The sequence below is a fragment of the Akebia trifoliata genome, chromosome 4, assembly GCF_017979445.1.
Source record: "Akebia trifoliata isolate Shusen 1 chromosome 4, ASM1797944v1, whole genome shotgun sequence".
Classification (NCBI taxonomy): domain Eukaryota; kingdom Viridiplantae; phylum Streptophyta; class Magnoliopsida; order Ranunculales; family Lardizabalaceae; genus Akebia; species Akebia trifoliata.
This window is the reverse complement of record NC_141378.1, coordinates 44,980,782-45,051,477: the sequence shown is the minus strand read 5'-3', so window position 1 is coordinate 45,051,477 and position 70,696 is coordinate 44,980,782. Positions and strand designations below refer to the sequence as shown.

General features: G+C 35.5%; 9 protein-coding genes across 13 annotated transcripts in view; 3 read left to right on the top strand and 6 right to left on the bottom strand.

The window, feature by feature from the left end:
• LOC147405240 (26S proteasome non-ATPase regulatory subunit 4 homolog) overlaps positions 1–7,886 on the top strand; it is an 11,350-nt gene extending 3,464 nt beyond the window's left edge. The window contains exons 7-11 of the mRNA XM_086441480.1: positions 3,535–3,670; positions 4,878–4,981; positions 5,071–5,139; positions 7,498–7,584; positions 7,703–7,886. Of these exons, the coding sequence (XP_086297606.1) occupies positions 3,535–3,670; positions 4,878–4,981; positions 5,071–5,139; positions 7,498–7,539 (351 nt within the window). The 3' untranslated portion in view covers positions 7,540–7,584; positions 7,703–7,886. The remainder of the gene's footprint in view (positions 1–3,534; positions 3,671–4,877; positions 4,982–5,070; positions 5,140–7,497; positions 7,585–7,702) is intronic.
• Positions 7,887–10,520: 2,634 nt separating this feature from the next.
• Positions 10,521–12,315, top strand: LOC147405239 (uncharacterized). Its single transcript, XM_086441471.1, has one exon. It carries the CDS (start codon positions 10,690–10,692, stop codon positions 11,029–11,031), a length of 342 nt encoding a protein of 113 aa, XP_086297597.1. The 5' UTR covers positions 10,521–10,689; the 3' UTR covers positions 11,032–12,315.
• Positions 12,316–13,028: 713 nt separating this feature from the next.
• Positions 13,029–19,297, bottom strand: LOC147405238 (Plasma-membrane choline transporter family protein). The gene is made up of 3 exons (XM_086441469.1): positions 18,077–19,297; positions 13,799–14,147; positions 13,029–13,423 (listed from the first exon to the last, which is right to left on the bottom strand). The coding sequence occupies exons 1-3, from the start codon at positions 19,165–19,167 to the stop codon at positions 13,160–13,162; spliced, it is 1,704 nt and encodes a 567-aa protein (XP_086297595.1). The 5' UTR covers positions 19,168–19,297; the 3' UTR covers positions 13,029–13,159.
• Positions 19,298–20,184: 887 nt separating this feature from the next.
• LOC147405237 (peptidyl-prolyl cis-trans isomerase CYP21-1-like) lies at positions 20,185–24,762 on the bottom strand. Its single transcript, XM_086441470.1, has 7 exons — positions 24,576–24,762; positions 23,296–23,374; positions 22,391–22,438; positions 21,945–21,968; positions 21,615–21,797; positions 21,401–21,476; positions 20,185–20,673 (listed from the first exon to the last, which is right to left on the bottom strand). Exons 1-7 carry the CDS (start codon positions 24,672–24,674, stop codon positions 20,511–20,513), a joined length of 672 nt encoding a protein of 223 aa, XP_086297596.1. The 5' UTR covers positions 24,675–24,762; the 3' UTR covers positions 20,185–20,510.
• A 1,933-nt stretch (positions 24,763–26,695) lies between these two features.
• LOC147405235 (S-adenosyl-L-methionine-dependent methyltransferases superfamily protein) lies at positions 26,696–44,870 on the top strand. The gene is made up of 7 exons (XM_086441468.1): positions 26,696–26,852; positions 35,022–35,226; positions 35,412–35,491; positions 36,416–36,476; positions 37,112–37,227; positions 38,571–38,703; positions 44,224–44,870. The coding sequence occupies exons 1-7, from the start codon at positions 26,711–26,713 to the stop codon at positions 44,501–44,503; spliced, it is 1,017 nt and encodes a 338-aa protein (XP_086297594.1). The 5' UTR covers positions 26,696–26,710; the 3' UTR covers positions 44,504–44,870.
• On the bottom strand, positions 28,127–30,562 carry LOC147405236 (peptidyl-prolyl cis-trans isomerase CYP21-1-like). The gene is made up of 3 exons (XM_086441467.1): positions 30,359–30,562; positions 29,077–29,155; positions 28,127–28,221 (listed from the first exon to the last, which is right to left on the bottom strand). Exons 1-3 carry the CDS (start codon positions 30,455–30,457, stop codon positions 28,142–28,144), a joined length of 258 nt encoding a protein of 85 aa, XP_086297593.1. The 5' UTR covers positions 30,458–30,562; the 3' UTR covers positions 28,127–28,141.
• A 6,848-nt stretch (positions 44,871–51,718) lies between the features above and the next one.
• On the bottom strand, positions 51,719–63,797 carry FNR2 (ferredoxin-NADP[+]-oxidoreductase 2). 5 transcript variants are annotated; one of them, XR_015178100.1, is made up of 11 exons: positions 63,595–63,797; positions 63,276–63,510; positions 63,047–63,180; positions 62,802–62,880; positions 62,186–62,277; positions 61,966–62,043; positions 60,849–60,911; positions 60,525–60,759; positions 60,329–60,432; positions 59,690–59,901; positions 51,719–54,852 (listed from the first exon to the last, which is right to left on the bottom strand). XR_015178100.1 is itself a non-coding variant. In XM_086441465.1 (10 exons), the coding sequence occupies exons 1-9, from the start codon at positions 63,697–63,699 to the stop codon at positions 60,365–60,367; spliced, it is 1,089 nt and encodes a 362-aa protein (XP_086297591.1). In that variant the 5' UTR covers positions 63,700–63,797; the 3' UTR covers positions 51,719–54,852; positions 60,329–60,364. The 5 variants fall into 5 exon arrangements, 3 of the variants coding, with proteins under 3 accessions (XP_086297591.1, XP_086297590.1, XP_086297589.1); XR_015178101.1 differs by lacking the exon at positions 51,719–54,852 and adding an exon at positions 59,537–59,610; XM_086441465.1 differs by lacking the exon at positions 59,690–59,901.
• LOC147405234 (uncharacterized) lies at positions 54,907–56,329 on the bottom strand. The gene is made up of 2 exons (XM_086441466.1): positions 55,519–56,329; positions 54,907–55,126 (listed from the first exon to the last, which is right to left on the bottom strand). The coding sequence occupies exon 1, from the start codon at positions 56,246–56,248 to the stop codon at positions 55,526–55,528; it is 723 nt and encodes a 240-aa protein (XP_086297592.1). The 5' UTR covers positions 56,249–56,329; the 3' UTR covers positions 54,907–55,126; positions 55,519–55,525.
• Positions 63,798–64,861: 1,064 nt separating the features above from the next.
• LOC147405232 (Pentatricopeptide repeat (PPR-like) superfamily protein) lies at positions 64,862–67,181 on the bottom strand. The gene has a single exon (XM_086441462.1). The coding sequence runs from the start codon at positions 67,084–67,086 to the stop codon at positions 65,233–65,235; it is 1,854 nt and encodes a 617-aa protein (XP_086297588.1). The 5' UTR covers positions 67,087–67,181; the 3' UTR covers positions 64,862–65,232.
• Between the last annotated feature and the right edge of the window lie 3,515 nt (positions 67,182–70,696).

The following is a 70,696-nucleotide window of genomic DNA, read 5'->3' as shown; positions in this document are numbered from 1 at the left end:
AGAAAAGACAAAAGCAAATCAAGAGAACCCAAACTAACTCACACTCCTTATAAACAAGCTCCCATCTAAAAGAAAGTCTTTGGAACAACACTAACTAGCTCCATAAATGGTACAACAAAAGACCAAGAGACCTAAAATGGTAATGATTGTCTCCTAAGGAGAATGTTGCTTTCCTTCAAAGACCAGGTTCTTTGTTTTTTCCCAGATTCCCAATTCAAAGTAAACTTCAAAGGATCCTTTCTCTGGAATTAGTGGCCATGGTCTGCCACCCATCAAAGAAGAAATTGATAAAGTTAGGGAAACCCCATGACAATTGAAAAAGTGGATGAAATGATACCAACAGCATTTATGTTCATCTCATAATCTTTTATTGGCCATTAAGATCTTGTGATTTCTTTTTTATCATTTTGACATTTGTACAATTCGTATTCTCTTTTAGTTGATGGTCCTCTAGGTCCCTTGCACTTGATCAGTTCTATGCACATTTTCGTGTAATATTGTTACATTCCTTTATTTTGGTGTCTTGATTCTTATATGTCATTCTTTTCTCCCTTTTACGTAAAGTTTCGTTGTATCCAGAGATCCATTTCTCTAGCATATTGATGGTTAAAATTTTCAGATTTGAGTTTTTTTTCTATAATTTTTGGATCTTACATGTTATCCTTGGTGGCTTAGAGCTCTTATGGTTTCGCATCTTCTTCCAATATGGTGTAGGATGATGCAAGTTAACCTGAGATGATGATTATGGGATCAAGAATAATTTCCAAAAGTAATAAAATAAAATAAAATGAAAAATTCGACCAGAGGTTTTTAAAGAAAATTATTGAGTAACTAAAATGATTCCTAGGCTAAGTTACAAACCTACAAGACTACTTTCCTACTCCCAAATATTAAAGCGAGGGATTCTAAGAAAGATAGAACTTTGAAACTAACTTGGGTTCTCAATCTAAAATTGATTTGAATACTCTTTATCCTGTCAAGGATTTCAAGAATTAGTTTAGGCCCAAACGATTTTATTAGCTATTGTGGAGGTTTCAACAATTCCAATGGGCTATATGTTAGAAGGCTAAATGCAAGTTTTGCAATTATGATTATGTTGTGATAAGGTTCATATGGGTTTAAATTTGGTGGGGAAACAAGGTAGGAAGGTGGGCTAGAGAATTTTTGATGGGTTAGGAGGGTTTGGATAAATGAGCAACAAGAATTAAAAAGAGAAGTAAGGTCATAGGGTATGTGTATAAATCGACGAGCCCAATGTGCACTGTAGATTAAGGGGCAGCAAAGTTCTTGATGATGGAATTAGGGTTTAGAAAGGGTTTGACCAAGAAAATGGTGTTTGTAAATTTCTGGACAACAAATTCTATTGACAAAAAACAAATCAAAGGAAGGAAAAAAGGAATTTAGAGAATAAGATTAAGAGGAGAGAGAATGTGAAGATAAATGATTTCCTTGGAATCACATCAAGAATGGTTATCCTACTTTGGAATCAATCCAAATAAGAATCATGGCTTCACATCACCCATCCAATCTTTAGAAAAACCTGTAGCTTTTACTAAATCTTTGGTAATAAGTTTAGAATAATTTCTTTATAACTATTTATATAAGAGTCAAAATCATAATCTAATCTCAACCATCCAACTGGCATAACAAGATCTATTGGTTGTGAATAAAACTTAAAACAACTTAAACATAACAAAATCAAAACTACCATCCATGTCCCAGTCCCATAACTTTATTTCCCTTGAATTTTCAGCCCATGGCAACTCTCACTAGAAATACATGAAATTATTACCAATTTACGCCCTAACATTTATACTAAGACCATGGATTAATGAAACATAAAAATAAGCCTAAATACTAATCCTAATCACCAAAATAAACCCTCCTAAACATAAAATCTAACCAATGACCAACTAGGAAAGGCCCATAATCTCAGATGGCCTCATCACAATATCTTAGTAGTCAGTGTAAAAGAATTTCCACTGCCTAACATGAATCTTGATATCTCTATTTATTTAGTTCATGCTAGAACATTCTTCTTTAGGCAAACACAACGCACATATTGGGTCATTGCTTGTCGCCCTGCTTCTATTGTCTAGATCAATACAAGTGGTTTCAAATGCCTGAAGAGTATATCTATCGGAACAATTACGATTTCCTCGATAAAGATATTCCCTTCATTCTTCCTCTATGTTGTTTAAGGAATCTGGTCCTTTTGGGGTTATAGTTGATGGTTGTTTATCAATGCCATCCCTACTTTAGAACCAGACATGAGATTTTCTTCTCATCTAGCTCCTCGCGAAAGAAACGATTCAATAATATTAAGATATACATGTATTTAATGAATAATACACCAGATCATGGGAGTTTTGAGATTTAATCCTTATCGTATTGCTTCTCCTCTCCTTCCCCTCGTTCAATCCCACGAACTCTTTTGTCTCTACCTGTTTCTCAATTTCCCCGATCCAAGGTATTTGCTACATCCCTTCCTTGATTTTGGGGCCTCCCTTGTTTGCTAGCATGCAACCTCTCCTACCACGGCTGCCCCATTTTTACTAAATTTGATAGATACAAGCTCACTGAGAATTTGATATAAATAAGGAGCAACGAATTGTAATAGGAGGAATCAAAATACAACATGCATTTGATACTATCCATGATCCATCCAATGAGAAGTCTAGATACATCTATAGAATGGAGATGATTCGGTGTGATTACTTTCCTTTTCCTTTCAGTTTGGCACATCGTTTAAGTCTCCATCAGTCATTTTGCAAAAGCTTCTCAACCTGATCTCCCATTTTTTGAGACATAGGTCCCTATTTGATGCTTGCTTTGCCTGTCTTCCTTTTCCAAGATTGTACCCTCCTCCCCATTCACTGCAAGCTTGAACTGGCCCACATATCCTCCATGAGCCAGTGAAAAGCATTATCAACCGGAGTTCATACCTCTCTTTCGTTTCTCCTTCCAACAACTCTGTGCTATCCCTTCCCACTGCTTTGCCCCTTTCTGGGATGTCTTATTGCATTAAAACTCTTTCATCATTCTTCAACATCAGTTGTATTACGGCTGAGGTTTCATGCTCAGCTTTGTAAAACCTACGCCACCTGCGACTTGTTTCTGATTTTAAATTAAAGTTAACACATTTTGGATCTTTCCCTTGCAGTCACCCACCTACCCTCTGTCAAAGCTGCTTGTAGAGCGCCGTACATCGCCTCTTTAGATCTAACAGAACTTTTATGTACTGTCTTTCTCACTCATTTTGACATGGAAAATTATAATTGCAGAACACTTCTTTTTTTTTTTTTCAATTTTGTTCCTGGTGACCTTGATTTGGTTTGTTACTAATGGTGCTAAATTTTGCTAAAAAAAATTCTTTAGGAGTCCTGTGAACAATTCTCATGTCTTAGGGCTGTTATCTACTTTGTTACCTTAGAATCTTGAATTGAATCGAACTATCATTGCATATCATAGACTGGATAGCATCAGGTAAGGTTAGAAGTCCATTCCACTTAAACCGAGATTGAAATTTTACAGGATGAGGAGACTGCACTGCTAGAGCAGGCCCTTGCAATGTCAATGGATGATCCAAAGTCTAGTCGATCTGGTGGTAACTCATTGGGAGATACAGACATGTCAGATTCGATTAAAGAGGATGAAGAGTTGGCTTTGGGTGAGTTATTATATTCTGTTGAGGCATTTCCATCCGTGTGGATGTGTAATAAGTTTACCGTTTATATATCAAATCACTTATCTATTGAAGGCTCATCCAGCATTTTGTTCAATATACGTTCAGTTTCTGCTTTATAATTCAGATACCTTTTTATAATAAATTATCCCGTATAATGGATATGTCATCATCATTATCAACTCAACCTTTTGATATAGGTGAGAATCCTGTTCCTCTTTTCAATTCTATCTAAATCAATGTCTTTCAAATTCTGTTTTTTTCTGGTGAAAAAACTGCATATATCTATATATATATATGGGAAGCGTTCAGAGGCCCTAAAGAGAGCCAAACATTGTGCCAAAAAATCATAGAGATCATCCTCACAAAAAACCAGCCCATTCCGAAACTTCTAGGCCCATCAAAAGTGGTTTACAAATAACAGACGGTCCAGGGTTCTTTAACTTGTAAACTGAAGAGATCATCTTCACAAAAAATCAGCCCATTCCAATACTTATAACCCCTATTTTGAAAAATGTTTGGCTCTCTTTAGGGCCTCCGAACGCTTCCCTAGATATATATATATATAGGGAGCTATATATATATATATAGGGAGCGGTTCAGCAGCCCCAAAGTTTGCCAAACATTATTCAAAACATGAGTTAGAAGCTTTGGAATTAGCTGATTTTTTTGTGAGGATGATCTCTACTGTGAAGAGATCATCCTCTCCAAAAATCAGCTCATTTTGAAAATTTTAACCCTAGTTTACAAATTGAAGAATCGTGGACCGTCCAATTTTCGTAAATCACTTTTGATGGGGTTAGAAGTTTTGGAATAGGCTGAGGATGATCTCCTCATCATAGAGATCATCCTCACAAAAAATCAGCTCATTCCAAAACTTCTAACCCATGTTTTGAAAAATGTTTGGCAAACTTTGGGGCTGCTGAACCGCTCCCATATATATATATATATTTAGCTGGATAGTAGTTGCTATTGACATAATGGAATCAAGTCTTGGTATTAGTTGACAACTTTGCTATTGATTGTCCTCTGGTGTGGCCATACCCATCAGCTTTATATGAATTTGTTTTACCAGCTTGGTTTAATAACAGAGTTGGCATTAACTTAGTCAACATTTTTGAACTTTGAATCAGTGGCATCTAGTTTCCATCCTCTCATTGACTGATTTACTGACCACATATTCTGCATGCAGCCCTTCAGATGTCTGTGCAGGACGCTGCAGAAAATCAAACGGAGCAGACTGACATGAGCAAGGTGCTCGGGGATCAGTCTTTTATGTCATCTATCCTTGCTTCGGTATATATTTAAGTTGCAGTTAGTGATTCCTTTCATAATTGGCTTTGAACTTTCTCTGCACATATGGTTATATGTCTCTGCTTTTGCAGCTTCCAGGAGTTGACCCTAATGACCCCTCAGTGAAAGATTTGCTTGCATCTCTTCAAAGCCAAGGAGAGGTGAGTTCATGGAACTTTTAAAGCATAGGGACTTGAATAATACATTAAATATCTGGTTATAGATTTATGTAATACCTTACCTGCTGCTTCATCTTTACAAATGCATGAATGATGTGATTATTCCTGTCATTTCTAGATGGTAAACTATCGTATTTTATTAACATATAGTTGACAAATTTTATTAACATATATATATATATATATATATATATATATATATATATATATATATATATATATATATCTTTTTTGGTTGAGATGCGCTGTTTAACAAAAATTCAGATACACGTGTCGATGTCTGGTGCCAACACAGAATGTTAACTATGCAGACCCTTGTAAACTTGATATGTCAACACATCCATTCAATTTATTCTGTAGTAGATAAAAGGTATCTTTTAACATATTTTGAGTTCCCCTTATGTGGACACTATAGAAGGAATGCAATTGTAAGTTGACATACATTAGAATCTTTTGAAATATATATAATCTTAGTTGTGAATCTTATATCCCTCCCGATGTGGAATCTTGCTTCTGCTCTCTCTCTTAAAATTGTTAATTTTTGTCTGCAACAATTTCTTCCTCTCTGTTGCACCTGCACCTGACCACTCCTCCTTCCCACTTCCCCCCAACACTTACCTGCTCCCTCATCGTGCAACTAAGATATAATTAATAGCTGAAAACAAAATATTTGAATAAATTTATGTTCATTTGAAAGCCCAACCTAGATATCTGGGAGATAAGGATTTGATCATAGTGATGATATGAGGTAATCTGAAAAACAAAATCTGTACTTGTGTCTGACACAATGTCTAACAAGATAATCCTTATGAAGTAGTTTCCTTGTTACATAACCTGTTCAGCATTCATAATGTCCTGCATTTTAGATGTTCAATCTTTCTAATAAAAAATTTAGTGTTACATTTGACGCCTTTTGTTTGTAATCCGCAATATCACATGGGCTCAAATGTGGTAGTCGGGTGTCCTTCGACGTATATTGGAAGTGACTCATTTAGCAATAAAAATGTTGGACTCATTGATTCCCCTGTACAACACAAGCACACACATGCAAGAACATTACATTATAATGGTCTCTTAAGAGTCACTTGGGATTTCAAGCGACTTGGGAGTTTCATTTTATCCTTGTGCAACTCAGGTGTTCAGTTCATTGCAAAACAAGATTGAAATTTAGAGCCGAAAACCTTGGCTCCAGATTTTATTTATTTTTGGGTAAGCAAAGAAATTTATTGAGAAAGGAAAAGAAAAGGGTGATTGGGATGACCAACCCAAACACAAGACATCGAACCACGCAAAGCAATCTACAAAATAGCCAAATTACAAACGCTATCCTATCTTACAGGGAAATCTTCAAAGAAGAAACACCCCCCCCCCCCCCCCCCCCTAAAAAAAATAATAATAATAATAATAATATAAATAAATAAATAAATAAATAAAAATTATGTCATGGATGGGAAGCTCTTTCCTTTCAAAGATACCAATGTTTCTCTCCTTCCATAAACCCCAGCAAATGGCAAAAGGGGTTGAACTCCACAAGATCTATTTATCCTCAGCAATAGAAGAACCCCAATGAAGCCAAGACCCGAAAAGGGAGTGAATCATACGAGGCAAACCACCCGACAAATTAAACAAAGAAAGAAAATGATCCCAGATCTGCTTCGCCACCTGGTAATGGGAGCACATGAATAGTTGATTCCCCGTCCTCTTTGCATATACAACAAGAGTTTGGCCCCACCCCTTCTGATGTTTTGACCCAATGTGAGAGTTCTCTCTAAAGGCCCTTACCAAATAAACACCAAGATCTTGGAGGGAACTCTTGGATCCAGATCCCTTTTTTGTCATACCATCAAGAGCTTGGTCTTAAAGGGAACTGAAAATGAACCGATTAAGTTCTATCTGGTGGGTACTCGGAATCAATTTATTTTATCGTTTCTTTATGTATTATAGATGGTTTAAAGTTTCACTACATTTTTAAATTAATAGACTATGGACGTGTAATCAGTTGACAACACTTCACGTAAAAAACTACTTGGCCCATGTAGGTTGGATTTCCCTGTCTAAATGAGTGGACGAGGATAATTCAAACCATTTTTGTTTTGGTTGTTTTTTAAGAAAAAATAATGAGGTATTAAACATGTCATTTGTATTGTAGCTTTGGATTTGACCCTGGATTTAGGGAAGAAATTATGCTTCAAGTCTGAATTACATATCTCATAGCAATATAGCATCATTATTTATGTTTCTGAAATTACCAATATAATGTTAATTTCTCTGCCATGTTTTCTCATTGAATCATCATTACTTCTAAGTTGTTGACGCATCGATTCTAACTATTGGTCTCAGCAAAAGAAGGACGAAGATAAGCAACCAAATGAAGAGAAGTGATGCTATGGAGGGCAACTCTGACTGCTCCAGCTCTTGCTCTTTAAGGTCGGGTTCTATATCCTGAACATAAGCTTGAAACCCTCTAAAGCATGTATTAGTTCTCCTTGGTTGACGGACGTACACAACCATTTTAACACACCTATATCTCTTTCCTCTTCTGCAGGTCCTATAGCTCCGGTTGTGTTAATGATGATAGGTACAGGGGCAGCTTCTGTGTCTTGATAGAATTACATATGAGAATAGACAATTATTCTTGTAAGTATGAATCCATAGGAGAGAGCCCCATTTGATTGAAATTTCAAAATTTGCAATGTTGCTATAAAACTTGGCTTGCCATTTAATTTCCACATTTCATGTTTATTTTGTAAATTGTTTTTTTCTTGGGGGTGGGGGGATGCGCCCACATGATCAAGTACAAAATTGAGTTATGGCGGAAGACATCTTCCGAAAGTACTCCAGGAGAGTTAGGCTGCTTACTTGTCCTTTAATTGAGTGATTCAATAGAAATAAGTAACAAACAATCAAGGAGGATGTGATTAATTGAATGGTTCAAATGGATTGGACCATTAGAAATTTAGGAAGACGTCGTCATCTAAATACAGAGTAGGTTTTGATGTCATTTGATGACTGGTTCTTTGCCCAGTTATATGGTGGGGATTGTTTTAGTAAGAAACTTGTGGCCAAGTAAAAAACTCAGGTCTTCTTTGTGGGTGGTCAAATTGTTAGACTAGAAATTGTATCTCATCTGGTTAGAATATAATATCAGGTCTACAAGAAATAATAGTTGCAAGTTAAAAAAAAATAAAATATATATATATCTTAGTTATTCTCTACGAGAAATGATAATCGCAACTAAAAAAAATTATAATTAACTATTATGGATGGATTAAATATATTTTAGAGGTTGTATTCCCCAGATTTGTTTGAATGGGACCTCTTATGATGTATGAGTGCATTTTTAGAGATTTATTTAATCTGTATCTTGTGACCAATATATTTGATAAATTGACCACAAAAAAAAAAAAAAAAATCAATTTTATCGTATCCAGCATTTCAGCTAATAAAAGAATAGATTTTTGATTGGAAAGGCCCTCTAATTGATGCAACATTGCTATATGTTATTATTTTATTCTTTAATTATAGGAATCGATTATATTCTTACACAAGAGGCTTCTACTTGATTTAACATAATTATATTGTTATTCTTTAATTATATTATTACTGAAGAGGCTTCTAATTGATGTAACATTACTATATTTTATTCTTTAATTATGGGGATTGATTATATTCTTACTAAAGTTATAAATTTTAATTTTTTTTATTGGATAATGCTAAACTGACTTACTGAGCTAACGTGGCAGTGAGCAGAGAGCCATACATTTTTATTTTCTTTCTATCTCGAGGAAAAATTTATGATTATCTGCCCACTACCACATCAACACAGTATTGAAGGAAGTCAGTGTAGAACGACTCTTTTATTTAACAAATCTATTGTTGTTGTTCTTGTTTCTCTCTTTATTAGTTGTACATATTTTCTATAATGTGCAAAAATACCTAAAATAATAGTTGTTTACTAAGAAGAGTACGTTCGGTACCCAGTATCAGTACGAGCTTTAATTCCTTACGGGCCACATGCGAGGACACACCCTCACTACTTGGTGCGAGTAAAGTGCAGTGAGGGTGTTGCGCATGCCCCGGGATCAGACTTTGGACAAGACTATGGACTGTGCAAAGCCCAGATATGGTACCTGGTTGTCTAAAAAAACATATACAATAATACTTCGGCATCATGTATAAGACTTTTGATGAATGAATAGAAACAAATACAAAGAAACTTGACGCAACAACAACTCAATACATGGCGTAAAATTTTGTTTTACCTGCACCCTACGCCAAGGGGACGTAACAACAGCATTAACTTTAGTTTGGTAGAAAAGATTCAACTCTTACGTTTTCAATATCATATGATGACAAAAAAAAAAAAAAAAAATTACCATACAAGACATGGCCCCACCTATATTTCACTCCCTATCTATTATGACTGCTTCACCATCATTGCATAGGATAATAATACTGAATCCCATATCCCTAATTTTTTTTTCGAATTTGGATTTGATCCTGAAAATGAAAACTTATCTTGATTGATATTCGATCGTTCGAGCCATGCATCCTTGATTATGTGGCACGTGTTGTCATTTACTTTAATACTGATTTTACCCATCCCACCACAAATACCACATTGGTGCCTGAGATGGATGGAAGGAAGGAAGTAAACATGGTGAAGGATGGGAGCATTATGATGTATTGGATGATCTCTATTATTTCTTGTGTCTTTTATCTTAACATTGGATTATAATTTAATATAACGGTTAAGATAGATTCTTGTTTTCTACCCCTATAAATAATAATATTGAAAGGTTTTTTGAATAAGATTATGAGAAATTTCGAGAGAGGCAAGATAAAGACGTATAAGGGTTTTTTATGAAAATCTTGAATGATTATTTCTCGTATTATTCTCCTTTAATTACTTAGTGAAGAAGATTAAGTTTATTAATTTTGTTAAATAACGTAAATTTTGATATTTTTTATTTTCTTCTTGATCCTATTTAAACAAGTATCTCCAAATTCACAGTAATCTCAAGGTATTAATAATTAAAGTTAAAAAAATAAATAAAATAAACACTACAATCATCCATCCCAATTTTTCACAATAATCTATTTGATGTCAAAAAGACAAACAAACAAGATTCAATAACTTAACTTGTAGTACTGACGGACCTACCTCAGTAGGTGGAGGGATTCATTCTACTTCCTATTCAAATAATTAAATTAAATACAGAAAAGAAAAAAAGAATAAAAAAAGAGAAGATAAGCATTAAAGCCCACCGGATTTTGGTCTCTTAGACACTGTATATATATATGATATAAGGACATTTTGGTAAATTACAACATTTCATCTCTTTCTTTTAATAAGAAGAAATCATGATTCCCGACATTCCCAAGAAACAAGAGAACAAATAAAGAGCATCTGCCCACCCCCCCATATTGTGATTTCGGCTTTACTGACTTTACTTTGCTTTCTTATCAGATTTCTATCACTAAGAGGCTAAGAGCACTAAGAGATAGAGATAGAGATAGAGAGAGAGAGAGATGGGGATCACTGATGCTGTTGTTTCAAACATAACGACTCTTTTCTTGGTTGTGATCGCTGCAATCAAAGCTTTTGGAGTCATTAAAGGACTCAGCTTCTCTGAAGTTTTCATTTTGGTTGTTTCCACAACTGTTGTTTTGTTCATAGTTGTAGCTACCCTTACGTGGGACCTATCACGTAAGGCCACCTATGACTTATCTCGTGATGATCATCACCACACACATCCCGAGGAAAGATGTCGAGGAGGAATCTGTTGGCACAGCGTTTCTGTCTCATCTACTGTTTCTCAGGTCCGTTTTCGCCTCCCTTCTCATCAACCCCTATCCGTTCCCCGTTTATAATTTTATTATTACAACAACTCTCTCAAGTCTCAAGTCTCAAGTCTCAAGTCTCAAGTCTCCAAGTCTCTCTCTAAGTCTCCAAGTCTCAAGAGAGAGTGATACGGTGTATTATGTGTGATAAATAACGAGTGTCCAACGAAGCCCCTGAGATGATAGGTGGTTCAAATTTTCTTACAATTATGTATGTATATACGGTCTTGATATTAACTGTTAAATACTTTTGATCATCAATCGACAAAAGATCATAATTTAATAATTCTTGGCCAAAAAAATAGAAAACGTGGATTCATGTAATGTGGCCCAACTGGTAGGATCAAATACTGACAGGGCTGGGCCAGTGGACCCAAAAACAATACCTTGGAGGTTTGGAGTGGCATTGTTAGAGAACATCTGGAGTACAGGATCCAGATTTCCAAACGCATGCGTAAGAAATGGTCAAATGTGTGGTCCCATCGATGGAGGGAAGTAGGCAACGTGGCGAATTATCAACGGCTAACGTCACGTGGCTGGTCAAGATTGCCAGTTGTCAGCATTCCACGTGACAAGTAAAATTCAACTTGTAAATTAGAGTAAGATTAAATTAGATTAGTGGGTGGTGAGCTGGCGCTCACTTATCTAACATCATCACTTCCCTTTCGCAGGTCGCAGGCCAGTTTTACCATTTATTTCTTCATCACGTGTCATCCACGTGAGGAGTAGCTTGACCCATCCTTACCTTACAGATAAGTGGGCCCCACCAAAGGGAATAACATTTATATATATAAGAGATAGTACGGATCCTGAAAACGTTCCCGCACAAAACAAATCACAAATACTTGGTATCACTGAATTGGGTCAAGATATCACCTTCGCCATCATGATTGTTCCTACCATATGATCAAGACCCCACTTGTGTGGGTCCAATGCAAATATAATAGAGCCGTGATTTTATGACTCACCGAGCATTTTCACTTGATCTAACGTGGTAAGGGTATACAACTGTTGATCGGTTTCTTCACAATATACCAAAAACCGATCAACAGTTCTGTGCCCTTATCACGTTAGACCAAGTGAAAGTACTCGAGTAAGTAAATTATTAACCTTGATATATAACAACATCAAAAGATCCAAGCAAATTCAAGTATTCTCGGGATTTAAAATTTATCACTGTTTTATTTATTGTCTGAGTTCACTTGACAATAAATAAAAAGTGGTGAACTCGACACTGGTAAGAAAAAAAAAATTTACTTATTTTCGATTTTTCAAATTTTTTCAGCTAAAATATATGAAAAAGATCAATTTGTTTAGATGATTTCAAATCAAAAGGATCATTCTTGATCGATTTTCATTCAAAAAAAAAAAAGTGAAAAAAATCCTTAAAAATGGCTTCTTCTTCCTTCTTAAATCATTTTCGACAAAATAGTCTCCGAAACTCGATTGAGATGCCAAAAATTTAATTTTTTGGATAAAAATGATAAGTTTCAACGGTTAGGACATCTAATCGTGATAAATGTAGGAACGGTTAAGAAAAAAAAAGTTTAAATAAACTATTAAGAGACTTAACATGCTCTGATTTAATAATTCAGAAATTTCACCAAACTTCAATTAAATCATGTAAGCTTTACCATTTGGCCCTTTTCATCCAAATGGAATTGGGTTGAAGTTGATCGAATCTTCTCGCCATGCATCAGGTGAAGGAAAGTGAAAAGTCTCTTTAATATTCACGGAATGGTGTCTCCTTCAAAATGGGAAAATGGCTTTTGGCCAGGCAGCCAAAATCCTCTTCTCTGAACAGCCCTGCCCTGCTAGTTTGTGCCACTTGGAGGGGTGATGTGGCCAATCCATGTCGATTCTCTCATAGAAGATAGAGGACCCCTTTAACTGCCCATGTATGTAGGCAGCAGTACCATACAAGTAACTTTACCGTTGAATTTGTGAAAATGCTTTCAATAGAGGGAGGAAAAAAATTAAAAAAAAAAAAAAAGAAACTAATATTGCTGAGTAAACAAAGGCTAATCTTGGAGATAGTTAACTTGTTTATTGAACCACCAGACCTCATAAATATTATACAATGAAGCTCTTGAAGATATGAAAAATTAGTTAAACCTTCGAAGAATACAGAGAGAAAAAGAGGATACAATAAGATAAGTTACACAATATGTTGAGTTCTGGTGCTAAGAGAGGGTCTATGATTCCTGGTAATGGGAAGATGGACATATACCTCATGAACCTCCTGTTTACATACCTCCCCCTTGTCCCTATCAATTGCAAAGCACACATACACTGTTTCAATCACATTGTCCAGCACATGCACAAAGAATCCAAGCACCACAAAGAGTAACAACCATGCAAGAACTGCCACCAAATATGTATCTGCCTCGAGATCAGTTGCTGCATTTAGGATTGCACACACCTGTTTTGCACAAACACACGCATTGGTTATTTACACATTTTTTTCTTTGAAACCAATACAAGCCCAACTGCCCAAGTAGTTAAACTTGGAAAACCTTTTATGGGTTGATGTTAACCATCAATCTGAAAACTTTCTCTGGACAATTTACCATTTGTTTTTCCCCAAAGGACCAAAGAACGTGTAAGCTTTTTTTATTTTTGTTTGATAAATCATAGAATGTTTAAGATCTGATGGTTACAATCACCTAATTGGTTTGAAATTATCCAGGAGATCACCATTGAAGGCAGGTACTGACCATCCACATGTGTGACACAATATAATAAGTATCCATGCTTCCATTATGATAGAAATATTACTTGAAAGGGTACTACTCACCGCAACTGCATAAATTGCTGATAGAACAAAAATAATTGCTGCCAAGATACGAGTGGAAACGGTCTCCACAAAAACGGTGGAGAGAAGATTGCGTTTCAGAAGCTCATATGTCATCTTAGCAGAAGAGCAGTAACCTTCACCAGTTATTGCTGCAAAGTTGATTGTGAACTTATTGAGAAAATCAATAGCTGAAAGAAAGGAGTTAACACAGCACCGAAGTATAAGGTTCACAATCCCAGGAGCACCATCTTCTCGTCTTGCACTATCAACAGCAGCACGCACAACGCGAACAACACAAATTAATAAGCCTGAGAAGCATACTGTGCCGAAGGATGGACCAAAAGCACTTCTGCAATGTTTAAGAGAGGAAACATGAGAACAATGAACAGATCCATTAACAATCATCTGGTTGCACCCAAAGCAGAATCAGTTTACTCTGTTGCACCCTTTTTAGTAAAATTATGACTTTTCCCTTCTGGGAAGTTCTAAGCCGACCACTGTCATAGAATTTTACTGCAAGGACAAGTAATGGATTGATATAATCGACATTGAAGCAACATGTGAAGTTTGCACAGTACTTGCAATTGCAAATTTTATAGAGGTTATCCACATTGAAAAGTAAAAAATACAAATTTTCAAAGACATGTTTTTATTGGAGAATAATTATTACTTTCGTAAACAATGATGAATAAATGAGTACAAGTTATATCCATTAAATTTTTAACATTACAATATATAGGATTTCATGAATCTATAGAGGCTTATCCGGGGGCAAGGACGCATCCTTCTCAATGACACCACCAAGCCAACGTATCTCTTCATCTAAACATTCGAGAGCTACAATCCCACGCCTGACTATCTCAACAATCTGAGTTCCTTTTTGGTTCTTGATCCAACAAGACTTCGGCTCAAATACCTTCCAGTCCACCTGCCCCAATCTGTTGGACCCAGAAACCATCACCACCTCCTATAATTTCTTATTGATAAAATGACAAAGAATCTTATTTTGAATCTTCTTTTAGCATTTGGCAATGTGATGAAACAATCTAATGTTTCCGACCCCTTCTTTAAGCCATCTAACCAAGGACTTCTGTTTTCAAATGCAATCTTCTGTGTTTGCAATCTTGAGTATCCTGTATCCCCCTTTTCGTCCACCACTCTTCAATCCTCTTTTGAAAATAAAGACCCCACCTCCTCCCTCATATAAATAGAGGCAACATCCTCCAAAACAATCCCCAGTTCGTGATACACACTCCCAAAAACATCTTTATTTCACTAACTCTAATTCGCCTTTAGAGCCATCAGTTTCCTGCATAATTAATTGAGTACCACCAACCTTCAATTTTTTCAAAGAAGTTGGGAGCTTCTAACTACACATCCACAAACAAAACAGTGACGGGTGCCTAGGTAGCCACTTGGTGTTTGGTTCTTGTACAATCAAGGTGTTTGATCACAAGCTAGTCTCAAGATAGCCACTTGGTGGTCATTGTGTCTGTGTGACCCCGACTACTAGACACTAAAAATGGATTGGATTACAAAGATTTGGGTTTCCATATGATTCATCCAAGGAAAATTCCCACCATCGATAGGCAAGTCCATGAGCAAGTCTATTTTTCACAAATTCGCCAAAGCCCTCATACTTTCATTCTACCCTTACTGCAAACTCCTTTGTTTTCCATAAGAACACCCCCCCCCCCCTCTTCGACACCGCAGAAGATCCCAATACAATAACCAGAACATCATCTTGTCACACATAGACCTTTCACTTGGCCATCAATGTCAATACAAATATATACAAAGCCACAAATGCATTAGCTCAAAGAGATTTGTCGGGAAATCTTCAAGCATTTCTAATGTAAATATCTAATCAAAATCAGATTCTCACAAGATTGGAGTCTGGGATGAGCTAGACAGCATACAGTGTTCCGGGAGAATCCATCAGATTGATTGTTAGTTAAAGTGAATTTCACATTCAATGGGACTATCAATTAGATTGTGCATATTAATCAAATCTAAAATTATTCTTCTACCTCGTTCTTCTTGTGTGCAAATCTAATTACGTTAAAATCTCATATACACCGCCAAAGCTGCCAAGACCCCAATTACACTTATTTCCCCAAGTCTCTGTTACTACTTTCTCTTCAAAGGATTCTAAAATTATTAATTGCAAGATGAGGATATCCACCTTCCACGTTGACACCAACTTTCCAAATCAACCATCTCTATTTACTTCCCAAACCTCTTATGTTTCCAAAATGAAACCTTAATAATTGTATAGGCACATACGTTCTGCAATGGAATTGATTTTTCACTTCTATTGCATTGAATGATCCATTTACCATTTTCTTTATTACGCTGAGCTTACCTAGTCCTTTCCTTATCTTCCTAGTATGCAAATTCTCAAGCCCTTCTGTCATTATTTCTGGTGGGAGTTGTTGTTAACTGCAGCAGAGATGTCTTTGATACTAATCTCCATGCTTATGCCCTGCACGACCACCAATAAGTTTTTAGTTGCAGCCCATTACTTCTTCCAATAACCTCAAATAAGTTCCAACTAGTACCTCATTGGGATTGTTATCAGCTGTTGTTGAACGCACCCAAACCATCTCAGTCAACTTTATCTTAGTTTGTCCCCACACTAGTCATAGCCCTCTCATACATGTCCTCAATTATGCAATATGTCCATTCTGACTCCTTTCTTTCCTAGTACCTACCAAATTAACTCTATAGGTTACTTTGATATATACTTCTCCAGGTTAGTAAAAAATCACATTGAGATTCTTCTTCTTTTCTTTATTATACTTTTAGATGTTCTGTCATATGCATACCCAATCTTATTATTTCTTTTCATTTTTTTTCAGTTGTAGTTTATCTTATTTCTTTCATGTAAAATTTTCTCTTTCATTTGATATATGCACATTGGTTGCAATTGGAAAATATCTCTACTTGAGCAACCACCCAACATAATTTTCATGCACTGCACCCTCACCAATGCCTCTATATTTATGTATAATTGAACATAAATAATGTATATCATCACTTTAAGGTATTTCTTGCACATATATATTATATAATGACAACACCCATCCTTCTAAAAAGTCCCTCCATTCAAATCAAAGTTTTTCACTGTTACAGGCATTCTTTCTTCCTACCCAAGTTTTCACAATCACTTGGTCATCTAAGTCTCTAAGACTCCTTATAACTGGAAAAAACTGTTCTATCCATTAAAGATTGGAGTAGAATAATAAAATGCCAAAATGTAATCGATAATGACCTTATTTGAACAGATTCCTGATTATATCAAGCTCAAGAATGTTTCTTATCAATTTGAAGTTAACAAGGAGGACCGAAGAGAGTGGTGGGTAAGCAAGGACAAAAGATTTTCTTTCCATTCTTTCCATCAAATTCTCCTGCCTTCTTCCTACTCATATTTCCCTTCAGCAAAAGTATGGTTATCCCTTATTCCCTCAAAGGTTTTTTTTTTTGCATTTGGATGGCTTCTCTTGATAGAATTCTCACCCTTGATAATTTGATTAAAAGGGGTTTCTCAACTCCAAATTTGTGCTTCCTTTGCAAATGAATGGGGAATTGGGGAATCACATTCTAATTCATTGCCCCTTCTCAACTTGTGTTTGGCATTACTTTCTTTCACTTTTCCAAGTTGATTGGGTGTTACCTATGGAGGTCCTTTCTTTGTTCACTGCGTGGACGCACAATGTTTTTTCCAACAAGAAAAGATACCTACGGGCTATTCTCCCTTTAGCAGTGTGTTGGGGATGGATAGAGAGGAATAGAATAGTTTTCCAGGGAGAGGAACAGACCCTCCATGAGGTAATCCTAGATATCTTGGATTGTTTATACTTGTGGAGCAAATTGAGCAAGGAGTAGTCAGGCTGTTCTTTGAGGATTTTTTATTTTAGGGGGGAGACGTGTCATGATTAGCTTGTGTGTGGGCTGGCTTTGAGCCATTTCTTTTTCTTTTTCATTTTCATTTTTCCTCTAGCCATCTTGTACAGTAGCCACCTTGACCACTGCTTTTCTCCTCTCAAATAAATTTTTTACACTCATCAAAAAAAAAAAAAAAATTGTTTCTTACCACATAAAACCTACCATAACATAAACTCAAACAGGCCGCATTCAGGAGCTTTCGTGATCAGCTACAGTGGAATTAAACATTCCAAATTCCATGTGATCCACTCTTATAAACTTCAAATTACAATTGGAAAAATATGAAATTGAATAGCTCAACTTCAAATAAAGATAAGGGCACTAACATACCTGAGAGAACTCCTCATACTTCTGCTTGGAGTTGAATCCTCCTTTGAGAAGTACCACTGTGCAATAGTCCCACTGATCACAAAAACCTGAGCTTCCACCATTACGGACGCAGACCACAGCATAGTAACAATGGCCAAAGCATAATATGCTGGCACCCACCCATCTTGCTTCCAAACACAAGAATACCCACTCTCTGATCCTTTACTCAAATGAGGCACGATCTTCCCATTCATTCGTGCAAACACCAAAAATACAACAATCGGCACAAAATAAACTAAGAGCCCGAGTGTCAAACATGGAAGAACACCAAACAATCCCAAATTATTCGCAAGCGCATCAGATGCAACCCCGACAATGCCCACTGTTAACTCGATCCGATGCCAATTAGCCACAATTATCACAACAATCACAGAGATAATTAAGAAAACAAACACAAGTAAAATAATCCTGTAAACGAGCGGGAAAGCATCACTACAATTGGAGCTAATGGTACACGCCACAAACCAATACACATTGATGAATATGGGAATTACAACAAAAAATGGAATCGAAGCGTAGACGATCTGTTTGGCGTAATTCCTTAGTACCCAAAGAAGCCCCAATGCAATGGGTCCACTAAGAATCAAGGTAATCACAAGGGTCCAGATCAAATTCTTCAAAAGATGAGAAGAAGAAAACGACGAAATTGAAAACGATGGAAAACCAAGGATTCGAATCGAGGAGGATAGTTTAACACAAGAAGTGGTGTTAGAATCGTAGATGAAAGAGGAAAGATTGGAAGCATTAGGGTTTTGATGAACTACAGAGAAGATACCGAAAGCGAAGGTGCAGAGAACGAAGATGATGAAGAGGAACAAAAAGGTGAGATCTTGAAAATGTCGGTGGTTATGGTTGAAGGTGATTTGAGGGTATTGGTTTGGTTCATCTGATTCGATCGAATCGTTTAGGGTTTCTTGAAATGGAGATGATGGTGGTGGCGGTGGAGAATGGGCTTTGGAGGAAAGAAGAGGTTGAGATAGTGAGGAAGAGTCGTACAGAGAGGATGAAGAAGAAGAAGAGTTGTTTGGATCATGATCTGTGCTGCCCATCATAGAGAAATCAATCAGATTCAGAGATGGATTGATTGATTAATAATAATGGAGAGAGAAATGAGGTTTTGTTTCCTTCATTATCTTTTTTGACTGTAAGTGATGGTGGAGAAGATGACGTAGAAGAGTGAAGCCTGACCACGTTTTTCTAAACACAGTATTTTATCTCGTCTCGGTACCCGTCATAACCGAGTTGACTCTTCCGAGTTATCACATTTTGGACGAGTCCACTCCCTTAAATTTAGAGATATTCTATTTGCCATACCAACTTTTACTAAGCGAACCTCAATCCGTATGACTCATGTTCAAAGTCCAATTTTGGTTCATTGTTCGTTTTAATTTTCAAAACATGCATTTCGAGTGAATTCATCACTTTTATAATTAATGAATTTGCTAGTATACCTACGAGTTCGTAAGTTATAAAAATGACGAATGCACCACGAAATTTAATAATGAACCACACTCATTGCCCCATTTTCTCAAACTGCACCCAATTGACTAGAGGTTTCTTGAAAAAAGAACTCACTCGACAACTTATTACAATTGGGTTTGAATGGGTTCAGTAATAAACTATCGAATGGGCAATCCCAAGGGGTTGGCTGAGTGGCAAGTAGAGCCTTGATAAACTCCTTAGAAAGGGTAGGTCAAGTTTTCGAAACCTCACAAAGCACTAAGTCCTTGGACCACCCTCTAGGGTTTGGTTGGCCCTCGACTCGATCAATTGCACGTAGGACTTTCTAAGGGAGTTAAATTACATATAAACCCTTATTGATACATTTGCACATGCCACCACCTAATCTTTTTAATGACCAAACACGATACATTTAAAAATAATATAATTACTCTATCCAAAGTATTAAAATAGTGAAGTAGGTGCAATAATGCATATCAAATTCAATCATTTTTTTTTCATTTATAATAGATTTTATGAGTTGTGCTGACTTTTGCATGAAATGTTCTTTCATTCAAAATTTTTTCTACATAAACAACAATTTCTATAATCACAAACACATCACTCCATACTTCACATCTATTTACAGATTCCCCCTTAAAATATCCCAATTTTCACCCATTGTAACAAAATGTACATAATGTTATCACAAGGATGACAAATGTAAAAGGATGATCAAAGACAGAATCATTTAGAAAATACGCCTCGCCCCGTGTTATAACAATACCCATACAAAAATACTCCCTAATTGTTCTCAAACGAACCGAAACAGATGACAAACCAATCATCCCAAAAAAACTTCTATGATCACCATACATAACAGACACAATGCCACTCACTCACTCATACTGCAGGATTTGAGCTGTTAATGTTATAAGCCGGTAGGTGAGATTGGTCAGCTTTCTTCGTCCCACTTGTTCTTAGGTATCTCTCCTGAGTCGGCAATAACAACCTTCTTCCTGGGTTTCCCATTATAGGTCCCAGCTCCCCCTTCTATTGTGTACACTATATCCATACCTTCAATGACTTTCCCAAAGGCGACATGCTCCCCATCCAGCCTACAAAATAGTTACAGTCAGTTAGTTATGGCGCACAAGCAAATATTGAAATGGCTTTCCTGGCAGCTCTGGCCAAGTTACTGCAGAACAACATACACGTTAGATTAGCCTGATATGGGGCTTAGACCCCCCATAGCTCAGTTGGTTTGACACATTGCAAACTAACTTTGACGCCGGAGGTATAGTCCAGCTTGCCCATAGAAAAAAGGCTTATATCACGTATTGGTACTTCCCTCGTAATTTTTAGGTATGTACATCACATATTTGGTCAAGACCCACTAGGATTATGTATTGGGTCAAAATACATAAATGATACAATTGCGGATAAGGTCTTTATTCTCTCGAAATCCGTCCTTGTAACAGTATTCTCTAGTGGTATTTATAGGCTCTCAAATGACCCTTTCAATGTACGAACAACCCCTTGATTCGTCCACGTGTCTCAAATGGGATTGTCTCTGAATGAGTGCCATGTAGTGCTACTCCACCTGGATCCCATTCCTCTATTTGGATGACACCCTGGAGGTGCACATCACCCTCGACACCATCCATATGCACCATCCGAGTCACGTGATCTTGTTCCTCCAGATGGAAGCCTCGATGTGTGCAATGTGGCACCCTATTTCCAAGTCATCATTGCCACATTGCCCTAGTGAATTAACGTCATCCACAAATTATACTTGAAATATGGAGATAGACTCCAACAATCTCACTCAAAGTTATAACTTACCAGCTGGCCTTGACAGTGGTTATAAAGAACTGCGAGCCATTGGAATCAGGTCCGGAATTCACCATGGAAACAACACCTAAACACAGTAATATATAGTTTAGAGATCCAAGGATCACTTGACAGAATGCAACTTCAAGTATTGGAAGCAAAAAAGAAGATGATAATCATCCACAAATGAATGCAGTATACTTTGCAATACAGAAAAATCATATACCTGCATGTGAATTTTGTATCTTAAAATTCTCATCAGGGAAGGTACCACCATAAATAGAGTTATTTCCCCTTCCATCCCCATAAATAGTGTCTCCACCTTGGATCATGAACCCAGAAATTATACGATGGAATGGAGTTCCCTTATAATGGAGAGCTTTTCCACTGACACCCTCTCCCTTCTCCCCTGCAATTGAAAATGGGTGAGCCATAACTATCATCTAGACACTAAGGCCCTCCCAGAGGTATTTAACAACAACATATAACGTCATGTTCTCAAACAATTTAAACATTAAAAAATAGAAGAAGGAACCAGCAAGATACGCTTAAGTACCTGTGCATAGAGCCCTGAAATTTTCTGCAAAACCAGAAATTATTAATATTAGGCATTTATATAGTACATAAGTAAATAAAAACAAAACTTCAATTGTTTAGCTTTTAAGAGGCCTTGCTTAACAATATGGTGTCCCATTCCTATAAAATAGGAACTGTGTCTACATGGCACGCTTTGGTTGGAGTTTAAGTCACCTCGGGCTCACACAGCCCAATGTGTTTAGTCTCCAACCAAAGAGTGCCATGTAGACACCGTTCCTATGTATAGGAACAGGACAATGTACTGGATCGTGACTCTTTCATAAACCAAGTAAGAGAAATTGATGAAGTACAGTATTAAAAGATAAGAATAACATATTCATCTTAAACAAATGTTAAAATTAAATCATATTGAAATCCCATTGGTATCCCAGTATCAAAGTAGTAGGTTAGAAGATAAAACCATACCAACAGTTTTTGGTACAACCTGGCCGTACAATCCAATAATAATTTTACCTGCAGAAATTGGACGGGTTAGTTTGAAATTAAAAATAAAAACAACAAAATAGAATGTCATAGTAAGCATATTTGCAATACTGCAATAGTAGCAATGAAAATGAAATTATGGTGCATCTTGAAATGAAGATGAAGTTATGGTGGTTGTCAGTGATTAGCATTCAATGTATTTTTCTGCAATTTCACATTTTGACGCTGAAAATTAAATTTGAATAACACGGAAAGTAATATGTTCAAATATTTGAGAAATTTTTTTACAATAGAAAATGAAAATAACATGCGACTAAGAGTATGAAGTTGGGAAAAAGAGGAACAACCCCAACACCAGAAAATGCACCAAAAAACAACCAAACGAAATCAGCAAACATGAGTTCTATGCCACTATACATGAAACCCTACAGCTCAAACAATGCAACCATAAAAAATATCATCTACAGACCCCACATAGGTACCTCAAACTCAATTTTCTAAAGATAGGACATTTCTAAGGCGAGTCAGACCCATAAACACAAGATAGCAATGGTTGAGAAATAGGGCACTTTCACTCAAAATGATGGTCTCCCAGGATGGAGAATGCCAAGGCCTTGGAACTCGTGGAACCACCCAAGAAGGGACCGGGTAAGCACAATATACCATAATGCGATGGCAGCACTATACATATAAAAAGTTGAAACATAATACAAAATTGAAAAGAGAAAAAAAAAAGTAGCACTCATGAAAAAATGAGATTTGAAAATCATAGACCAAGTTATATTCAATATAAAGAGAGAGAGAGAGAGAGAGAGAGAGAGAGAGAGAGAGAAATAGTTCTACAATTTTGTTTTATTTGCAAATTTAAAATAGCATGAAAACCATACCTACACGTTGTCCATCAATATCAACATCCAAGAATACTCTGTGTGTAATTTCAGGCACCTTTTCAACCTCATCTTCCTCCTAAAAATTCATTTAAAGCAGTAATTGAGATATCCGGAAAGACCACATAGAGAGCCACAAATTATATCTCTATAATATGAAAGCAGAACATTGAATGGCTTCTTCTTTTTTTAACTGAGAAACTCTAAAATTATCATGAAATAATAAACAAAAAGGGATGGTAAATCATTCCAAAAAAAAACAAGGCCAAAGAGGTGTGACTACAACTCACAAAAATGTGAGTATACAAGACTGCGTCGCACGAGATTCATGAAACTAAAAACTTTTAATGATGTATCAATAAAGGGATTTAATAACTCCTGAAGTAGGTGATAGAAAGGATCTTATAAGAAATTTTGTACATATTTTTTCCCACGCTAAGAATGATTTTTTGGAATATTTATCAAAAAGGTGATAGGAGATGAACCAATAATAAGCTAATTCAAAGAAAATATCAATCAAAATCCAAAGAAGTTAACCAAGTTGGCAACAATTCCTCTCAAGAAAAGTGATGACCGGTAAGCCAGATTAGGAAAACATGATAAAGTAATTCAGTGTTGAATCACTGGTCTTCAATCAATTAGGAAAACTTCCATTAGTAAAGAAATAGTCTTGTATATATATTTCATTTTCACACCCAAAAAAAAAAATTTGAGCATAAACCTTCAGAAAATGGTCCCATTATAGTGTCTGAAACCCTTGCATAGGACAATTATTGCATTAAAGTTGATAAAAAAGAATTTGCTGGACTTGTAAGTTACAATAGTCCAACTATTTTGATTCCTAAACCTTATTAAAGGGTTTCTTTAAACATTCCAGAATGGTTTGCTTCCACTTTACAATTCCCTCCAAAATCAAGAACAAATATTTAAAAAAAAAAAAAAAAAAGTCTTGGTAAACCAGGTCCCCCAATATTAATTAAAATCTGAGAGAGTTGTTCTCTATAAAAGAAAAAAAAAAAAAAGAAAACCCATTTCTTAACCTTTCAAATCTTGCCAGTCGAACAGAAAATACACACGTGAGGAACAATTAAAGCAGAAAATAAGAAAAACCCAATCTTTTAACAATTCGAATCAACTCGAATGAATAAGAACAAAGGAACACCTACCTACCCACATCGTAAAAATCCAAAAGTACTTCGATTAAAGCAACTAGAATTAATCTTGGATAGATTTACAGCTAAAAGAAACCTTAAAATTAAAGAATTGGTGGGTAAACCTACCGAGCGAGGGATGATAAATGCAAGAAGAACAATAATGGTTGCGACGAACAATAACAGAAGGTATCGTGGTTGAACAAAAGGCGAGAAATCTGGACGCATTGTTCTTTCCTTCGCTGCTTATGCAGTCTCTACTACAGGATTTCTACTCCTCTCTCTCGCCATCTCTCTTTAACAACCCCAACTCACTCACAGTGGCCTCTCGGTCTCGGACAGTTGAATCATGGTTCAAAACTCGGTATTTCGTCTCGCCCCGTTACCTAGTTGAACCTCCCGAGTCAACTCGTCTAGAGTTAATTAATTGATGTTCATAATCATACATATGTTATAAATGGGTCGGATTTTATCCGAAGTATGAGTGATCTGAAACCCGAATTTAGCGGGTTTGGGTCAATGGAATAGATCCGAATAGAAAAATTGGGTTGAAAATTGCTTTGAATTATATTTTGAGGATTTTCAAAATATCCGTTTATACAACTGTAATATAACATAAATTCTTATAAAATAGAATGATTGTTACGATAAAATAGAGTAGTGAGCAATTAACAAACAAGTATAGTCAAAAAAATTTGAACAATCCGGAATTATTCAATCCAATTCGACTAGAATCAAACAATTTAATCAGGTTGAATCCAAATCCAAGTTAAGTGAAATCAAAATTATTTCAATACTCAAATCAAGTTCAAATCCGACCCATTTTAAGTCCTATTTGTATGAAAATAAATACTTCTTTTATAGAAGATTCTTAGTCCCTATGTTAGGTGCCTAAGCGTAGTTAAGGACTATAATTTGATGCTATATTACTTGATTCATTAGTTCGCTCAATTTTGTTCATATGTATGTCATAAAAAATGCTTAAGATTGATCGACTATAATGATAATAATAATAATAATAATAATAATTTGTTAATCAATACCACTTACTCACTCACTCAGTAATAATGTTGTATACTTGTTAATGGGTCTATCAGGTGGAGGCTTTTTGAACTTCCACTCCTGAAGATGAGTATTGTTTTCATGATTATAGGGGCTTGATATGAAGAGCTTCTTCCTTTATTGGTGCTATGAATTGTTTTTTGATTGTAGGCTTGATCTAAAGAGCTCCTTCCTTTGTTGGTATTGACTATGTTGACTTCTTTTGATGTTGAGCTTGATCTCGATCTTATGACTTCTTTTCTTCTTTGACGATAGTTGATCTCTGTCCTTTTGTCACTTCTTGATTGATAAAAGATAAAAGGAGAGAATGATGAAGTCCCAGGGTGGTGCTTGTCAAAAATGTTACAATGGTCAAATTAGTACTCAAATAGAAAAAATATGAATGAAGAAGAAGATGAATAATAGATATCAGAGTTCAATTAAGTTAACCCCTTCTTTAGTTTATAGAATTTATAGTTATAAGCAAGTTTTAGAGATAGGTGTCACCATATTACTTGTCCAAATGTATAATGAGCTAGGTATTTAAATGTATTTAAATGCTTTGCAAGATGAACCAATCACTTGTAAGCAAACACTTGATTCTAATTTGCAAGTGTTTCAGATCATTAATGCAAAGTAGATAAGTGAAGAATTCTGACATATAATGTCTTATCAATCTGATGAGGTCTTGTTTGCATGTTATTTAATGCGAACGAATATATTTGAATATAGATACCTACTAGGGGGTAGATATGAGCTTAGGTTTAGGTCAAATATGAACTCAAATTCAAGTCAGATATGAGTTAGGGATTAAATACGAGTTTGGACGTAGGTCAAATATGAATAAGATATCATATACAAACTCGAACTTAGGTCAAATATGTGAATTGCTTTAATATATTGACTTAAATAAGTTCGAGAGCTTAGACCTTGCCTTGTTACACATGAGAATAATGATTTTTGGGGGGGTATGTTGGATAAAAATGGAATGCTTACCACAAGTCTGTCATTGGATTCAGATCGAATTGGATCTCAATTGTATAAAAAATCTAGGATCCAAAAGTCTAAAACTTAAGTTATTGGATCGGATTGTAGGTCAGATCCGATCCATTGACAACCCATGTTGCTGTGTGAAACTTGAAAGTGGTTTTGGGATTTTATGTCTTTATCATGATTGCAGGTGTCCTTAAAACTCAGATTCACTCACAGTCACAGCGAAGATTATGATATCGTGCGCAGCGAAAGAGAGAACAATGGAAAATAAGAGCCCAGCTCCAACTCCAACTCCAACTCCATCTTCTTCGTCTTTGAGATGGGGAATCCTTCGAGACGTGTTTCTTGCTCGAACTCCTTCATCCCAATCAGGTTCATTCACTTTAATTAATATATTATTTATTTTTTTCTTCAATTTCAAAACTTATCCATTCGAATATATAATGAAGATGATCTACTAGTAGTTTCCCCCTCTCTACGATCTCTCCAACACATATCATAACTCTTATTCAAACCTACCAATTCAATTGTACTAATAATATTTATTTTCTAATTGGTAATTTATTTATTTTTGACGAGAGCAGTTATTCGGTGATGGCGGGGAATTGAACAGAGGTCTATGGTATTATTTACTCATAGATTTTACCAACTAAGCTAGCTGGTAATATACAAGTGTACTAGTAACTTACTTTATTCAATGCTGATCACTAGCTAATTCAATTTCAAAATTACAATTCAACCCACTATTCATACCTCAATTAGCCATACACATCTAGACCTTGCCATTCATAGCCATACACATCTATACCTTTGTGGTCGAAAAAATAATGAAATGTTTGATTATATATATACTCCACATTGAAAATAATGAAATGGGTGAGACTAATCCCACAGTCAATGCACCGCCCCCCCGAAAAGTCCCATGTGCAACTGGTTGAGTCAAGGGTCAACCGGAACCCTAGAGGGTGGCCCCAAGGAATTCCTTGCTTCGTGGGGTTTTGAACACTTGACCTACCTTCCTGAGGAGCTTATCAAGGCTCAGCTTGCCACTAGGCCAACCCCTTGATTGATGTTTGATCATCATATACTCCACATTGATTGATGATTTTTCATAACGGATGGTATTCACCACACAAGCAATAATGTGTATGTCTGCATTCCCATTAAGACTCTTCGATGACTAAGTTATTCTTCACATAGTGATTTGAAACTATCAATTGAATGATGTGTACCTCATCTTCAGCTATCCCATGTTCTTGGTGGCGTTTGTCACTACAATTTTGGGAATGCACATTTTCATGAGGAGGCAATTGTCTACAACACCCCCAATGTTGACTTGAGCCCTAATGACTTAGGGGTCAACTTCAACAATTGTAGTGCTAAGCATGAGCGTACTAACATCACCAAGAGCACATGATAGTTGAAGATGAGATATACATCGGCAATAATAAACACATCATCCAACCGATTTTTGAAAACACTACGTAGAAAAGCTCCTTGTCATTGCAGAGTCCCAAGGGAATGCAAACATTATTACACTTTTGTGGGCATCATCATCACTTCGTGGGGCCACCCTCCAGTATTAAAAGATAAGAATAACATATTCATCTTAAAGAAATGTTAAAATTAAATCATATTGAAATCCCATTGGTATCCCAGTATCAAAGTAGTAGGTTTGAAGATAAAACCATACCAACAGTTTTTGGTACAACCTGGCCATACAATCCAATAATAATTTTACCTGCAGAAATTGGACGGGTTAGTTTGAAATTAAAAATAAAAACAACAAAATAGAATGTCATAGTAAGCATATTTGCAATACTGCAATAGTAGCAATGAAAATGAAATTATGGTGCATCTTGAAATGAAGATGAAGTTATGGTGGTTGTCAGTGATTAGCATTCAATGTATTTTTCTGCAATTTCTTCAGAATCTCACATTTTGACGCTGAAAATTAAATTTGAATAACACGGAAAGTAATATGTTCAAATATTTGAGAAATTTTTTTACAATAGAAAATGAAAATAACATGCGACTAAGAGTATGAAGTTGGGAAAAAGAGGAACAACCCCAACACCAGAAAATGCACCAAAAAACAACCAAACGAAATCAGCAAACATGAGTTCTATGCCACTATACATGAAACCCTACAGCTCAAACAATGCAACCATAAAAAATATCATCAACAGACCCCACATAGGTACCTCAAACTCAATTTTTCTAAAGATAGGACATTTCTAAGGCGAGTCAGACCCATAAACACAAGATAGCAATGGTTGAGAAATAGGGCACTTTCACTCAAAATGATGGTCTCCCAGGATGGAGAATGCCAAGGCCTTGGAACTCGTGGAACCACCCAAGAAGGGACCGGGTAAGCACAATATACCATAATGCGATGGCAGCACTATACATATAAAAAGTTGAAACATAATACAGGTCTGTGCAAATTGAAAAGAGAAAAAAAAAAAAGTAGCACTCATGAAAAAATGAGATTTGAAAATCATAGACCAAGTTATATTCAATATAAAAGAGAGAGAGAGAAATAGTTCTACAATTTTGTTTTATTTGCAAATTTAAAATAGCATGAAAACCATACCTACACGTTGTCCATCAATATCAACATCCAAGAATACTCTGTGTGTAATTTCAGGCACCTTTTCAACCTCATCTTCCTCCTAAAAATTCATTTAAAGCAGTAAATGAGATATCCGGAAAGACCACATAGAGAGCCACAAATTATATCTCTATAATATGAAAGCAGAACATTGAATGGCTTCTTCTTTTTTTAACTGAGAAACTCTAAAATTATCATGAAATAATAAACAAAAAGGGATGGTAAATCATTCCAAAAAAAAACAAGGCCAAAGAGGTGTGACTACAACTCACAAAAATGTGAGTATACAAGACTGCGTCGCACGAGATTCATGAAACTAAAAACTTTTAATGATGTATCAATAAAGGGATTTAATAACTCCTGAAGTAGGTGATAGAAAGGATCTTATAAGAAATTTTGTACATATTTTTTCCCACGCTAAGAATGATTTTTTGGAATAGTTATCAAAAAGGTGATAGGAGATGAACCAATAATAAGCTAATTCAAAGAAAATATCAATCAAAATCCAAAGAAGTTAACCAAGTTGGCAACAATTCCTCTCAAGAAAAGTGATGACCGGTAAGCCAGATTAGGGAAACATGATAAAGTAATTCAGTGTTGAATCACTGGTCTTCAATCAATTAGGAAAACTTCCATTAGTAAAGAAATAGTCTTGTATATATATTTCATTTTCACACCCAAAAAAAAAAAAATTTGAGCATAAACCTTCAGAAAATGGTCCCATTATAGTGTCTGAAACCCTTGCATAGGACAATTATTGCATTAAAGTTGATAAAAAAGAATTTGCTGGACTTGTAAGTTACAATTGTCCAACTATTTTGATTCCTAAACCTTATTAAAGGGTTTCTTTAAACATTCCAGAATGGTTTGCTTCCACTTTACAATTCCCTCCAAAATCAAGAACAAATATTTAAAAAAAAAAAAAAAAAGTCTTGGTAAACCAGGTCCCCCAATATTAATTAAAATCTGAGAGAGTTGTTCTCTATAAAAGAAAAAAAAAAAAAAAGAAAACCCATTTCTTAACCTTTCAAATCTTGCCAGCCGAACAGAAAATACACACGTGAGGAACAATTAAAGCAGAAAATAAGAAAAACCCAATCTTTTAACAATTCGAATCAACTCGAATGAATAAGAACAAAGGAACACCTACCTACCCACATCGTAAAAATCCAAAAGTACTTCGATTAAAGCAACTAGAATTAATCTTGGATAGATTTACAGCTAAAAGAAACCTTAAAATTAAAGAATTGGTGGGTAAACCTACCGAGCGAGGGATGATAAATGCAAGAAGAACAATAATGGTTGCGACGAACAATAACAGAAGGTATCGTGGTTGAACAAAAGGCGAGAAATCTGGACGCATTGTTCTTTCCTTCGCTGCTTATGCAGTCTCTACTACAGGATTTCTACTCCTCTCTCTCGCCATCTCTCTTTAACAACCCCAACTCACTCACAGTGGCCTCTCGGTCTCGGACAGTTGAATCATGGTTCAAAACTCGGTATTTCGTCTCGCCCCGTTACCTAGTTGAACCTCCCGAGTCAACTCGTCTAGAGTTAATTAATTGATGTTCATAATCATACATATGTTATAAATGGGTCGGATTTTATCCGAAGTATGAGTGATCTGAAACCCGAATTTAGCGGGTTTGGGTCAATGGAATAGATCCGAATAGAAAAATTGGGTTGAAAATTGCTTTGAATTATATTTTGAGGATTTTCAAAATATCCGTTTATACAACTGTAATATAACATAAATTCTTATAAAATAGAATGATTGTTACGATAAAATAGAGTAGTGAGCAATTAACAAACAAGTATAGTCAAAAAATGTTGAACAATCCGGAATTATTCAATCCAATTCGACCAGAATCAAACAATTTAATCGGGTTGAATCCAAATCCAAGTTAAGTGAAATCAAAATTATTTCAATACTCAAATCAAGTTCAAATCCGACCCATTTTAAGTCCTATTTGTATGAAAATAAATACTTCTTTTATAGAAGATTCTTAGTCCCTATGTTAGGTGCCTAAGCGTAGTTAAGGACTATAATTTGATGCTATATTACTTGATTCATTAGTTCGCTCAATTTTGTTCATATGTATGTCATAAAAAATGCTTAAGATTGATCGACTATAATGATAATAATAATAATAATTTGTTAATCAATACCACTTACTCACTCACGCAGTAATAATGTTGTATACTTGTTAATGGGTCTATCAGGTGGAGGCTTTTTGAACTTCCACTCCTGAAGATGAGTATTGTTTTCATGATTATAGGAGCTTTATATGAAGAGCTTCTTCCTTTATTGGTGCTATGAATTGTTTTTTGATTGTAGGCTTGATCTAAAGAGCTCCTTCCTTTGTTGGTATTGATTATGTTGACTTCTTTTGATGTTGAGCTTGATCTTGATCTTATGACCTCTTTTCTTCTTTGACAATAGTTGATCTCTGTCCTTTTGTCACTTCTTAGTTGATAAAAGACTAAAGGAGAGAATGATGAAGTCCCAGGGTGGTGCTTGTCAAGAACGTTACAATGTCAAATTAGTACTCAAATTGAAAAAAGATGAATGAAAAAGAAGATGAATAATAGATATCAGAGCTCAATTAAGTTAACCCCTTCTTTAGTTTATAGAATTTATAGTTATAAGCAAGTTTTAGAGATAGGTGTCACCATATTACTTGTCTAAATGTACAATGAGCTAGGTATTTAAATGTATTTAAGTGCTTTGCAAGATGGATCAATCACTTGTCAGCAAATACTTGATTCTAATTTGTAAGTGTTTCAGATCATTAATGCAAAGTAGATAAGTGAAGAATTCTGATATATAATGTCTTATCAATCTGATGAAGTCTTGTTTGCATGTTATTTAATGCGAACGAATATATTTGAATATAGATACCTACTAGGGAGTAGATATGAGCTTAGGTTTAGGTCAAATATGAGCTCAAATTCAAGTCAGATATGAGTTAGGGATTAGATACGAGTTTGGACGTAGGTCAAACATGAATAAGATATCATATACAAACTCGAACTTAGGTCAAATATGTGAATTGCTTTAATATATTGACTTAAATAAGTTCGAGAGATTAGACCTTGCCTTGTTACACGTGAGAATAATGATTTTTGGGGGGGTATGTTGGATAAAAATGGAATGCTTACCACAAGTCTGTCATTGGATTCAGATCGAATTGGATCTCAATTGTATAAAAAATCTAGGATCCAAAAGTCTAAAACTTAAGTTATTGGATCGGATTGTAGGTCAGATCCGATCCATTGACAACCCATGTTGCTGTGTGAAACTTGAAAGTGGTTTTGGGATTTTATGTCTTTATCATGATTGCAGGTGTCCTTAAAACTCAGATTCACTCACAGTCACAGCGAAGATTATGATATCGTGCGCAGCGAAAGAGAGAACAATGGAAAATAAGAGCCCAACTCCAACTCCAACTCCAACTCCAACTCCATCTTCTTCGTCTTTGAGATGGGGAATCCTTCGAGACGTGTTTCTTGCTCGAACTCCTTCATCCCAATCAGGTTCATTCACTTTAATTAATATATTATTTATTTTTTTCTTCAATTTCAAAACTTATCCATTCGAATATATAATGAAGATGATCTACTAGTAGTTTCCCCCTCTCTACGATCTCTCCAACACGTAACATAACTCTTATTCAAACCTACCAATTCAATTGTACTAATAAAATTTATTTTCTAATTGGTAATTTATTTATTTTTGACGAGAGCAGTTATTCGGTGATGGCGGGGAATTGAACAGAGGTCTATGGTATTATTTACTCATAGATTTTACCAACTAAGCTAGCTGGTAATACACAAGTGTACTAGTAACTTACTTTATTCAATGCTGATCACTAGCTAATTCAATTTCAAAATTACAATTCAACCCACTATTCATACCTCAATTAGCCATACACATCTAGACCTTGCCATTCATAGCCATACACATCTATACCTTTGTGGTCGAAAAAATAATGAAATGTTTGATTATATATATACTCCACATTGAAAATAATGAAATGGGTGAGACTAATCCCACAGTCAATGCACCGCCCCCCCCGAAAAGTCCCATGTGCAACTGGTTGAGTCAAGGGTCAACTGGAACCCTAGAGGGTGGCCCCAAGGAATTCCTTGCTTCGTGGGGTTTTGAACACTTGACCTACCTTCTTGAGGAGCTTATCAAGGCTCAGCTTGCCACTAGGCCAACCCCTTGATTGATGTTTGATCATCATATACTCCACATTGATTGATGATTTTTCATAACGGATGGTATTCACCACACAAGCAATAATGTGTATGTCTGCATTCCCATTAAGACTCTTCGATGACTAAGTTATTCTTCACATAGTGATTTGAAACTATCAATTGAATGATGTGTACCTCATCTTCAGCTATCCCATGTTCTTGGTGGCGTTTGTCACTACAATTTTGGGAATGCACATTTTCATGAGGAGGCAATTGTCTACAACACCCCCAATGTTGACTTGAGCCCTAATGACTTAGGGGTCAACTTCAACAATTGTAGTGCTAAGCATGAGCGTACTAACATCACCAAGAGCACATGATAGTTGAAGATGAGATATACATCGGCAATAATAAACACATCATCCAACCGATTTTTGAAAACACTACGTAGAAAAGCTCCTTGTCATTGCAGAGTCCCAAGGGAATGCAAACATTATTACACTTTTGTGGGCATCATCATCACTTCGTGGGGCCACCCTCCAGGGCCAGGTTGACCATTGACTCAACCAGTTGCAAGTAGGATTTTCCGAGGGGGCAGTGCGTGTGATCTGTGTTGTCAAATGCGATTGCATATGCCATTTCCAAACTCTTTTTTTCATATGCTACCATCGCATCCACAAAAGTATGCTATCTGCATAATATGTGATGGCATACTTTTTGGACATAGATTTTCTTTTTCTTTTTTAGCATAAACTCATTTTTTTCTTATAAATTTCCCACTTTTACCCCCATAATCCTTTTACAACATTTCTTCTACCTTCTAATCTCTTTCTTACCCTTACAAAGGCTCTAACTATTAAACCTCATTACATTTTTTAATACATTCTCACATAAGTATAAATATTCTCTAATCTCTACCTTACACTATTACTCTCAAAGTTCAAGTCTCAACTTAAGTCACTCTCTCACTCTCAAGACTCAAAAAGAAAAGGAAAAGTACTCAACATTTTTTCCTTTTTTTTTTTCTTGCAGGATAGGCCATCGCATATGCGATGTGCGAAATGCCTTATGCGAACAACATGTTGCATGTGTTGGTTGCACATGGTCGTATATGCTATTTAACAACATTGTGTGTGACCATGGGACTAGTCTCACTCGAAGGGTAGGGAGACCCACGATAAGCACACACCCAAAAAAAAAATCATGACTTCGTGGGGGTGGATGTTAAGCTCCTATGTGTTGGTACATACCACATGCACATTGCTAAATGTGGCATGGCTAAGAGTGGTATATGCAAGGTGGACATAGGCTCTGTGTGCATGAAAAAATACGGTATTAGTTTGAATTACAAAGACTTGGCCGAGTTGTCATGTTTATTGCAAGACTTGAATTTGCTGGCTGTTAGCATTGAATAATATAAGTTATTAGTTGACTTACTAGCTTGGAATAAAAGTTACGATGTGATTGAGAGATTGTAGGGAGGGGAAAGCTATATAAGGGGGAGAAGGATTGGGGAGTAGGCATTCAAAAATTGTAGTCTTTCTTATGAAAATCGTGAGGTTGTTCTCATTGAAGAAAACATATCATATTAATCACAAAATATCATCTTCTTCTCTCCTCTATTCAAGTTCATATCAGGTTATTATTATTGATTGTTTTCTAATACTGTTTGAATTTTTATTTCGTATTTCACTTCTCAATGTGGATTACTTTCTGTTTTTAAGACAATCAGTCTCAAATCGGCCTTAAGAGGATTTCTAGAAAAACAGCACTCGGCTTTAACTTGCTCCCATGTCGTTTCATCAACAAACACATAGCAGAAGAAAACTTGGATTCTTTGTTGGAAACGAACAATCGGGATTTTGCGACAGATGATGTGTATGTATCATATACCTTACCTTTGGATAGAGCTCCCACACTTGTTCTGAGGTGAGTATATATTGTATTTGTTGTTTTATAAAATATAAAATTCTATTAAGCCCATTTATTCTAAATTGTGATTTGTGTTATCAGATTGTTTATTGCATGACCTGTTAGTAATGCTAAAATGATGCTTAAGTTGGGTGAGATGGGTTGCTATTTGCTAATCATTGTGTATTGGAATTTCATTGCAGGCAAAGAGTAGAGAACCATGTCAACCTCAGTGATTTTGAGATCTGTAACAGATACAATATTGACAACACAGGGCTTGTTTGTATGTTCCATTTGATTTTGACATTCCATGTTCTAACTCATACATGCATTTTGTGCTTCAATAAACAGTTTATTCCGGCTGAGGTTATCATAGGACCAATTTGGATTTATAAAAAAAATCTGACTACATAATTACCAGCCTAATTTGTAGATGTTTTGGTATAATTTTTTGGAAATATAATGGCCATATTAATTATGGTAAATGGAAATTCAAGTGTAATCACATACCTGGAAAATGTAGGAATCTTGAAAGCAGCAGCAAAAAATCTGTAAAAGAGGTCATAGATGGACTTATTGACACTTGGGCACATTGTTTAAAATAACTTAACAATCTCTTACTATTTTAAATAAGAAAATAAAATTAAAATAAATTAAATGTGTCAAGAGTATACTTGGAATTGTCATGCATAGGCAAAAGTATATTTCTACACGCTTTGGATGATTTCATAATTGTCTGAAATCATCAGTTTGTTATATTACCACATAGACTTTACTACCTCACTGAGGTGTCACCTTCGTGAAGTTTTATTACTTAATCTTTCAGTAAAAGTTAAAATTGTCCCAGACATTTGATAAGGTACCGGTTAGCTTCAGAATTTTTATAAAATATTTTTGTTGAATTTTCTTGGCACGCTTTTCATGTTGCATTTACATTCAAAGCCTAATCTTGAAAAAATTAAAATATAATCTGGGCTTTAGAAAATATGCAATTATTTTGTGTTTCACATCAAATGTATCCAATGTTTCTGTAATTGCCATAATCTTTATATCTTTTTGTAAATACTAATATATCTCAATTACAAGATCACATATGCTTTTCATCTTTAATTGACCCTAATTAATTATTGCTTATTGCCTATTTTTTTTGTTTATAGTAGTGTGCCTTAATTTTTTCTTACAGAGTTCATGTATTTGTTTGGTGTAGGTAATTGGCCTTCTGAAGATGTCCTTGCTTACTTCTGCTTGTCTCATGCAGACATGTTTAGGTCTGTCAAATGTAGTAATACTTTTCTTAAAGCGTTTTTGTTCTTGAAGCTTAAATTGTACCTGTCTTTATCCTGTTTACTTGCATTGTTGTGGGATATTGTTTGTGTTTGTAATAGATTAGTAATGTCCTTACTTCTGCTTCTCATCAGACACATTTGTGTCTATCAAATCTTAAGAGAGCTGCTATTAGCACCCCAACTTTTACTTATGAGAATGGTTGAGATAAATCAAAGTTGGGATGCCAATAGAAGCTCTCTTGTTTTATGGCTAGATTTCTATATTTTTTGGCTTTAGGATTTTATATGAACCTAATCATAACTGTAAACACGTACCAAAATTGTTTACGTGAGTGTTATACTGTTTTGTAATGTTGAGATAATAATTTGACCCAAACCTTTGTAATGTTTGAATAGTGTGTTTTAATCTTTAATTTGTGGGTGAGAAATAATTTGAGAAATTGGGGTGCCAATAGCAGCTCTCAATCTTAATGCTATACTGTATTTGTTATTGAAAGCTTGCATATACTTGTCTTGTATCCTGTTTACTTGCATATATGTGGGGTGTTATTTTGCATTCCAGCATACGTCACCATTTCACTATGATTGTTATCTGAATTGTTTTTCAATTCATACAGGTCCAAAAGAATCCTTGAGCTTGGAGCAGGCTATGGATTAGCTGGATTAGTCATTGCAGCTACCACAGATGCATCAGAGGTTGTAATATCTGATGGGAACCCTCAAGTTGTTGATTGTATCCTTTCTATTAGGTGGAGCTAGTAATTTTTTTAATCCATGAGGTTGACTGTGAGGGCAGTCTACTATAGTGGGAGGGACATAACATTTGATAGGTTCTGCATAGATCGCATAGGAAAAAAAGATCCACCCAATGGGATTAACCTAGCCTTTCCATCTCATATTCTTATTGACTTTAGGAAAAGTATGGTGAGTGAACTGGAAAAAATTTTGATGGTCGGATGGGTAGAATAAATCTTGTTTGATCATTGGCTTATGAGATCTCCTTAGTGGTAGTGCTGTGGTATTGGTAGACTGTACTTACTATGCACTATGTGGGTACCTTCGAGTTGTCTTTGTGACGCCTCAGTAGTACTAATGGAACTCTTTCATATTGATTGGGTTGGGGTATATATCTGTATATAGCTGCATGTACTTGAATGAAATATAAATGGAAATCTATGAAGGCATGGTGATATTTTTTTTTTTTGCAGTCATTTATGAAAACTAATTTATTGATGTTATTTGTTCTGATAGTGATTTATGCCTAGGCTTGCACGTCACATACAAAAACTAAAACTAGTTGTAGCACCGTAACAATGCGAGGACAAATGTTCTTTGTCTTAACAGGCTGATTCAATATCTTTCACAATGGTAGCCTGAATGCTAGGTGCACACAGATGAGAACCTGTCGGAGGTGCTGGATTGCGATGGTGGTTCTTGTTGCCAGAAAGAGATATTACACAATTGAGGTCATTTTTGGATATTTGGATGTACTTAGAATAACCCACTTAGTTATTGGGAGGTGAGTGGGCATTCCCAAATCCCAACATATGATGGAGGGGTTATATTTCAATTCCTTACATTGTGGCACGATTTGTTTTTCCACCTCACAATCCTGATTTGAACTTCATGTGCTGGAGTAAAATCTATTTAAGAGCTGCTAGTATTTTCCAACAATTCATCTTGTGAGATTGTCGTCTTATAGTGGATTTTAGGGCAGTAATCACTGTGGATGTATAGAGTCTTCATTAGTTGATTAGATTCAGGTGCCAATTCCTTGTGCACTAGAAGTCCAATCAAGAACTGGACCAATCAATTATTTTGAGAATTCTCATTGCTTATTAACGTAATTGGAATTCCCGTGTGGCTCTCACATCATAATTTCTTTTAAAGGAAACTTATATATTGTTTCCATTGTGGATATTTGAGTCACTCTTTCATGAATAACAAGAACCAAAATATGGAACCTCTGGAAAACATACTGGCTTTGTAAGAACTGCACCAAATCACCATCAGAGTTCAGACCAAATGAGATATTTCTCCCTCTTGCCAGTTAGGTGTCGGGTCCTTAACATTCAGATATTCAGCATAACATACATGGCAACTCTGGAGCATTCACTGATACAGAAGTGAAGTCTATGATTTTGCATTGGAATCAGGAGCAAGACTCAAATTTCTCGAACTCATTTGATATCATTGTTGCAAGTGACTGGTACCTTCAATTGCCTTTTGGAAGCCTCTGTTTTTTCATATGTAGTTCAAACATGTTTCTCATGCTGCTTCTTTTTTTATGGTGAAAAATGAATAAAACAAAAATGATAATATACTTGAACTTCTCCTTTTATGTTGCAAATGCAGTTTCATGAAAACAATATCAATTCTTTCTGATAAATTTCAGATAATATGAAGGAATGTGATAATGCAGATGACTATGGATCATCTGATCCAGATGACATTTTTGCATTGGAATGGGATCCAGTGAGGGTCCATCTTTCTGCATGTCCGTGCATGTACTTATGTGCCACTTATATATTACTCTTATGTCTATCTGATAGGTAACTTTATCTTTCATTTTGAATGAACATGGGATTTAGTTGATGCAGTTATGGTTTGAAATTTGATTGGTGCATTCTATATCTGTTTACTCTAGTGATAGGTGAAGTAACTGCTCATATTCAAGAACAGCCTTTTATGTTATTTGCAGTCTTAGTTGATGATAGTAGAGAGGAAGTCAACACAAAAATATAAATTTGAAGAACCACTTTGAGTTCTAGGGCTTCAGAATAAGTTGGACCTAAATAGACAATATGGAGTGCAACTTTAGTAATGATATCGGTAGATAGGAAGGCTAGTAAAAAATGATGTCTAGGAAATACATCGAAGTAACCATTTTCGTTACTTTGGTTCTATTATCCTCAAGGATGGAGAGATTGGGGAAGATGTTGTCCATTGAATTAGAGCTTGATGGTTAAAGTGGAGGTGTGCTATGTGAGCAATGCGTCCTTGTCAAATAAAAAGGAAAATTTTAAATGACGGCAGTAAGGTTGTCTTTGCTTTATAAAGCTAGATGTTGAGCAAACAAGAAACATGTTCATTGACCAAGCATAATAGAGGTTGTTGCGTGGAAAGACTAATAAATATAAAAATGTAAGTTATCCTAATAAATGATAAACTAAGGGAAAGTTGATTGAGATGGTTTGGTTTGGTCATATACAATAAAGGTAGATAACATCCCCAATTATAAGGCATTTGTGAGTCGAAGGATCTAAAAGGGGGAGAAGAAGGTATGGCTTTAGAAAATAGTGAATGGAGTAACAATATTCCTTAAGCCAACCCCAAAACCTTGGGGTTAAGGCTTATCATTCTATTTCGGTATGCATCGATTGATACATTCAATATTTTGAGATACTCGAACGAAATAATATAGTTTGTTCCTATATGCAAGCTTGTTTTGATAAGTATTGATACGCATTTGTCTATATCAATTTATCATGGTTTATGTATCGTTACGTATAGGTACAATTACAAGAAAAACCAACTAGGCTGAGTGCAGGTCATGCCCAAGCCCGGCTGTGCCAAGTGGTGACTTGGACTAGCCAAGGCATCCAAGATTTAATAGCAACATTCATGACTAAGTCATCATCAAGTCATTTGCATGCTATGCCCATTCCCCGAACAGGCTATGCCAAATAGTAACTTGGCTTGGCTAACCCAAGTTGTATTATACAAAACCAAGACCTTAGCTAAGCCCAATGGGGCCAAAATAAAAGTATTTTGAGGCCCACATAGCTTGCAAAATTGGGTCCTACCCAACTAGTCAATGTGATCCAAGAGTGTTTTACAGAGCCAATGTCGACACGAGTCCAACACAATTGACGACTTGTCAATTGAAGCTTTGTGGAAGAAATAAAGGTTTAGTATGATCGATTTCTAGTTTTGACACTCCTTTTTGGAATTGGGTAAAATACTTAGCATTCTCTTTAAGGAGGGGTTTTTGCCTACCCCATACCCATTGCCACCAAGAGCATCTCATGGGCACATCCTACTCAACCCAAGGTCATCTTGGGGCAATCCTGGAAAGAGTCGTCCTAAGTTCTTGTGAGCACTTGGGAGCGCCCCAAGAGATTGTCGAATTAGGGGACCGACATTGATACCTAGGACCTTAAGGCCTGGAAATGTGCTCGTTATACCCCCTGCTATGCTAATAAATCGAATCAAGGTTTCGCCTTCCCTCAAATTCCCTTTATGAAATGATTTGGGTATCTCGTACCTCGTAGGATGGGTGTGCCTTGCTAAAGGCTGCTTGATGCGCATGGGTAGCACCTTATCACAAGGCGTTATAACATAGTATAGGTGACGTGGTACGCCAAATTCGCTATAGATAGACTTGTTATATCACATTGACCATGTCAGGTGCCCAAATGTGTCATGTGACCCTATGTTACCTTGAGAAACTTGGACTACAGCCCATGGACATTGGTGTGGGAATCCCTCAACATACCTTGCATTCATGTGTACCATTAGAGCACCAAAAGCATCGTGTCACACAAAGTGTTCAAGGTTCGCATTAATCGGGTCGCAAGTAGTGCACCATATGGATCTTCTGTTGTTAAACTTATAGGATTGTGAAAAATCTTGACCGGTGTTGATGGCATAGTGAGAGCATGGCACACATATACAGGTATTGTATATCGGTCCCCCAATCTGATATTGTCATATGACGTTCCCAAGTATGACAAGAAAACATGACAACCCTTTTTAAGATCATTTCAAGTCAGCTTTAGATTGAACTAGGATGTACCTATGAGATGACCCAGTAGTCATGGGAAGGTGGCGGGCAAACACCACCCCTGAAAGATGATACTAAGTTTTTTACTCAATGTTAGAAGGGAACGTCAAAATTGGAGTCTAATTATACTGGGCCTTTATTTCTTCTACAAAGCTCCAATTCACGAACTATTAGTTGTGTTAGATTTGTGTCGACGCTTGTTCCGTAGAAGTATCCTTAGATTAAGTGTCTCGTTGGGTTGGACTCACTTTTGCAAGTTATGTGGGTCCCGCCATTGAATGGTCTTGTTTTGGCATGGTTGGGTCGAAATGAGGTCATGGTCTTGCATAGCACATTAAAACGTCATGACACAAGGCCAATTCCAAGAGTGTTGTGCCCATGCCTAAGTCATGTTTTTTTTTTTTTTTTGGGTATCCTCACCCTTTGGGTGAGACTACTCCCACGGTCACATGCATCGCCCCCTCAAAAGGTCCTATGTGCAACTGGTTGAGTCAAGGGTCAATCAGACCCTGGAGGGTGGCCCCAAGGAATTCATTGCTTCGTGGGGTCTTGAACACTTGACCTACCTTTCCTATGGATCTTATCAAGGCTTGGCTTGCCACTAGGCCAACCCCTTGGGGTTCATGCCCAAGTCATGGTTGTTTATGCATAAAAAAACATATTTTTGAGGGAATACATGAGAGTGTTTTGCAGTTTTTCGATATGTTTTGAAATATTTCAGCTTCGTCTTCTTATGGGAAAATTACCAAAAAAAAAGGGTTAGTTTTCTTATTAATTATAAAAAAAAATATCAAAATTTAAAAATTTACCAAAAAAGAACTAAAATGTGGGACTGTTCCACGTTTTGTAAAATCGCTGAATTTTCCAGCGTGTTAGGTTTAATGTTGGAGATTAGCAAAGCGAATCTTACTTAATAAGATTTCATATCTTACTAAAAGTCGTTGTACTCACCTTAAGGCATCCAAAAACATGATCTGAAGCCACAAGGTTGTAGAAAACAAAATTTTACGAACTTTGACCAACAAAAATATACTTTTCGCCATTGAAGTTTATTTTAAAATTTGGGAGTTTTGCGAAATTCGTTAGCCGTCCATTTGCAAAACCTTGGATCAAGCCTACAAAAAATTGTTTTTTGAATTTTTATTTTTTGAATCTGAGATTTTCCATGAAATCCAGGGGGATGTGGTGTTGGATTGCCAATGTAGCAATCCATTTGAGCTCAATGACCCTTAGTAAGATTTCAAATCTCACTAAGTTTGTAAGAAGTCTTTTTCAAAAAAGATGGGAGGCTTTAACATTGGACAATCTAACAATTTCAAAACACGTTGGACAGTCCAACATTTTAAATCTCTTTTAGGAATTTACTAAAAAATATATATTTTTTTATAATAAATAATAAAACTAACATTGTTTTGGTAATTTTCCCTATTTTTATTGAATGGAGCATTGTAATGGAACGAGATTTTGAACCTTTGGCGCAATTGCCAACATTGTTCAAGGGATTGGTTGATCCTCAATTGATTCACCCTATTCAACTCAGATCATTTAGGCCCAGATACTTTAAATAAAACATTAAGGAGACCCAAGAAGGAGACCAAGAGCACTAACAAGAGACTCAATATCATTGATCTTGCCCACCCCAAATATTTCTCTCTTGCCTAAATTAACCCTTAAGTCCGATGTAACTTCAAAACAATAGAGTAGACCTCCGAAAAACCTAAGATTTGCTAAGATGCATCCAGAAATATCTGTGTTGTCTGTGAATTGTAAATGGGACAAAATTTTCCCATTGTCTCAGAAACCATTTAATTCACCAATATCCATGTCCTTTGAAATCAATTTCTCCAATGCGTCAACAACCACATCAAGAGGAAGGGGAAAGGGGTTCTTCTTGCCTTAAGTCCTTTGGAGCTTCCAAAGAATCTAGAAGGGGTTCCATTTATTAGGATAAAAAATGAAGCTGATTAGATACATTTCTTGGTCCTACCTGGATCACTTGTCCTTGAATCCATTCTACCTAACATGCACTCAAGGAAATTCCAACTGACGTCGTTGTTTTCTTTCTCCAAATCAATCTTGTATATAACCATGGTTCTCAATATCTTAATCTAGAATCAATGGTCTTGGTTGCATCAATAACCTAGGATCCACCTGCTTCTCATGAAAGCACCTTTCTCTAGGAAAACTAGTGACAGTAGAGAGATTTTACAACTTAACTAGTTTCGACTCGGATATTGCCCTAACTTCTCTATCACATTGACTAAGGATCCAAACCAGAGAATCTGATCTTTGAAACCAATGCCTTAAACCTTGATTACCTTGTAAGACAACTCATTGTTGGTTCAAGCTTTAACTGACCTGGAGTTGTCAATTTTTCTTATTCTTTTTTTGTTACAACTTGACAAAAGTCACAGTACGTAATCTAAATGATAAGGACAACAGTTTTTGAAAATTAGCCATGTTGAGCAACATATCGTACTCACTTATTTGTCAGACACACCTCGACACTCTTTGGAAACAAAGAACAAGTTAGATTCCAACCTCTATGTGCTACCTTAGTAAGTTGTCAAACACAACTAATATTTTCGATAGTCTTCCCTTTTATAAATCTAATATAACTTATATGTTGGATAGAGCTCTGTGGTCTATTGTGATGTTTTCTTTTACTTCTCATTTATTCTGTGTTTTATTCTGAAAGACCTTAAGATTTAGATTTGAAATAAAAACTATATGTATATATTGTGTTATCTGCTAGGAGCCATGTCAGACACGTCATGTCTGTGTGTACTCCAACACTTATCTCCGTTACTGTTACATTGTGCATGCAATGGTAATTTATGAATGCACATGCAAGCTGCACTCATGCGCAGATGCAATCTTGTCTTATCTTTTATGCTAGGAGCATTATCTGCCAAATTTCCTGACTTTATCTCTCCTTTACAGCACCTTCTTCAAGGAATTTCATGTAGACCTCGCACAAACTATCAAATCCATGTTAAAACCTTCAGAGGATTCCCAAGCAATATTTTTCAGCCCAAAAAGAGGAAATTCATTGGACATATTTCTAGAGAAGATCAAAGAGGTTGGCCTGCACTTCAACGTAAGTGAGAACTATGACAAGGAAGTTTGGCTGCGTCATGAGAAATTTCTAAATGGTGATAAATCTTGGCCAAACTACGAAAAGGATCACTGCTACCCATTTCTGATCAGAATCACATTATGAACATACCTCCATTTCTCACAATCTGCACTTGTACCAAATTCGCGTTGAATAGTTCCGTGCAATGGTATTGTCCAGTGTGGTAGGCATGGGGGTTGTACTTGTTTTCCATGGGACACAGGAAACTCCCATATGGACAATTTACCTTCCAATGCTGCAATCGTCTAGTGTACCCCTGTGGACACTTGAGCTACTGAGACTCTTGTCGACTAGTGTAGTGGTTGGTCATGAAAACATTTGTTGCTACATTGAATGGCTCTTTATTTAAGATTTATCAATTGGAAAAAGAAATTATTCAATTGATCTTATTCATGTATGGATGCTTTTGTTAATTAATATTGAAACATTTGACACAGCATGAAATTCCTCATCCTCGGTTTTGTTTGTGAAAAGATTTCAAGCCCTGCCAACCACAAGAGATCTGAGGCCCCCTTATAGCTAATAGAATTTTCTTCAAAGATGTGTAGTTTGCTTTTCATTTTATATAAGCCAATAAGAAGAAACAATTTCCCTTTACAAATGCCTTTGTTTTCTGCTTCTTGTTACACCTTTATTAGTACTACTCAACATATGAGCATATGATATTGTTTCCACGACGTTGTCTGATAGGTTTTGATACGTTTTTAACTGTTCATTTGTTCTTGTTGCTTCTGCAACCGTGGCTCTGGAGAATGTATATATGAGTGCCGTTCAGAGGTCCTAAAGAGAGCCAAACATTTTTCAATGTATGGGTTAGATGTTTTGGAATGGGCTGATTTTTTGTGAGGATGATCTCTTCATCATTCTGAAACTTCTAACCCAATCAAAAGTGGTTTACAATAATCGGACGGTCCATGATTCTTCAACTTTAAGACCATGTATATATATATATGATTTTTGAGAATTTGGTAAGTTATTTCTAACCTATCCAACTTTAATCCATGGTCTTAAACCTCTTGTAGAAAACCCTTTAATTTTCCATCTTTGATTCAATGTTGAAAAAGAGATTCTTAAGTTTGAAGATAAAGGGAAGAAAAAGAACATTGAGATTGAAAAATATCTGGTTTTGGGAAGAAAAATCAAGGATTTTTTTACTTTGGTGATGGAAATGAAGCCGTTTAGGTAATTTTCAGTAAGTCTTTCAATGTAGAATGAGGTCAAAGGGGATAGATATATCATCAATTTGAAATGTGGTGGATCTCGGTCAAATATCCATTAAGCGACGTGGAGCCCACTCGTACGGCTGAGATGGGAGGAAAACCACAAATTTCCTATAGATGGGTAGAGTTTTATAGTGATTATTAATTTGTTATAAATCATCTTCTAAACTTATCCAGAGCTTAGTAACAAAATTCTCTGAATTTTTCAAAAAAATCGTAAAATTCTCTGAACTAGGGGTTAGCCGATTAATTTGATGAATTACTCAATGATCCCTCAATTAATCATGGAATATGATAATTTTTTACCATTCGCCTCCAAAATTTTAGTTTTTTCAACATTCAAACCTCAATAAAGAAGTTAGGATTTAGAGAGAGGTTGCAGATGATAAGCTTTGGTGAGAAATCCAATAAAATATTTTGTATAATCTCTAAAATTTTGTGATTTTTTTTTTTACTTAACTTTTGTCGAATTTATCCAAATTAATTGAATTGAACCCTCACCAAATAATTATCGAATCCGAATATTTTTACTATGATTCAGGGAACACCAAATTAACTAAAAAGACAAATTTAACCTTAATTGTTTGCCGGAGTCTAAATAAACTACATCTCTCTTCCGCATTATATTGTTAGGACAAGTATGTCTTTTCACCACAATAGAAAAGTTATTTTATGTCATTTAAGCTCCAACTCAACTCGAGAAAACAAATATTCCAATTGACCTTTTTTACTTTTACTGAGTTAGAAAGTGACAACACAAGACACATTTTGGTAGGGATCCCCCTAAACCCAAATTTATTTACCAAAAAAACCCAAAATAAAATAAAAAGTACATTTTATAGAGAGATTCAAGTCTGATCTCAAGGGCACTTAGAACGGCCCCTAGAAGTTTTAATTTTCCTATAACAAGGGCAGTCATCCTTGTTGGCATAACCATAAGTACCAGAAGGAACACACTTGCATTGTTGGCAGCATATCCCACAGTACTTCAAGCAACGTGCCATATATCCTGCTTTAGCACACCTTCCCTTGCACTTTAAACCACAAGAATCTACATTTTAAACCAAAAACAAAAAAACACCCAAACTCAGAAATAAATTAATTTCTATAATTAAAAAAAAAAAAAAAAAATTATTTAGAGCACCCCAACATATGTGCTAATTCTTTACTAGCTAATATCATATGAAATTATGAATTGGGGTGCACTTAGTAAAAAGTTGGTGTGGCAATAGAATATCTCTATATATATAATAGAGATCTTACCTATATCAATAATGGAAGCTTGGGTTGGAAGAAAAGAGGAGCTGAGGAGAACGGAGAGAAGGATTAATGTCACAAAGATTAGTTTCATCTTGAATTGAGAATTTGGACTGAAAGAAGAATGAAGAAGATGAGATATCTAAAACTCTTTAAGTGGGTATTTATAGTAAGAGATAATGAGAGTTAGGATTATGTACTACACGAAGTTGGTTAGTTACATTAGTACATATTATTTAATGACCAAGTTGCCAACTGAAGTGTAAATGACTGGTCCACAAATTGAATGACTTTCACCTTAAAAATTAGTATTTATTATACATTGGGATTTGATTAATTTTTCAAATGGGAGGTTTTCAAGAAGGGAGTTTATATTCAACTTTCCATTTTAGTTTAGTCATACTAGCCTTACTAAGTTGGAACAATCCACCCTTACTAAGGGTGTTCTTGTGCTAACCTTGGCTCATGGCATCCAAAAGCATGATTTGATGCTTCAGTGTTGCAGAGGACAAAACTCTATGGATTTTCAACAACAAAAAAATTTAATATTATTTTTCACTATTGAATGTTAATTTTAAATTTAGGAGTTTCGAGAAAGTTCAGTAGTCGTCCATTTTCAAAACCTTGGATGAATCTACGATTTTTTTTTCATCTGAGTTTTTTCTTGAAATTAGAGGGTTATAGTGTTGGATTGCCAATGTGATAATATCCATTTTAGCAAAATGAAAAATATTTGAGAAAGTAGGTAAATTATATTATATATTCTAAGTGTCAAATTAGATTTGATATGTTTTAGATTTGAATTGTTATATGATCTAATTCGGATCCTAATGTTGAGATCCATGGTTTAAAATATCGGAATGTATCATAATGTATCAGTCGATACACATCGATATCGACCAAGAACAATAGGAAACATTGAATGTTTCAAGAATGTATTGGGTATGTATCGACCAATACTCTATCGATTTTTTCATTTGCTAAAAAATTCAATCGATACGATATTTTAAATCATGGTTGCGATGTCAAGGGTCTGAGCACCGAACCCATTCATTGACAATCCTAGCCCTAAGACATTCTAGAAGTGTGGGAGGATGGATCTCACGTGGTAACATTCATGAGTCGTGCTGGAGTGATCTCAGCGGAAGACACCTTGACGTGGTGGCAGACATGTGCATGTTCATAGATGCATTTTACTCGTATCTCGAAAAAATGCATGAATGACCATGCGTGCCACCACATCAAGATGTCCTTTCATGTGTCACCAACTGAGGTCACTCTAGCACTAATCAAGATTCATAGGTGAGTGGGGGTCAGAAGTAAATATATTTGAAAAACCTAATAAAGGCAGAAGAGGCGAGAATTGGAGTAGGTACCAACCTTCCTCGACAAGCGTGATTTGCAGAAGAATAATAAAGGTTGGGGGACAGCATTATACAGACTGTAAGGTGGTTTCAATGTGTGAGAGAGAGATAGAGAGCAGTGAACCTAACGCGGTTTCTGCCCAACAGAGACAGAAGTTGGTGAAGTTTAACTTAGTTTATTGGGATATGGGGGTTCACGTGCATTTGTTTTAGTATGTCAGGTTGTAAAGTAAATATATATAAAATAAATAAACCCTACAATCCACACCATACTTGCTTGGTTTAAATCAGTGTTCTAAGAGCAATTCTAAGGGGAAATTCTATTTTGATATTTTCATAATGAAGTATTATGGATCACTATTTTGGATGTTTAAGGTGTTTGCATTCTAACAGATATCTTCCAAAATGTTGAATCATAAATATTTTAATATTTTTTTTAATTCAATCTATAAAATGAAAACCTACCCATCTGTCTGAAAATTTTGGATCCAAAAAAAAAGTGGAATAATTCTACACCTGCCTTCTATTTTGGAGTATGAAAACTTAAAATTTCAAAATGAAAAGATTTTAGAAGATTGGATTGGAGACCCCTCTAGTGGATTCTGCACTCCAAATTGGTAGTTGAAGGTTTAGGAAGATGTATTGGAGTTACTCTAAAATTCGAATACCCATTGGGTCATACTTGATTTTTTTTTTTTAAATACAAGTTTGGTTCACTTTGAACCGGTACTTTATAGAGAACCAACAACTTTTTGAAAATCAACGGTTCAACCTTACCAAATGTCGGTTCTTATGAACCAGTTCTTTAAAACTAAAAATATATTATTTTTATTAATATTTTTTAAAGAAAAGAGGTTGAAAATAGAATGATTTCAAGAAAATCTTTAATCCTTTTGTGTTTTTCTTATTGATTCACCAAATAGTTCATAAATTTTTTTTTTCTTTTATTTGATTTCTTTTGATTTTTTAGTTGATAATGATCCAATGCATAATTATTATTTTCTCACAATGAATTAATTGGTCTTTCTCATATGAATCCAAAACATTTTGACTCTTTATTTTCAACCATATAACTTTGATTCTATTTCACCATTTTTATAAGTCCAAATCAATTAAAATTAGTAAAGTGTCAATAATTTTCATGTAGAATATTTGTACATTTATATTAAGCATAGATGATCGATCGTCTATTTTAGTTGGATATATATTAATAATTCTCATGTATAATATTATTGTTTTTCATTTTGGGCTCATAAATACTCATGCGTGCTTATAGTGAAAGTTGTCAATCTTCATTTCCACATATGATTGTTTATTGCAATTTTATGAGTTATAAATGTGTTTTAAGTTCATCTTGTCATTTCCTACAATTCCAATAAAATATTTCATAATATTTTCACAACAGTTTTGTGGAAATTATATTAATTTCCACATTGATCAAAATATTTTTATTTTCAGATTGATCAAAATAGACATCGAAATCAAAATTTAATTAACACCATTGATCAAGGATTATGTTTTGGTGGCTAGTTGTAAGTAGCAATAATTGTGATTCTGATTTGGTTGAATACTAGTAAAGGGAGAAAAGATTACAAGTTACAAAGGCCTATTGGTACCTGAGGTGCAAGGCAGGAGGCTAAGCGCGCACTTGGGAATCCAACCATGATTTTTTTTTTTTTCCTTTTTTGAATCCATAAAATTATATTCTCTACATCCAAGTGGCACCGATCATGTTTGGTGTGCCACATGGACGTTTTGGCAAATGTAGAAAAGTGGTCCTCAATAGAGGTACCTATCGGTCGATTCTGATTCTTGTCGATTCCAGGTCCGATTCTAAAATAAATGGAATCAAAATCGAAACCGTCAAAAATCACAAGTACCCATTGATTCCAATTATAAAATATTAAATGAGAAAAAAAATATTTCAAATCATTATAAAATAAATTTCCTTTCAAAAAATTAACATATTATCAACAAAATTATTAACTTGATTATAAAAAATTAACATATTATCAACAAAATTATTAACTTGATTATAATTTGATAAAAAAAAAATTCAAAAATAAAAATTTATCTTTGTTCTAAATAATAAATTTTTAGAAATAACTCATTTTAAGCTCCGATCGATAATTTATATGAGAAATTGAAGAATTTTATATAACATGCATTTATATTGAAATAATTAAAAAAAAAACCCTTAAATCATTTATAATATGGAAAGAAACGATAAAATAAATCGATTCCGACTACCCACAGATACCCATTGGATAGAACCTAATGATTTCGATTCCTATCGATTGCCATTGGATAGAACCTAACAATTCCGATTCTTATCGATTCAATTCCATTTTAGACCCGACTCTATTCAGTTCCAATAAGAAGGGATTCAAAATCAAGATTTTCGATTCTGATTCCAATTAACTACGTAACCATTGACAACCCTTGTCCTCAAGCCAAGTAATTCTCTTTTTCCATATTATGAGTGTACATTGATGATACCCATGTAGTCTTTTTGTTTTTTTATTTTTCCTTTTTTTATTTTTTATTTTTATTTTAAATATAGGTGAAGTATGGGTTCAAGTGGGGTTTGAACCAAGGATGTGGAACAACCTTCCACACATCTCACCCCTTGCCATACTTCGTATGATAGCTTGTAGCATGTTATAATGTTGTAATAACCTATAAAAATTAATTAAATGACATATACTTATTTTAGAGAGTTGTTATTGCCACACAAACTTTTGCTAACACCACCCAAAATGTGTGCAATTCTTTGGTGATTTACATGGGAATTGATGTGTTATTAGAAAATGTTGGTGTGGCAATAACAACTCTTATTTTATTCAGTTATTAATGAGGGTGCACCTTGTGCCTTGACTAAGGTGCAATCAAGGGGTAGGTCTTGGTGTGCCTCAAGTAAACTTTCTCGCCTAGTGCATGATACACACCAAGCAGCGTATAGTTTTGTCAAGGATGGCCGAGAATAAAACCAAACTATGGGCATGCGAATGAAACCAAACATGACGTTCTGTTATGGTGAATCCATTTCCATCATATATATTTTTTAAAATAAGGATTATACAAAACATAGTTCTAATGCGTGGCTGAGTCAACTCAGGAGCCAACTTAATCTTGAAAGTATCCCAGAATGATATCCACTGAATCGCCCTTGCATTCACTCATTCTACATTAGAACTCAGTACCTAATTTAAATCTAAACTAACTTCAAAAGAATTTAAGAGTCCCCTTCAAATAATAATAAAAAAAAATTATCACAGTTACAGTCATCATGGATGTATATCTACTCTCATCAACACAACCATTTCTTTTCTTTTCTTTCTTTCTGGTGGCAAAGGTTCAACTTTTGTTCTCCAAAAGATAGCTCATAACTTACCAAACCCCAATTAAGCAACCACTAAAAAACAGAAATCTACCCACAAAGCTTCTTTTTTATAAAAAAATTCCCCAAACAAAAGGTATTCAACACTGGCCAACGCATAATAAAGTCAAAACCACTGACCAGATAAAGAAGAGACCTTGGATGGGAGTTCTAGATCCCAAATGGTAATGGTGAGTAATGTCTAACAAAGATATGTCATGTGATTGCTCATCAATTTTTGAACCCCTCCTTCAACTGCCATACAAAAGACCTTGCTCATAGTGATCAATATGATGACATCCTACCCAAACCATTTCCTTCACAAATTACAATTCAAGACCATATGCCTTCCCTCTACAGTCAACATAACCATAACAGCTTGCACTAACAACTCCAACCCCCATTAAAAGACCACCGTACCAAGGTCTCAGTTTTAAAACTCGTTTTGATGTCTAGTCTCGTCCATAAACAAGACCAAGTTGTCTCAGACAAGACATCCAATTTATTTGAGTCGTCTCGGACAAGATTTGAAAAAATGCTTTAAGTGTCTTTGAGACGACTTGTCAGTCGGCCCCTTTGGTGGACGACAACTCCAACCCATTAAAAGACCACTCTTATCAAAGCATAGCTACAAGAAAGAATTCTCCAAACCTAAATCTCACCATCTAATCCAAAGATATCAACTGGAATACACTAAAAATTAGGCTTCAAAGTCCTGTGAAGAGACCCTCCACAAGATCCAGTACACCATGGGATGGCAGAAACTTCCACCTTTTTGCAAGAAGCCTTCTGAGAACCATCAATCAAAAAGCTGGAAGTCCTTGAGAAAATATGAGAAACATTACTCAATTTTCATAAGAAAAAATTATCAATAGGTAATGATCCTTCAGCCACTTTGCAGGATGCAAAGCTATTCATGATGGAGTGAAACCTCTACTTATCGAATGGTCGATATTAAGGACTCTATCCAACATGAGCCCATATAACAAACGGAGTCCCAAGAGAAAATATGAATGCTCCAACACACCAGCAAGCTCCTCAAAAGATTCAATCAAAGAGCTTACCCACACCCAATTGACAAGCTCAAACATTGCGATGGATTGAAATTATTCAACCTCAACATATAAAAGGGTAGTCATATTCAACCTCAACATCATTTAAATTTCTTCCGATGCCACCAAATAATGGAAACCCCTTCTGGATATCATAAGGACATGGAAGGATACTCAGAGCTTCAATCGATTGGCACTTTCAAACAAAGATTGTCTCATAACATGACCAATGTCCCTTTCAATCATCCATCAATAGGGTCCCAACATGTTTTTCTAATTGACCAATTCCCAACTCGAAGAATAATTATCTGACTTAGGCACATGGCAACTCCATCGACTTACCTGACATGACAGACTCACCTGACGTGACAGGCTCGGGAACCATAGATGTACTCTCCTCGAGATACAGAACTGCAGTTACCCATAAAAAGATGCAGTTTTGTATCAGGTCTATGGTTTCCGAGCATGTCACGTCAGGTAAGTCAATTGAGTATGCCACGTGCCTACGTTAGAGTATCACAACTCTAAATGATATTCTACAGACTCCCAACTTCGAATATACCCAAAAACATTGGCATAAGCTTGAGAGGCCTTAATCTCGCTTTCATGCTTGCTTAGTTTAGAGTTACCTTACCCAAAAAAAATGAAGCAACAAAATTACATTAAATAGTGACGTTGAAGATCCTAAAAGAAGATAATGCCGTCGCTGTCAATAACAGAAGACTTTTCGTAAGACATTGTGGAATGGAGGTACAATAATTGCTTAGCTGATCCTAAATCTTTGGGATAAGGTCTTGGTCCCATTTTTCAAACCATGTCTATTCATTGTTCAATATTCATAGATTACTAACTTTTCAAGGTCTTTAATAAACATAATAAAAAAAGATGAGGAGAGATACAAAGAATCCCATTGCATAAGACTCCATTTGGGCCTGAAGAATTTCGTACGGCGACCATTTCAAAGAACAATGAAAGCGGTGTTGAAGAAACACTCACAAACTAAATCAAATAACATAACCAAGGTACGCACCCTTGAGTACACATTTGGCATAAGCTAGAGCAAACAAATATGGGTACAAGGTAATCCTTGACATAAACCAATTGTAGAACACATTTGTCACCTCTCTATTCGCTCTATATTTTTAAATAATTAGTTAATTAACATAAATTAATCCTTGAAAAAAATGAAAAAAAAAGAAGAATATATTAACATAAGAAAAAAAAATACAATAAGTAACAAAATACATAAAACATCACAACAAACCATAAAAATTAATTTCCACATCAATAAATTAACTAAATAAAATTTAACAACAATCCATGGAGCACCTAACACTAACAACAGAACAAATCACCATCAAAACCTTATCCCCATGTTTTGGGGTTTGATTAAATGAACCATGTCCCTCCACTCCAGTATATCTAGAGTTACATCTTTTGTTATTGAAAGCATAAGCATATCAGCTTTCACTATCTTAATACAAGTTCTATTGGGCCTTCTTGCTCTTTTTGGAACCTTTAACTGGAATATTTTTATAACTAGGGTTGTAATTGACCTTTGTTGAACATGCCTCCAAACCATCTCAGTTGATTTTCTTTCAATTTAAGAAAATTTGTAATAAAGCATTTTTTGTGAGAATCTAGAGGACATTGTTCCACCACTAAGTTCTCCCATGTGCAAATATTTCCCTATGAACTTGTCTTCTTATATGGAACTGAAGAGAGAATCTTCTCTTAAAATTGAGCAGAACGAAACTCAATGCAACAATGACCACTGGTACTGATGCAGCAACAAAGAATATTGCAAGGTTCTTAGACAAATGGGAGCATCCCAAACATGCTAAATCAGCCTGCAAGCAGGTCAAGTGATTGGATGGTACATATTGATCTGGTTTGGAGGGATACAACTGCTTTTTGTTTAGTTTTATTTTATTTTTTTGACGGTCTAGATCATAGCATCTATTGGCTAGGATTGAAGTTGTTAGGGCTTTAAAACCTTTTGAAAACCTCTTCCGTAACGGATAGTCTTGGTTTTGAAAACAAAATAGAAATTAAGGCTGGTTCAGTCGCTTTCCTTGCCCTAGATTGTGACACTTTCTTCTTGTTTTTCTCCCATTTCGTTTCTCAATCTCCTTGGTTAAGGTGGCTGTGCTGCTTGGAGCTGCACCAGGTACCCACAAATCAATAAGAAACAAAGAGCATCTTAAAATTCATATTTAGGAGATAAACAATATTATTAAACCAAAGGGGAAACACAAAAATATAACAATATCATGTCATATCTTCCTCTGTAACCAAAAATAAAATTACTTGATCCACAAACATACATATATTAACAAAGAGGCGAGAGATAAACCATATATTATAAGCCAAACAAGGGAAATTCAAACTCCTGCCCCCAACTCAAATAATCAAACAAGCATCTACAATATTCCCTGGAAATAAGATAAACAAGAATCAAAATTGACTCAAACATACATTTAAACAAACACATAGCATCCAATATCTAAGACACAAAACAAATTAAAAATTCAAGTAACAGATACATTGTTCATCAATAATGAGAGAAAGATAAAACCCTAATAGATCAAGCCATATTTGATTAAACAAGAATTCCAAATCTCTAAACATCATACCCACTAAGCTACCTCCTTAAGAAGGAAATAACCAGGATCAAAAACCCATAAAACAAAAGTGAGAAAGTCACCACTCACCGGAAAGACAAATTACCAACTTAAAAGGATTCCCAAACAACAAAACACTTCTCAAAACATCCCTAATCCATAAGAAATCAAGAAAAAAAAAGTAAAAAAAATAACATGTTTACCACATTTCTACTTCATTGGATTGTTAGGGCATTCTCTAGCAAAATGCCCTTGTCCTCCACAGCTATAGCAGCCACCACCGCCGCCTCCGCTTCCACCTCCACCACTTCCGCCAAACCTTCCACCACCACCACCACTACCACCTCCACCACCTCCCTGATAACAATCCCTCGCCATATGTCCTGATTCACCACAAGTATAACACCCACCACCACTACCACCTCCGCCTCCATACCCACCACCTCCACCACCGTACCCACCACCCCCACTGCCGTACCCACCACCCCCACTGCCGTACCCACCTCCCCCACTACTGTACCCACCACCACCTCTTCCACCCCTACCACCACCACTTCTGCCTCCACCATTAAACCCGTATCCACCACCACCACCGTACCCACCACCACCACCGCTACTGAACCCATACCCACCACCGCCGCGACCACCCCTCCCACCACCACCACCGCCGCTACCATAGCTGTCTCTACTCCCTCCCTGAACCAACGATCCATCTGGACCACTCACATCTACAGCTTTCTTCCTTCCATCGTCACCGATTTCGATCTGAAACTCTACAGATTCACCTTCAGCAAGGCTTCGGTAACCCTCGGATCTGATCGAGGATTGATGGACGAAGATATCTTCAGAACCATCTTCAGGTGTGATGAAGCCAAAACCCTTGGTGACATTGAACCACTTCACAGTGCCGCTTAATCTGCTTCCTTGCGCCATAAGACTTATCTCTGTCTCTCTCTCTCTCTCTATTCGAAACTCCAAATAGGAAACCCTAACCCTAGAAAAAGGAATCACGCACGCGCCGATATTTGTAGAGATTTGTAAATTCGGATTTGGAATCGGAATCGCATCTATTGCCACGTCAGCACAAAATCTCTGACCGGCTAAGCTGGTTGTTGGATTGGTCTAGTCGGGTCGGGCTTAAATTGGAGATATTTTATTGCGACGCCAACAATTACTTGGAGCACTCCAATAAGTGAATCATTTGACTTGATTGATATATCTTATGATTTGGCATGTTCTAAGTAAGTTGGTATGACAATAGAACATCTATATGATAAAATCATACTATAGGGCTTGGGCTGGCAATGGATCAGGTGTGGGTCGGATAAAGTTGTTTCCATATCCGTATCCAAATCTATATTTGATTTTTCATATCCAATTTTTTACCAACTTATGCTAAGGACATCCATATCCATATCTGACTATTTATCCACTTTTTTCAAGAATATCTGTATCCGACTTGTACCCGATATATATATTTCATTGCAAAGATTATGAAAAAGAAAAGAGGCACCCCTTTGTACTCCTCTCATCCTCCAACGATTCTGATGACTTGGGTGACTCCATCAATTCCAACAGTGATTGGAAAAAAAGAGAAAAAATAAAGAGATCAGAGAAGGAGGGGAAGAATAAGAAAACATAACGAAGGAGAGAGAATAAAATAGGGATTGGAAGAGGCAAATGAGAAAAGGAAAAAAAAAAAAAAAAATTGAGCGGGCAAGATTATAGGCACCCCAATTTGCTTGAACCCATTCGAAAAAGCTTAAATTTTTAAAATCCCAAATTTGATTCTAATTAAAAAATCTAAAATTCTACTACGAGCCCATGGTCCATAATAATTGTCATTTGGCATTATTTCTCATGTGTAAATGAATCATTTCATATTGTTTTGCATATCCAAGCGTTGTCCCTAACCCATCTTTTTAACTCAGTTCAATTTCATACCCACTTCCCTAAATCATCTCTCCAAACTCATGAATCAAATCAATTTTATACTCATTTCTTAACCTAAAGACACTTTCTATGAAACAATCCATTATCCATGTCCTTACCCAATGTCAAGCCCACTTTCAAGTCTAGTCCAAATACTCAAGTCTAAACCATACTAAGTCCATAACCTAATTCCAAAATTAAAACCCAATGTCAACCCCAATCTAGGCCCATGTCAACTCTAAAAACACATGATCTTACACCTCTCTCCAAAAGAGAAACGCGGTAATCTATCATAAGCTTCAACATCCAAGAAGGACCTTTATTGATAGGCTAATGCTTCAACCTCATTGGAGAGTCAACTCCCTTGGAAAATCCTAATAATGCCCCTCTCAAAAGATAAGGTTAAAGCAAAATGTGCTTTGAGCTTTAGTAAAAATCTATAAAGCTAAGAAAAATTACAACTCCATCCTCAAAAAGTAAAAGCTTCGAGTACATACATAGAGCTCTCCTATTAGCCCATTAAAAATATATATTCAACCTTACTTTATGAGATATTTAAAAAATGTCTAAGTTCAACTTTACACATGACATTCTCCTATTAACCCTCTCAAAAGCACTTTTGTCTCTTACCTTTTAGGATAATTATATAAGACCCAACTATCTACCTTTCCACATAAATTGACCTCATTCCCTTTCCCAAAAAAACTTGCCATTTTTTCCTCAAACACAACCTTGTTCCTAGCATGTTTTAGTACCTATTTTAGGATGCTTGCCAAACAGGAAAGATTGAATTTTGATTATGCTGGAACAATTGAACTTTTTAACCATAAACCTTGCAGTGGATGGCATCCCTCAATTAGGGTTGAAATGATAGTTTCCCACACGTTGAAAGATACCAAATAAATGAGTACCGTAATCAAGGTTACGGGCATAAATATTCCATCGACCCATATAAACTTATGAGAAAAAAAATCAAGTGCTTCTTACGACTATCAATGGTTGGGTTTGAGTGAATCCTAGAGAGGTAGGTTGTACCTAAGGTTAGCCTTAAACTCTCATTGGACTAAGTTGGATAAGCCCAATACTAATTCTAATGAATTGAGGACAAATTCAAGTTTATTTGCAAGCTTTATAAGAATATAAAATTCTTTAGAAGTTTGAGTCATTTGATGTTTTTTCTCTAAGCTCGACTATGAGTAAAGCAACTAGCCTCTTAGAACACCATATCTCACCCAAATCCCCCAGGTACATACTATACCCTACAAACCGGTAAGATAGGATAAATTCTAGTGGATGGCCAATGAAGGGGTTTGAACTCAAGACCTTTCCCTTTTTGCAAGAAAGCCTAAGCCCCTAACCCCAACACCCTTTGGTTGGAGTCCTTATGACATTATTTTTCATCCAGAATTGCGGGGGGAGAGAGTAGTAGTAGGTCAAGCCTCAAGCTAGAATTGTTAACCCCTAACCCAACCCAAATTTAACGAGTTGAAATTTTTTGAGCTCAACATTTATGTTAGAGATGCATGACATATCTTGGGGATACATATGTTATCTCGACCACACCAAAAAAATAAATAAATAAATCAAGGTTGTAAAAGAGACAAATAAAACTTGAATTAATAAAAAAGAAGATGATGACACGATAGATGGAGAGAGACGAACTAATGCCAAATTTGATTAAAGAAAAGAGTCATAATTTTAAATAGATGACAAAGGAGAATGTGACAATTTATTTTAATCAGATCATGTTGATTATTTTGGGCGTCCATGTCGGCCCATTTCGTATTCACATACACTAGGACTCTTCTAGGAGTTGGAGTCCTAATGAAATTGAGTCCCTATTTGATTAGGAAAATGCAATATCATTATATATTTATCCCTATAAATAGGAGTAAAGTCACGTACACACCAAAAAATAAAATAAAAACTCTATTCCCTTTTCTCTAAGTTCTGTAAGTTTCTGAGTGTCTATCAAAGACCCTAGGGTTTAAGACATGACAAGAATCGTGACTGCTCTAATAGCGTCGACGTGACAGGTATTTGAATTTTCAATCTCCGGCGACCGACAAAACTTAGTACGACTCAAGGTTTGGATCTTCGCTAAGGTTAACAAGTATGCTCCCTAAAATCCTAACAAATCACAATGGAGAATGTGACAATTTACAATTTCTCCATTTTCATTACACATGATGCATAAATTAACAATGTTTGTATACAACCAACAGTGGACAAATTAATGTTTAAGTTGGGTTAAAAGGTTGTATGGCAATGGGATGTACTCTGAGCTAATTGAGTTGAAGAGACAAACGATATTTTAATAAACTTCCCATGCACACATGCTTGTACCACACCCACATGCCAACCTGCCCACAGGCATGCAGTGCGCGCGCACACACAACATTTTGATAAGTCAGGGGAGATAAAAATCATAATTATAATTACCAAAGGAAGCCACTAATTCTGCTTGTTTATTTGCTTCTCTCCATGAGTGCAAAATTTCCCATTTCTCATAAACCATAAAGAATATCACGATCTTCAAAGCACCACCCTTCTTTCCGAAACTCTAAGCGTCGAATCTTTAACATGTCAGTAGCATTTGATGCATCTCAATAGACAGCCAACTTGAGATCAATGGGAGTCAATTTCATCTTTACCTGCAAAAGCTATGACAGTCTCTAACACATTTCAAACAATGTAACCATACTCATCAACTCTATCACCAAGGATCCATCTGAATTTAGAAGAAGAAAAGAAAACTAGGATAATTTGAGGTTCCGGTTAGACCATCAGATTATAAAAAACTTCGGCTTGATGCTAACGCCCGACTTTTGTGGCTCTGGGGAGTCATCCCGTTTCAAACTAATAGGAAATCACCTTGTTCAGATATCTATAATTATCATTTTTGTTTGTGTGTGTGGCGGGGTGGGGGGGGGGGGGGGGTTTGGTGGACATATTAACAAATGATTAAAAGGAGGTTGAAGTAGGCTCACACTACGTTGCATGATCCATGATCCCTCTTAAATGAAAATTTTGAGGTGGCCATAATAATACAAATTAACAAAGAAAAGATGACTTATGTACCTATCTACATAGCCAAGCAGAAATCATGGAACTCTATCAATAGACTTCAACATTCCACTGTTCTGCCTTCTTCAATTGTCTTTTGTACTCAATCCAATCAATGCCTGTAAAATAAAACATATCAAATAAGGATGCATATAGATATACAATATAATCATAATTTTATGATGTTTGAACCAATAGATCAATTTATTACCATCTTTAGCAGCCAAAGAAACCATTATGTCATCAATTCCCTTTTCCATTCCTTTCAGCCCACACATGTAAACATAGGTGTTGTCTTTCTTGAGTAACTCCCATAGTTCTTCTGCATATTGGGCCATTCTGGTTTGAATATACATCTTCTCCCCCTTATCATTTGTTTGCTCTCTGCTCACAGCAAAGTCAAGCCTGAAATTATCAGGTGCCTTCTCCTTCATCTTCTCAAACTCCTGTTTCATGAAAGACAGGAAACATTTCAGAAAAAATGTTGATAAATATGGGAAACAACTGATGTGAAGAAAGTCTTGATCAAGCTCACATCCTTGTAGAGCAAAGAACTGCTTGTGGGCACACCCAAGAAGAGCCATGCCAAACCATTGAACTGCATAACATGGTAAAACCAGAGTCAAGTCATTCATCTGAAGAGAATTTTTTTTTTTTTTTTGATGGGTAAGCTAGACTTGAACCCACGACCTCAAGGTTGCCTATCAATGTGTCAAACCAACCGAGCTATGTGTCTAAGCCTCATCTAAAGAGAACTTAATTAACAAACAAAAAATGAAGGCCAATTAACGAAGCACCATAGACATCCTTCCACCCTGTGATGATGGTAATAAGAAATTATGGATATTGGGAGTTAAGACCGACGGGGTAGGATGGTCCTCCAAACGGAATACGGTTAGGTAGGAGTCTATTGACCAACCAACTACTCCAAAAGACCGCTCTTTTGGAGAGGGGGAGAACTATGAATATAAGAGGGTCATGTAACTTAATTGGGGTATGAAACACCCGAGAGTAGAGGAAAATATATACTCCCCCTCACCAATAAGGGTGGAAAGAATCGAACCCATGACCTAAACGAATCTAGCGCTCTGATACCATGTTAACCAATCAACCACTACAAAAGACCAATCTTTTGGAGAGGGGGAGAACTATGAATATAAGAGGGTCACGGGGTTCAACTGGGGTATGACACACCCGAGAGTGGAGGAAAATATTCACTCAACAAGGAGCACGCCCATAGAGTGACCCAAGAACCTCACAGAACTATACACCCATGGCTACAATGATCTGCTTCAAAGCAAGCCATATGAAGTTCATTAATAGGGTCCCCGAAGAAAATATACAGGACTCTTTGTTTGTGTATTTTAACACATCAATATAGTGTTAATTGCATGGATCTTGTCTCATCCATGATTTGTAGCTCTATTTTAATTAATTTGAAGCATGAGGGCAAAGGACAATGATGTGTATGCCACAATGGAAATTAAACACCTTTGTCTTCGCCTTCCCCAACTGTTGGATTGGGGACATGAGGTTTATGACAAATTTCACAAGTCTTCAAAGATTAAAAAATAAATGTCTCCTCTTAGATGTTTAAATTAAATTATAAAACAAAACATTTTCATCAATTGCACTGCAGCCATCCCATTTACCTTGTAGTCTTCATGTTTCTCAAAGAACATTTTCCACAAGAATGACCGAAAAGGAGCTATCCCGGTTCCTGTTGCAAGCTGCAACAAAGGCATCCAACAAAAATTATTGAAACATGGAATTGTGTTGCTTGAAAAGAACAAAGAATTCTAATAAAATACAAGTCTCATAGTTGTTTAGTATTCGTGGGAAATGATATATGTCCGTTAAATGTAAAACTACCATTATGACGGTGGCATTGGGATCCTTTGGCATGAGCATTTCTTTCCCGACGGGCCCAGTCATCTTTACATCAGCGCCTGGCTTCAAATCACCTAAATAGGAAAGATCATAGGTAACGGTGTATATAGCTCAGAACATCAAGTCTGACTACAATAACATAGCCTTAATTTTTTAAGGAAATTGATAATTAAAAAAAAAAAAAATTGGTGGCAAAGAAGAATATCAGAAAATAGTAAAAGAAAAACAATCCCACATAGATGGTACAAATATCTGTGGTTCTCCACTAAGAGCTATGTATACTGGCTTCAAAGATCAAGAGATTTCATCATGTGAGAACTGAAAATTTGTATAAAATAACCATGCAACAATGGCTGACATAAGAATCCCAAATCAATGAGGAAAATCCACCATGCAATTTTCCTATAAAAACTTACAATGATAGAATTCAAGATAAATCCCCACACATGCACACGTATACAAATCCTATACTCAATGGGTTAGGAACATTACTAGAGCTAACAACAATGATAGAATTCAAGACTCACAATCACATATAACACAGAATTATCCTCAACAACCCAAAAGTCAGGAAAAATTAGACATATTGAAAGCTTACAAAGAAAATTGGAGCAGACTCCCTTGACAATTTCCCCTTGATCGTTGGTGTAAATGAGCCGCTTCACACAAAGAGAAACCTGTAGAAAAGCACCCACCAAAATCAATTCAAACATTGAGAAAATCAAAATTAAATAATTAATTAATTAAGATTGTCAAAACAGCATCAATGATTGTGTCCAGACATACATATAGTGTTACAAATCATACAAAAATTTTAATTTAACAAAAAAAAAAAAAACTTACAGTTTTGGAATCCCCAAAGTCCCCAAGAGCACTACTGGCAATTGAGTACAACCTCAGCTTATGAGGCTTCCCATTCTTGTCAATACCATCTGGAATGACCCCAATAGATTGCCCTTCTCTGTATGGGATCTCCCCTATCATTCAACCCAATCAACTTAAATAATCAAAAAAATATTTCAACTTATAAATTTCACCTATAAAGATAATAATAATAATAAAAAACCCATACCCTCAGTAGTGAAGACCATGTGCCAGGTTTCTCCAGGGGCATCATCTCCAGTGATCTTTGTATTAAGAAGGCATTTTCCAATGTAAGGGTTCTTAGGCCTGAATTTGTTAACAACAACACCTTCTTCATCCTTCTTGGAAACTTTCTCTACCTTGGCAGGAGCCTCAGTAGTGACTTGGGCTCTAATAGAAACCAATTTTACAGCACTAGAAACATTCCTGGAGTATAAACAACTCTGAAGAATACAAGAGAAAATGTTAAATAAAAAAGGACCCTTATGAGAAAAAAAAAATATTTTCTTGCATTAGAAATTTTCTACCTTATTGAATCTAATTCTTTCTGAGGAAGTGATAGAGGTTCTGGAGGGGAGAGAAGATGACTTTGAGGATGGAAGAGATACAGCAGCTGTGAGTGCAGCAGCCATGGTTGAAGATTATTTTTTCTTTGTGTCAGGTCTAGAAGAAAATAAATGAGAATTGAGAAGAGAGAGAGAGAGGATTTCATAGGATTGGAGATTGGGTGGTGGAGATTAGCAATCATTTTGTTTTAGATAAGTGTATGTATCACCACTTGATCTCATAAAATCTCTCCTTGTCTTAGAGGACTAGCTCTCTCAATTTCTATCAGAAATAACAGACAATAAACTTTGGTCCCACTACTCGGTGAAAAAAAAGGTGATGATATGTCCTTTGACCTCAGTCTTCTCTAGTAGATTTGTAGGAAATTACCTAAATGCTCTCTTCTTCAACCTCCTAATAAAAAAACCTTGATTTTTTTCTTCTCAAATCAATCATTTTATTTTATTCTACTAGAAAATTTTATTAAAGAAGATTAAATATTTTAATATTTAATGGATAATTCAGCATTTGAGTAACTCGTTGGACTATCCAACGTTTTAAATGGAGTGAGTGTCCAGCAATTTAATTCGTCTTTGATAATTAAAATAAATAAATAAATTATTTTTTATAAATATTAAAATATTTAAACCCTTTTAATAATCTTCTCAAGTTATTATTATTGAACCTGATTCATTGTTAAAAGGATTCTTTACCTCCCACCACATGTCCTTTACACCAACAGTGATTCTGACATACTCCTCCAAGTTTTGATAAATAGGTGAGACACCCTGTTGTGTTTCCAACTGATGACAAGTCCCCTTGACCTCAGTCTTCTCAAATAGATTGAGAAAAAAATGACCCTCATCTTCAACATGTAATAAGAGCCTACCCCATAATGGGTCACCTTCAAGCCCTTTGATCTCTATGGTAAATTACTTTTAATCAATTCAACCTCGTCTTCACTTCACTCTCATCAATTTCAATTTTTTTCTTAATCCATTGCAGATTTTTCTATAAAAAATTTCCACTATCTTCTACCACAAAAATCCTTTCCTGTTATTGAGGTTTGAATGATGAAGTCGATAGAATCTTAAGGTCGAAGAGAAGGGTTGGAAAAAAATGCAATTTTGAAGCTGTGGGTTCAAGTCCAGCTTACCAATCTAAAAAATATACATACTAATATGTGTTCTAAAGTAACAATAAATTGACTTGGTTATAGATCGACAGAAAAAAAGTTACCATTAAAAGTGACAATGAACAGGAGGGAATCCTCCTTATTAATTTTATTGAAAAGAAGAGATAAAACAATGTCACTGTGAAATTAGGTTCCTCCCACGAAATAACCCATTTTAATTTAGCTAAAAACCCATCAATATCTCAATGTGTAAACCAGTTCCCACACCATGCAATTCCAAGAACAGCCGTTCCACACTGACTTCCTACAACACTGCGCTGATGTGGTGGTGTGCACTGAACCATAGAAACTTTTTCCTCGAGAATTTTTTTTTTTCTTCCATCGATGGGCACCAGGAAACTCGACTGCCTCAGCTCAAGGGTTCCCTGTTGATCACCTTCCTTGAAAAGTGAGACAAGAGCTAATCTTTGTACACTTTACAGAGTTATGTAATAGAAGTTTCATCATCCATTTGTCCACTTAACTGTTCCAAGACCAAATATATTTCATCTTTCAAAGGGTGCAGCTGGTCGAATACAGTGAATGAATGCACCTTGCCCTCAACCTCGACCCAACTAATCGCTCGCTCTTTTCTCACTTGTCTCTCATTCATAAGGTGTCTCACCTTCTCAACCGACTCCCATTTCCCAACCGAAGCATACATATTAGAAAGCAATACATAGGTCGCAGAGGATTGAGGCTCCAACTCAATAAGGTATTCCGCCGCTTTCCTTCCCAATTCTATATTTCCATGAATCCTACAAGCACCAAGTAAGGCATTCCAAACCCTAACATCAGGCTTACATGGCATCTTCTTGAGAAGGTCCATCACCTTAGCAAACTGCCCAGCACGACCAAAAAGATCAATTAAACAAGCGTAATGTTCTTGCTTGGCAACAATGCCGTGATCCCTAACCATAGACTTGAAAAACCTAAACCCTTCTTTGACAAGACCTGAATGACTGCACGCGTTAAGAATGACAACCAACGTGATGTCATCTGGCTTCGCTCCTTCTCTCACCATGTCATCAAACAATTGTATGGCCTCTTCACCAAGACCATGTTGTGCGAAAGCTGATATCAATGTGTTCCACAATACAACATCTTTCTTATTACCCATAATATCAAAAACCCGTCTACCAAGTTTTAAATTCCCACATTTAGAATACATATCGACGAGAGAGCTAACAACTATTGTATTAGGCTGGAAACTTGTCCGTATCAAACAGGCATGGATTTGTTTACCATGCTTATGCGAAGCAATGCTAGCACAAGCACAAAGACTACTACTAAAAGTGAACTGATCTGGTTTAATGCCCCTCACCATCATTTCCATGAAGAGATTAAGTGCATCATGCCCTAGACCGTTTCTTGCATAACCACCAATCAAGGCGGTCCACGACACGGGATTTGGCTCAGGCATCTCGTTGAAGAGCCTACAAGCCGATTCCATATCACCGCACCGAGCATACCCTGAAACCAAGGTAGTCCATGCCAACACATCTCTAGTAGACATCTCATCAAACAATTTCCTCGCATCATCAATAATCCCACATTTCGCATAAGCATCCACAATTGAGCTCGAAAGAACCACACTCGACAAAAACCCAGCAACCAAAACCTGACCATGAACCTGCCGGGTTAGACCTAATTCCTCCAATTTCACACAAATAATCAAAACCCCGGCAAAACTGAATGGGTTAAACCCAATTGTTAACCGACGCAATCGTTTGTAAAACCTCAAAGCTTCAACATAAAAACCATTCCGGGCAAACGCAATTACCATCGTATTCCATGACACAACATCCCTTTTACGCATTTTATCGAAAAAACTTCTTGCTTCTTTAATTTTTCCAAGCTTGGCATAGCCAGCAAGCATATTGTTCCAAGAATACAAATTTCTCTCAGACATTTCGTCAAACACTTGGCGAGCTTCACCTTCGGATCCGCATTTTGCATACATATTAATTAAATGGTTTGACAAGAACTTATTGGGTTGTTTGCGTCCAGTGAAATTCAAATGTTGGTGAACCCATTTGCCTTCAGTGAGAGAATTAGTTCTCGCGCACTTTCGTAAGAGAAAGGCGAGTGTGCGAGTGCTTAAGGGGAGGCCTCGACTATGGAGGATTTTTAAGGAATCGATGCCTTCTTTTAATTTTCCTTGCGAGCAGAGATCGATGACGGATTGTACGAGACAAGGATGGGTTTTGGGTTTTGTTCTGGTTTGTTTTCGTCTGAAAAATCGATTTGGGGAAGGAAAGGGCATTTCGGGAAAAAAGAAAACGTCAGGTGTCTTCATCTGCTCATGTATTTTCAAATTGACAACGGACTCATTGACTGAGGTCTAACCGCAAAGGCCAAGAGAAAATGATCTAAATGCCCTCTTTTTCAACTTCTATGGTCAAATGCATTACCCTCATCTTCAACCTTGAGATCAAGATATGATTCTTGGGAGGAGTTGTTTTAAGAATATGGAATTTTTGGAGAAAATTCAAGGGTTTTCAATTAGAGAAGGTAAGGTCATTTATTATAGATGTTGAAGACGGTTTTTTTTTTTTTTTTTTGGAAAAGTCAACGGGGTTAGGATAGAGACTTAGATTAGCGGTCTTTAAGACCTTGGGAACAACCTCCACAAGGTTTTACCACTGAGCTAAGTAGTCCTTCTTATGTTGGTTTAAGATAATGAATTTTTTAGATAAAAAGAGGTTTTTTTTAAATAAAAAAATAAAAAATGTTGAGGTGAGGCAATTATCTTCAAAGTAACTTAACTCAGTACATGTATTTAACTCTAGAACATGGTTTCATCATTCCTAGATTTGCGATAATTCAAGCTACACACTCATCCACGATCCTTGATTTTTCCCCCCAAAATCTTACATCTTCAACCTCTAGTTGAAACCCTTGATTTTTCTTTCAAAATCTGTCATCTTCAACCTCTATCTAGCAAAACCCTTGATGTGTTAGCTATTGAGAAAGAGAGAAGGGGTTGAGTTCTTGAGTTGATGGTGATGCATTGCCTTACCCTCTCTTAGAATGGCTTAATCCACAAGATATCTTGAGAAACCTCGACCTCTTCATTTCGACATAAATAAGCCATCTTAAGAAACCACTTTAGATGTGGTATGCATTTCTTGAGGTTGTCGCTCGGTTGGATTTGCCTTAACCTATTTTACTTTTATATATATAAAACTACATGTTTCCCTTTACACTTAAACATTGTATTTTTTTTATGTGACATTTTTCACCAATCTCTCTTTTCCCAATAGGCTAAATTACTTAAATGACATATGATTCCCATTCTTTGTTTGTGCGGTGTATTTGTGAAATAACAAAGCCATAAAGAAAACACAACACAAAAAATTCATGCACGAAGACACAAGAATTTACATGGTTCGATAATGTGCCTACATCCACGGATTAGAACCAATCTTCTTCGCTAAGAAATCAAATGATAATTGTACAAGAAGAACACCCAAGATTTTAATCCTAAACTCCAGTCTTGACCTTGTACACCCCTTTCATTATCCTCTCAAACCCAAAAAGAAAAAAGTCCTTGTGTTTTTAAAGTCAAAGATATTTTTATTTATAAAATTGAGAGTTACTAAAACGTGTCTATCTCCTCAAAAATAAGAAAAAAAATTAAAGGAAAAAAAAATCACATAAATCACTTAGGGCCCGATTGATTCAGCTGCCTGAATTTGTTGTCAAAATCTGCTGTCAAAAGCTGAAACACTGAAAAATTTATTTGATAGAACTTTGTAAAAGTGCAGTGTTGTTTACCAGAATCTGGTAATTACTGTTTGATACAGCTTATAGAATCTGTTGTATTAAGGTAAAATGACTAGAATAGCCTTAAGATTGATAGTGTACCTAGAACGCATTAAAAATTATCAGAATACCCCTATAAATATATAATTACAATATATATATATATATATATATATATATATATATATATATATATATAATATATATATATATAATAAAATTATATAAAAATTAAAAAAATAATTATTTTAATTTTAAAATATTTATAATATAAAAAAAAATATTGAAAATTTTATAATTCTATAAAAATTTCGGCAGCATCTCTTCTTAAAAATAGACATATAAAATTTTTCTGATAAACAAAATACCTGCATAATGTACCCAGAATACATTAAAATTTATCAAAATACCCCTATAAATATATAATTACACTAAATATATATAAATATAATAAAATTATATAAAAATTAAAAAAATAATTATTTTAATTTTAAAATATTTATAATTATAAAAACAATATAGATAAATTTATAATTCTATAGAAATTTCTACAGCATCTCCTCTTAAAAATGGACATATGAAATTTTTCTGATAAACAAAATACTTACATAGTATGCAATCCAAAATTCACATTACATCTTATATACATAACACATCCACATAACATCTGATTTATATTCTGACATCATTTAAACATAATAATCATAGTTAATATAATAAGTAAAACTAAAATAAATAAAAACATGAAAAATATACATCCAACGAATGTATACAAAATATATTTTTCATTCTTCTTATTTGACTCTGTTACTTTATCTTGAAAAACATAATCATTGATAATGTCAACTTCATATGCCCACACAAAAGACCCTGCATGTTTTTATAAAGAGAAAAATTTTGAGTTGTGTGTTGCTGACAACAACATATATTTAAAATAAAATTTATGTTGTGACTACAACATAAAAAAATAAATAAAAAATTTTGAGATTTGTGTTGCTGGTAGGAATGTACATACAAAAATTTTTGTAGGTGTTGTTGTGTTGACAACATTTTGTGGGAGGCAGCAATATAAAAATTAAAAAAAAGGGTTTGTTTTTTAGTCATGAGTGTTGTTGGCAGCAACATGAAATTTTTTATAAATGTTATGAAAATAAATAAAGGACTTATTGATTGCAATGGTGTTGAAAAGAGTATTTTTTCTAGTTGTCATACCAACTTTTACCTATCGCACATCACACTAAAATATTGGCTAATTATGTTTGTGATTACAAACTATAAATTGGTATGACATTAATAAAAGGTGGTATGGCAATAGTAACTCATTTATTGGTTACACATAATTGTAAAGAAATGACCAATTTCCTTTGTTGATTGAGAGTAACAATTGACACACCAACTTTTACTAATGTTATTTCAATTGTATGCAATTAGCTTAATTGAAAAATTCCAAGTTAATTATGAGAATTGGGTAGCTAATTTACAAATCAAAAAATTTCAAGTTATTTTTACAAATATATGAAATCATGTCTGTGTTAGTAACATCCACACAAATTCAAACAAAAATTATACAAAACAAGTAACACTTCAAACAACAAAACAAGCAACAATAAATTGATAAATTAAATCGAACAACAAAATAAGCAACAATTAATCGAACAACAAAACAAGTTCTATCTAATTAGATTAACAATACTAATCCCTTATTTCTCTAAAATCTTTTTGTTTGAAACTGACCCTATCAATGGTGAATATTTATTTGAGATGCCCTAATTGATGTCATACCCCTTGACTTTCGTCTCCTTTAAAAGATTAAATGCACTTTTCTTCAAGTTCTATAGATTTATTTTATTTTATTTTATTTAAATAAAAAATCTACCAAGAAATTAGAAATAATCCTAACAGATAAATTTATGTTAATCCAACATTCAATATGCAATTTCGTTAAGAATCATTCACAAAAATTGAAATCGATTGTTTAAGTTTTATAAAAAAAATTCTATTAGTTTATTTTAATAAAAATCTACCAAGAAATTAGAAATAACCCTAATAAAAAAATTTATGTTAATCCAACCTTCAATATGCAATTTCGTCAAGAATCATTTAAAAAAATTGAAATCAATAAGAGAGAGAGAGAGAGCTCA

What these genes read in the sequence shown, in the direction of transcription:
- FNR2 (XM_086441465.1), bottom strand. Translation starts at nt 63,699, where the DNA reads ATGGCTGCTGCACTCACAGCTGCTGTATCTCTTCCATCCTCAAAGTCA. An exon ending in AGAAACATGAAGACTACAAG is followed by an intron (nt 60,912 to 61,965) that starts GTAAATGGGATG and finishes CATGTTATGCAG; the next exon opens with TTCAATGGTTTGGCATGGCT. An exon ending in TTCTTTGGCTGCTAAAGATG is followed by an intron (nt 60,433 to 60,524) that starts GTAATAAATTGA and finishes TTTATTTTACAG; the next exon opens with GCATTGATTGGATTGAGTAC.
- LOC147405234 (XM_086441466.1), bottom strand. Translation starts at nt 56,248, where the DNA reads ATGGCGCAAGGAAGCAGATTAAGCGGCACTGTGAAGTGGTTCAATGTC.
- LOC147405239 (XM_086441471.1), top strand. Translation starts at nt 10,690, where the DNA reads ATGGGGATCACTGATGCTGTTGTTTCAAACATAACGACTCTTTTCTTG.
- LOC147405236 (XM_086441467.1), bottom strand. Translation starts at nt 30,457, where the DNA reads ATGCGTCCAGATTTCTCGCCTTTTGTTCAACCACGATACCTTCTGTTA. An exon ending in CATTTATCATCCCTCGCTCG is followed by an intron (nt 29,156 to 30,358) that starts GTAGGTTTACCC and finishes ATGAATTTTTAG; the next exon opens with GAGGAAGATGAGGTTGAAAA. An exon ending in TATTGATGGACAACGTGTAG is followed by an intron (nt 28,222 to 29,076) that starts GTATGGTTTTCA and finishes CAATTTCTGCAG; the next exon opens with GTAAAATTATTATTGGATTG.
- LOC147405237 (XM_086441470.1), bottom strand. Translation starts at nt 24,674, where the DNA reads ATGCGTCCAGATTTCTCGCCTTTTGTTCAACCACGATACCTTCTGTTA. An exon ending in TATTGATGGACAACGTGTAG is followed by an intron (nt 22,439 to 23,295) that starts GTATGGTTTTCA and finishes CAATTTCTGCAG; the next exon opens with GTAAAATTATTATTGGATTG. An exon ending in ACCACTGTCAAGGCCAGCTG is followed by an intron (nt 20,674 to 21,400) that starts GTAAGTTATAAC and finishes ACTATTTTGTAG; the next exon opens with GCTGGATGGGGAGCATGTCG.
- LOC147405235 (XM_086441468.1), top strand. Translation starts at nt 26,711, where the DNA reads ATGATATCGTGCGCAGCGAAAGAGAGAACAATGGAAAATAAGAGCCCA. An exon ending in AACTCCTTCATCCCAATCAG is followed by an intron (nt 26,853 to 35,021) that starts GTTCATTCACTT and finishes TCTGTTTTTAAG; the next exon opens with ACAATCAGTCTCAAATCGGC. An exon ending in TGACAACACAGGGCTTGTTT is followed by an intron (nt 35,492 to 36,415) that starts GTATGTTCCATT and finishes TGTTTGGTGTAG; the next exon opens with GTAATTGGCCTTCTGAAGAT.
- LOC147405238 (XM_086441469.1), bottom strand. Translation starts at nt 19,167, where the DNA reads ATGATGGGCAGCACAGATCATGATCCAAACAACTCTTCTTCTTCTTCA. An exon ending in AGTATGAGGAGTTCTCTCAG is followed by an intron (nt 14,148 to 18,076) that starts GTATGTTAGTGC and finishes TAAACATTGCAG; the next exon opens with AAGTGCTTTTGGTCCATCCT. An exon ending in CAGCAATTTATGCAGTTGCG is followed by an intron (nt 13,424 to 13,798) that starts GTGAGTAGTACC and finishes TGTGCAAAACAG; the next exon opens with GTGTGTGCAATCCTAAATGC.
- LOC147405232 (XM_086441462.1), bottom strand. Translation starts at nt 67,086, where the DNA reads ATGAAGACACCTGACGTTTTCTTTTTTCCCGAAATGCCCTTTCCTTCC.